The following is a 58,156-nucleotide window of genomic DNA, read 5'->3' on the forward strand; positions in this document are numbered from 1 at the left end:
GAAAATGGGGAAAAACGGGGAGAAACGGGGGAAAATGGGGAAAACGGGGGAAAATGGGGAAAAAAACAGGGAAAATGGGGAAAAACGGGGAAAAATTGGGAAAAACGGGGAGAAACGGGGAGAAATGGGGAAAATGGGGGAAAACGGGGAAAAAAGGGGAAAAATGGGGAAAAATGGGGAAAATGGGGAAAAACGGGGAAAAATGGGGAGAAACGGGGAAAAAACGGGGAAAACAGGGAAAAACGGGGAAAAACAGGGTGGTTTGGGGCCAAACGGGGCAAAACGGGGCGGTTTGGGGCAAAACGGGGCAAAACGGGGCGGTTTGGGGCGGAACGGGGTGAAACGGAGCCAATTGGGGCGGTTTGGGGCCAAACGGGGTGGTTTGGGGAAAAGCAGGGCCAAATGGGGCAAAACAGGGCAGAACGGGGTGGTTTGGGGCAAAACGGGGCAAAATGGGGTAGTTTGGGGTGGAACGGGGCAGAACGGGGCCAATTGGGGCGGTTTGGGGCGAAACGGGGCAGTTTGGGGCAAAACGGGGCAGTTTGGGGCGAAAGGGGGCGGAACGGGGTGGTTTGGGGTGAAAGGGGGCGGTTTGGGGCAAAAGGGGGAGATTTGGGGCAAATTCGGGGCCAAACGGGGTGATTCGGGTGTTTTGGGGTCATTTGGAATGGTTTGGGGGTATTTTGGGGGTGTTCTGGGGTCATTTTGGGTGTTTTGGGGTTTTTTGGGATGGTTTTGGGGTCATTTGGGCCGTTCCGGGGATCATTTGGGATGTTTTGGGGTCATTTTGGGCGTTTTGGGGTCATTTTGGGTGTTTTGGGGTCATTTGGGATGGTTTTGGGGTCATTTGGGGGTCATTTTGGGTGTTTTGGGGTCATATGGGTGTTTTGGGGGTCATTTGGGATGGTTTTGGGGTCGTTTGGGCCATTCCGGGGGTCATTTGGGGTGTTTTGGGGGTCATTTGGGATGGTTTGGGGGTCATTTTGGGCTCATTTGGGGCATTTTGGGGCCATTTGGGGTGTTTTGGGGGTCATTTTGGGTGTTTTGGGCCTCATTTGGGGTGTTTTGGGCTCATTTGGGGTGTTTTTGGGCTCATTTCGGGCGTTTTTGGGTCCTTGCGGCCCCGCAGCGGCCTGGCCGCCGTGGCCGACGCCATCGAGGCCCTGAGTCCCCATTGGGGCTGCCTGAGACAACTGGGTGAGCGGCCCCGAAACCCCCGCGTTTCACCCCAAAAAAACACCCGGGAACCCCCAAAACACCCGGGAACCCCCAAAAACCGCCCAGGAACCCTCCCCAAAACCCCCGCGTTTCACCCCCAAAAAACACCCGGAAACTCCCAAAAAAACACCTGGGAACCCCCCAAAATACCCGGGAATCCCCCCAAAAACAGCCGGGAACCCCAAAACACACGGGAACCCCCCAAAAAACACCCGGGAACACTCCCCAAAACCCTTGCATTTCACCCCAAAAAAACACCCAGGAATCCCCAAAAAACACCCAGGAAACCCCAAAACACCTGGGAACCCCCCCAAAACCCCCACGTTTCACCCCAAAAAAGCACCTGGGAACCCCCCAAACGGCCGGGAACCCCCAAAACACATGGGAACCCCCCAAAAAAAAACCCGGGAACCCCCAAAACCCTGCATTTTGCCCCAAAAAAGCACCTGGGAACCCCCAAAAAACACTTGGGAACCCCAAAAAACACCCAGGAACCCCCCCAAACCCCCCCCCAAAAAATCCGGGAACCCCCCAAATGGCTGGGAACCTCCAAAAACACCCAGTAACCCCCAAAATGCCCAAGAACCCCCCAAAACGCCTGGGAACCCCCAAAACACACGGGAACCCCCCCCAAAACACCCGGGAACCCTCAAAAACACCCGGGAACCCCCCAAAACACCTGGGAACCCCCAAAACACATGGGAACCCCCCAAAAACACCCCCCAAAAAACACCTGGGAACCCCCCAAAACCCCCACGTTCACACCCAAAAAACACGCAGAAACCCCCAAAAAACACCCGGGAACCCCCAAAACACCCGGGTGGCCCCTGTGCCCCCCTCCCCCCCCCAAAACGGGGCATTTTCCGACCCCTCCCCCCATCAGGGTCCTTAAAGGCCTCAAAGGCCCCGTTGGTTGCCAGGCAACCATTTCCCGCCCTTTCGGTTGCTAAGGAGCCATCTTGGTTGCTATGCAACCCCTTCCCGCCCTTTCGGTTGCTAGGCGGCCATCTTGGTTGCTATGCAACCCCTTCCCGCCCTTTCGGTTGCTAGGCGGCCATTTTGGTTGCTACGATCCCCTTTCCCCCCCTTTCGGTTGCTAGGCGGCCATCTTGGTTGCTATGACCGATTTTCCCGCCCTTTCGGTTGCTAGGCGGCCATCTTGGTTGCTACGATCCCCTTTCGGTTGCTAGGCGGCCATCTTGGTTACTATGACCCATTTTCCCGCCCTTTTTGTTGCTAGGCAGCCATCTTGGTTGCTACGATCCCCTTTCCCGCCCTTTCGGTTGCTAGGCGGCCATCTTGGTTGCTAAGACCGATTTTCCCGCCCTTTCGGTTGCTAGGCGGCCATCTTGGTTGCTATGACCCATTTTCCCGCCCTTTCGGTTGCTAGGCGGCCATCTTGGTTACTATGACCCATTTTCCCGCCCTTTCGGTTGCTAGGCGGCCATCTTGGTTACTATGACCCATTTTCCCGCCCTTTTGGTTGCTAGGCGGCCATCTTGGTTGCTACGATCCCCTTTCGGTTGCTAGGCGGCCATCTTGGTTACTATGACCCATTTTCCCGCCCTTTCGGTTGCTAGGCGGCCATTTTGGCCGCAATGGCGGCGCCCATGGGGGCAGCCATGACAGCGGCCGCCATCTTGTTCCCCCCCCCCCCCCCGCAGACCCCCCGGACCCTCCCGTGGAGGAGGAGGAGGAGGGGGCGGAGCCCGCGCAGGCCCCGCCCCCCGCGGAGGAGGCGTGGCCGGAGGGGGCGTGGCCGCCGCGGGCCCCGCCCCCCGCCCGCACGGGGCTGCTCTACGACGAGCGGATGACGGAGCATCGGCACCCCTGGGACGGGTGGGCGGGGCTTCCGGGGTGGGCGGGGCCTCTGTGGGGCAGGGGGCGGGGACAGGGAAGGGGGCGGGGCCTCTATGGGGCTGGGGGAGGGGGGAATTCCTGGGCCCTTCCCGGACGCCGGGGCCCCCGTGACCCCCATTCCCGGTCCATGTGACCCCCATTCCCGGTCCATGTGACCCCCATTCCCGGACGCCTGGGCCCATTCCCAGATTCCGGGGCCCTTCCCGGACACCGGGGCCCATTCCCGGACCCTGGGGCCCCCCATGACCCCCATTCCCGGACTCCAGGTCCCATTCCCAGCCCCCGTGACCCCCATTCCTGCCCTTGGTGACCCCCATTCCCGGATGCCTGGGCCCATTCCCGGACCCTGGGGCCCCCCATGACCCCCATTCCCATCCCCGTGACCCCATTCCCAGCCCCTATGACCCCATTCCCGGTCCCCATGACCCCCATTCCCGGTCCCTGTGACCCCCATTCCCGCCCCCGTGACCCCCATTCCTGCCCTTGGTGACCCCCATTCCCGGATGCCTGGGCCCATTCCCAGACCCTGGGGCCCCCATGACCCCCATTCCCATCCCCGTGACCCATTCCCAGCCCCTATGACCCCATTCCTGGTCTCGGTGACCCCATTCCCAGACTCCGGGGCCCATTCCCGGATGCCTGGGCCCCTCGTGACCCCCCATTCCTGGACCCAAGGACCCCCATGACCCCATTCCCGGACACCGGGACCCCATTCCCGGTCCCCATGACCCCCATTCCCGCCCCCATGATCCCATTCCTGCCCCTATGACCCCATTCCCATCCCTGTGACCCCATTCCCGGTGCTGGGTCCCATTCCCGGCCCCCATGATCCCATTCCCAGCCCCTATGACCCCATTCCCGCTCCCGTGACCCCCATTCCCAGACTCTGGGGCCCTTTCCCGGATGCCTGGGCCCATTCCAAGACCCTGGGGCCTCCATGACCCCCATTCCCATCCCCCATAACCCCATTCCCACTCCCGTGACCCCATTCCCGGTGCCAGGTCCTATTCCTGGCCCCCATGACCCCATTCCCAGCCCCTATGACCGCATTCCGGGTCCCCGTGACCCCCATTCCCATCCCCATGACCCCATTCCCGGTGCCAAGTCCCATTCCCGGTCCCTGTGACCCCATTCCCGGTCCCTGTGACCCCCATTCCCATCCCCGTCACCCCATTCCCGGTGCCGGGTCCTATTCCTGGTCCCTGTGACCCCATTCCTGCCCCCATGACCCCATTCCCAGCCCCTATGACGCCCATTCCCGCTCCCGTGACCCCCATTCCCAGACTCTGGGGCCCAATCCTGGACACCGGGACCCCTCGTGACCCCATTCCCAGTCCCCATGACCCCCATTCCCGATTCCCATGACCCCATTCCTGGTCCCTGTGACCCCCATTCCCGGTGTGGATCCCATTCCCGGCTCCCATGACCCCATTCCCACTCCCATGACCCCCATTCCCAGTCCCCGTGACCCCCATTCCCAATTCCCATGACCCCATTCCCAGCCCCTATGACCCCATTCCTGCCCATGTGACCCCCATTCCTGGTTCCCATGACCCCATTCCGGGTCCCCGTGACCCCATTCCCGGTGTGGATCCCGTTCCCGCAGGCAGCATCCCGAGTCTCCGGAGCGGCCATTCCCATTCCCGTCCCCATGACCCCATTCCCGGTCCCCGTGACCCCCATTCCCGGTGTGGATCCCATTCCCATCCCTGTGACCCCATTCCTGCCCCCATGACCCCATTCCCGTCCCTGTGACTCCCATTCCCAATTCCCATGACCCCATTCCCAGCCCCTATGACCCCATTCCTGCCCATGTGACCCCCATTCCCGGCTCCCATGACCCCATTCCGGGTCCCCATGACCCCATTCCCGTTGTGGATCCCGTTCCCGCAGGCAGCATCCCGAGTCTCCGGAGCGGCCATTCCCATTCCCGTCCCCATGACCCCATTCCCGGTCCCCGTGACCCCCATTCCCGATTCCCATGACCCCATTCCCAGCCCCTATGATCCCATTCCTGCCCATGTGACCCCCATTCCCGGCTCCCATGACCCCATTCCCACCCTTGTGACCCCCATTCCTGGTGTGGATCCCGTTCCCGCAGGCAGCATCCCGAGTCTCCGGAGCGGATCGTCCGGATCATGGAGCGGCTCCGGGAGCTGGGGCTGGAGCAGAGGTGTCGGCGGCTGCTCCCGCGGCCGGCGCGGCGGCGCCACCTGCTGGCGGTGCACACGTGAGCGGAATTCCCGAAAACGGGAATGTTCCGGGACATTCCCGACACTGGGAATGTTCCGAACATTGGGATATTCCAGGACATTGGGGACATTCCCAACATAGGGGACACAGGGACATTCCCGGTGCGGCGGCGCCACCTGCTGGCCGTGCACACGTGAGCGGAATTCCCGAAAACGGGAATGTTCCGGATACCGGGAATGGGGACATTCCGGGACACTGGGGACATTCCGGGACACGGGGACATGGGGATATTGTGGGACATGGGGACATTCCCAACACGGGGACATTCCCGGTGCGGCGGCGCCACCTGCTGGCGGTGCACACGTGAGCGGAATTCCCGAAAACGGGAATGTTCCGGATACCGGGAATGGGGACATTCTGGGATATTGGGGACATTCCCAAAACGGGGACATTCTGGGACACGGGGACATTCCCGGCGCGGCGGCGCCACCTGCTGGCGGTGCACACGTGAGCGGAATTCCCGAAAACGGGAATGTTCCGGGATATGGGGACATTCCGGGATATTGGGGACATTCCGGGACACCGGGGACGTTCTGGGACATGGGGACATTCCCAAAACGGGGACATTCCGGGACACTGGGGACATTCCCGGCGCGGCGGTGCCACCTGCTGGCGGTGCACACGTGAGCGGAATTCCTGGAAACGGGAATGTTCTGGGATATTGGGGACATTCCGGAATATTGGGGACGTTCCGGGACACGGGGACATTCCCAACACGGGGACATGGGGACGTTCCCGGTGTGGTGGCGCCACCTGCTGGCGGTGCACACGTGAGCGGAATTCCCGAAAACGGGAATGTTCCGGGACATTCCGGGATATTGGGGACATTCTGGGAAATTGGGGACATTCTGGGACATTGGGACATTCTGGGACATGGGAACATTCCCGGCGCGGCGGCGCCACCTGCTGGCCGTGCACACGTGAGCGGAATTCCCAAATATTCCCAAAACTGGGAATGTTCCAGATACCGGGAATGGGGACATTCCGGGATATTGGGGACATTCTGGGACACGGGGACGTTCCCGACGCGGCGGCGCCACCTGCTGGCGGTGCACACGTGAGCGGAATTCCCGAAAACGGGAATGTTCCGGATACCGGGAATGGGGACATTCCCAAAATGGGGACACGGGGACATTCTGGGATACAGGGACATTCTGGTACACGGGGACATTCCCGGTATTCCCGGTATTCCCGGTATTCCCGACATTCCCGACATTCCAGGCCCAGCTACGTCCGCGGTCTCCTGGCGACGCCGTCCCTCCCCGCCCCCGCCCTGGCCGGAGCCGCTTCCCGCTTCCTATAGATCCCACATTCCCGGTATTCCCGACATTCCCGACATTCCCGGTATTCCCGACATTCCCGACATTCCCGGTATTCCCGGTATTCCCGTTCCAGGCCCAGCTACGTCCGGGGTCTCCTGGCGACGCCGTCCCTCCCCGCCCCCGCGCTGGCCGGAGCCGCTTCCCGGTTCCTATAGATCCCACATTCCCGTATTCCCGACATTCCCGGTATTCCCGGTATTCCCGGTATTCCCGACATTCCCGACATTCCCGACATTCCCGGTATTCCCGGTATTCCCGGTATTCCCGGCATTCCCGGTATTCCCGACATTCCCGACATTCCCGGTATTCCCGACATTCCAGGCCCAGCTACGTCCGCGGTCTCCTGGCGACGCCGTCCCTCCCCGCCCCCGCCCTGGCCGGAGCCGCTTCCCGGTTCCTATAGATCCCACATTCCCGACATTCCCGACATTCCCGGCATTCCCGACATTCCCGGTATTCCCGGCATTCCCGACATTCCCGGTATTCCCGACATTCCAGGCCCAGCTACGTCCGCGGTCTCCTGGCGACGCCGTCGCTCCCCGCCCCCGCCCTGGCCGGAGCCGCTTCCCGCTTCCTATAGATCCCACATTCCCGGTATTCCCGACATTCCCGGTATTCCCGGTATTCCAGGCCCAGCTACGTCCGCGGTCTCCTGGCGACCCCGTCCCTCCCCGCCCCCGCCCTGGCCGGAGCCGCTTCCCGGTTCCTATAGATCCCACATTCCCGGTATTCCCGGCATTCCCGACATTCCCGACATTCCCGACATTCCCGGTATTCCCGACATTCCCGGCATTCCCACGTTCCTGCATTCCCAACATTCCCGGTATTCCCGACATTCCCGACATTCCCGGTATTCCCGACATTCCCGACATTCCCGACATTCCCGGTATTCCCGACATTCCAGGCCCAGCTACGTCCGCGGTCTCCTGGCGACCCCGTCCCTCCCCGCCCCCGCCCTGGCCGGAGCCGCTTCCCGGTTCCTATAGATCCCACATTCCCGGTATTCCCGGTATTCCCGACATTCCCGGTATTCCCGGTATTCCAGGCCCAGCTACGTCCGTGGTCTCCTGGCGACCCCGTCGCTCCCCGCCCCCGCCCTGGCCGGAGCCGCTTCCCGCTTCCTATAGATCCCACATTCCCGACATTCCCGACATTCCCGGTATTCCCGACATTCCCGGTATTCCCGACATTCCAGGCCCAGCTACGTCCGCGGTCTCCTGGCGACGCCGGCGCTCCCCGCCCCCGCCCTGGCTGGAGCCGCTTCCCGGTTCCTATAGATCCCACATTCCCGACATTCCCGGCATTCCCGACATTCCCGGCATTCCCGACATTCCCGACATTCCCGGCATTCCCGACATTCCAGGCCCAGCTACGTCCGCGGTCTCCTGGCGACGCCGGCCCTCCCCGCCCCCGCCCTGGCCGGAGCCGCTTCCCGCTTCCTATAGATCCCACATTCCCGGTATTCCCGACATTCCCGACATTCCCGGTATTCCAGGCCCAGCTACGTCCGCGGTCTCCTGGCGACCCCGTCCCTCCCCGCCCCCGCCCTGGCCGGAGCCGCTTCCCGCTTCCGCTCCGTTTTCCTGGGAGCCGCCTCGGCCGGAGCCGCCCGGATGGCGGCCGGAGCCGCCGGGGACGGAGCCGCCGCCGTCATGGATGGGAAGGTGGGAGCCTATGGGGAATGTATAGGGGACATATAGAGACCCTATAGGGGACGTATAGGGAACGTATAGAGACCTATAGGGAACGTATAGAGACCCTATAGGGGACATATGGAGACCCTATAGGGACCTATAGGGAGCCTATAGAGACCTATAGAGACCCTATGGAGACCCTATAGGGGACGTATAGGGAACGTATAGGAACCTATAGGGGACCTATAGAGATCCTATGGAGACCCTATAGGGAATGTATAGGGAACGTATAGGGAACGTATAGGGAGCTATAGAGACTCTATGGAGACCCTATAGGGACATATAGGGAACGTATAGAGACCTATAGGGAACGTATAGAGACCCTATAGGGAACTATAGAGACCCTATGGAGAGCCTATAGGGAACATATAGGGAACGTATAGAGACCCTATAGGGGACATATAGGGAACGTATAGAGACCCTATAGGGAACGTATAGGGAACATATAGGGAACATATAGGGAGCTATACTCTATGGAGACCCTATAGGGACCTATAGGGAATGTATAGAGATTTATAGGGAACGTATAGAGACCGTATGGAGACCCTGTAGGGACCTATAGGTAACGTATAGGGAACATATAGGGAGCTATACTCTATGGAGACCCTATAGGGAACGTATAGAGACCTATAGGGAACGTATAGGAACCTATAGAGACCTATAGGGGACCTATAGAGACCCTATAGGGTCCTTATAGGGAACGTATAGGGAACATATAGAGACCCTATGGAGACCCTATAGGGACCTATAGGGAATGTATAGAGACCCTATAGGGGACATATAGAGACCCTATAGGGACGTATAGGGAACCTATAGAGACCTATAGGGGACCTATAGAGCCCCCTATGGAGACCCTATAGGGTCCTATAGGGAACGTATAGGGAACATATAGGGAGCTATAGGGGTAAAGGGGACGGAGCCGCTGCCTTTATGGATGGAAGGTACCTATAGAGAGCCTATAGGAACCTATAGAGAGCCTATAGAGACCCTATGGGGAACGTATAGAGACCCTATGGAGAGCTATAGGGGTGTATGGGTGTTTGGGGGCCGGAGCCGCCGGGGACGGAGCCGCCGCCGTCATGGCCGGGAAGGTGGGAGCCTATGGGGAACGTATAGGGGACGTATAGGGAACGTATAGAGACCTATAGGGGACCTATAGAGACCCTATGGAGACCCTATAGGGACATATAGGGAACGTATAGGGAGCTATAGAGACCCTATGGAGACCCTATGGAGACGTATAGGGAACGTATAGGGAACATATAGAGACTCTATAGGGGATATATAGAGACCCTATGGAGACCCTATAGGGACATACAGGGAACGTATAGGGAGCTATAGAGACCCTATGGAGACCCTATGGGGACGTATAGGGAACGTATAGGGAACATATAGAGACCCTATAGGGGACATATAGAGACCCTATGGAGACCCTATGGAGACCTTATAGGGACCTATAGGGGACATATAGAGACCCTAGAGGGAACGTATAGGGAACATATAGAGACCCTGTGGGGAACGTGTAGAGATCCTATAGGGACATATAGGGAGCTATAGGGGTCTATGGGGGCCGGAGCCGCCGGGGACGGGGGCCGCCGCCGTCACGGACGGGAAGGTACCTATGGAGACCCTATAGGGACATATAGAGAGCCTATAGAGACCCTATGGAGACCTTATAGGGACCTGTAGGCAACATATAGAGACCCTATAGGGACCCTATAGAAAGCCTATGGAGACCTTATAGGGAATGTATAGAGACCCTATGGAGATCCTATAGGGACATATAGGAACATATAGAGACCTATAGGGAACGTATAGGGAGCTATAGGGGACATATAGAGACCCTATAGGGGACATAAAAAGACCCTATGGAGACCCTATAGGGACGTATAGGAACCTATAGAGACCTATAGGGGACCTATAGAGACCCTATGGAGACCCTATAGGGACCTATAGGGAACGTATAGGTAACATATAGGGAGCTATGCTCTATGGAGACCCTATAGGGAACGTATAGAGACCCTATAGGGGACATATAGAGACCCTATGGAGACCCTATAGGGACATATAGGGAACGTATAGAGACCTATAGGGGACGTATAGAGACCCTATGGAGACCCTATAGCGATCCTATAGAAACCCTATAGGGGACCCTATAGGGAATGTATAGGGAGCTATAGAGACCCTATAGGGGTGTATAGGGACCTATAGGGGTGTTTGGGGGCTGGAGCCGCCGTCATGGCCGGGAAGGTGGGACCCTATGGAGACCCTATAGGGACCTATAGGGAACGTATAGAGACCTATAGGGGACGTATAGAGACCCTATGGAGACCCTATAGGGACGTATAGGGAACGTATAGGAACCTATAGAGACCCTATGGAGACCCTATAGGGTTCTTATAGGGAACGTATAGGGAACATATAGAGACCCTATGGAGACCCTATAGGGACCTATAGGGAACGTATAGAGACCTATAGGGGACCTATAGAGACCCTATAGGGACCTATAGGGAACGTATAGGGAATGTATAGGGACCCTATAGAGAGCTATAGGGGTAAAGGGGACGGAGCCGCCGCCGTCATGGACGGGAAGGTGGGACCCTATGGAGACCCTATGGGGACCTATAGGGAACGTATAGAGACCCTATAGGGGACATATAGAGACCCTATGGAGACCCTATAGGGACCCTATAGAGAGCCTATGGAGACCTTATAGGGAACATATAGAGACCCTATGGAGATCCTATAGGGACATATAGGAACATATGGAGACCGATAGGGAACGTATAGGGAGCTATAGGGGACATATAGAGACCCTATAGGGAACATATAGAGACTCTATGGAGACCCTATAAGGACCTATAGGGACGTATAGGGAACATATAGAGACCCTATGGAGACCCTATAGGGACCTGTAGGGAACGTATAGGGAACATATAGGGAGCTATAGAGACTCTATGGAGACCCTATAGGGACGTATAGGGAACGTATAGGAACCTATAGAGACCTATAGGGGACCTATAGAGACCCTATAGGGTCCTTATAGGGAACATATAGGGAACATATAGAGACCCTATGGAGACCCTATAGGGACCTTATAGGGAACATATAGGGAACGTATAGAGAGCCTATGGAGACCTTATAGAGATCCTATAGAGACCCTATGGAGATCCTATAGGGGACCCTATAAGGAATGTATAGGGAGCTATGGAGACCCTATAGGAGTGTATAGGGACCTATAGGGGTGTATGGGGGTCGGAGCCGCCGGGGACGGAGCCGCCGCTGTCATGGCCGGGAAGGTGGGGCCTATGGAGACCCTATAGGGACCTATAGGGAATGTATAGAGACTCTATAGGGGACATATAGAGACCCCATGGAGACCCTATAGGGAACGTATAGGGAACGTATAGGGAACGTATAGGGAATGTATAGAGACCCTATAGAGAGCTATAGGGGTAAAGGGGACGGAATCGCTGCCGTCATGGACGGGAAGGTACCTATAGAGAGCCTATAGGAACCTATAGAGAGCCTATAGAGACCCTATGGGGAACGTATAGAGACCCTATGGAGAGCTATAGGGGTGTATGAGGTGTTTGGGGGCCAGAGCTGCCGGGGCCGGAGCCGCCGCCGTCATGGCCAGGAAGGTACCTATAGAGAACCTATAGGGAATGTATAGGGAACGTATAGGGGACATATAGAGAGCTATAGGGAGCTATAGGGACCCTATAGGGGTGTATGGGGGACGGAGCTGCCGCCATCAGGGACGGGAAGGTACCTATAGAGAGCCTATAGGAACCTATAGGGGCATATAGGGAACGTATAGGGAGCTATAGGCAGCTATAGAGACCCTATAGGGGGTGCATGGGGTGTTTGAGGGGCCAGAGCCGCCGGGGACGGAGCCGCCGCCGTCATGGACGGGAAGGTGGGACCCTATGGAGACCCTATAGGGAACGTATAGAGACCCTATGGAGACCATGTAGAGAACATATAGGGAGCTATAGGGTTGTATGGGGGACGGAGCCGCCGAGGACGGCCCTATAAAGACATATAGGGAGCTATAGAGACCCTATAGAGACAGTATAGAGACCTATAGAGAGCCTGTAGGGACCTAGAGAGACCCTATAGGGGTGTGTGGGGACCTATAGGGGTGTTCGGGGGTTGGAGCTACCAGGGACGGAGCCGCCACCGTCATGGATGGGAAGGTGGGACCTATGGAGACCCTATAGGGGACATAGGGAGACCCTATGGAGACCTTATAGAGGCCTATAGGACACATATAGAGACCCTATGGAGGCCTTATAGAGACATATAGGGAGCTATAGAGACCCTATAGAAACGTATAGGGGTGTGTGGGGGTCAGGGCCACCGGGGACGGGGCAGCCGGGCGCCATGCTGGCCGGGACGGTGCCTATAGGGACCTATAGAGACCTATAGGGGACAGACGGGGGTGTATGGGGGATGTGTGGGGACCTATAGGGGATGTGTGGGGCAGGGTGGGGGGAGGGGGTTGTTGGGGTCTCTGCTCGGTGGGAAGGGGCCTGTAGGGGACCTATAGGGGGGACCTATAGGGGGGACCTATAGGGTGCCAGCGCCCCATAGCCGCCCCATAGTCACCCCATAGCCGCCCCATGGCTGCCCCATAACCACCCCATAGTCACCCCATACCTGCCCCATAGCTGCCCCATAGCCACATAGCTGCCCCATAGCCACCCCATAGTGCCCCATAGTCACCCCATAGTGCCCCATAGCCACCCCATAGCCGCCCCATAGCCGCCCCATAGTCACCCCATAGCCACCCCATAGCTGCCCCATAGTGCCCCATAGCGCCCCACACCTGCCCCACACCTGCCCCACACCTGCCCCATAGCCGCCCCATAGTCACCCCATAGCCGCCCCATAGCGCCCCACATCCGCCCCACATCCCCCCCAGGTTCTCAACGCTGTCGCCGTCGTCTGCCCCCCCGGGCACCACGCGGGTCCCGGCTGCCCCACAGCGCCCCATAGCCGCCCCATAGCGCCCCATAGTCACCCCATAGCCGCCCCATAGCCGCCCCATAGCTACCCCATAGTCACCCCATAGCCGCCCCATAACCACCCCATAGCCGCCCCATAGCCGCCCCATAGTCACCCCACATCCACCCCACACCTGCCCCACATCCTCCCCCCCCAGGTCCTGAACGCCGTCGCCGTCATCCGCCCCCCCGGGCACCACGCGGGTCCCGGCTGCCCCATAGCGCCCCATAGCGCCCCATAGCCACCCCATAGCTGCCCCATAGCGCCCCATAGCCACCCCATAGCGCCCCATAGCCGCCCCATAGCCGCCCCATAGCTGCCCCATAGCCACCCCATAGCCACCCCATAGCCACCCCATAGCGCCCCATAGCTGTCCCATAGTGCCCCATAGCGCCCCATAGCCGCCCCATAGTCACCCCATAGCCACCCCATAGCCGCCCCATAGCGCCCCATAGCTGCCCCACATCCCCCCCAGGTCCTGAACGCCGTCGCCGTCGTCCGCCCCCCCGGGCACCACGCGGGTCCCGGCTGCCCCATAGTGCCCCATAGCCACCCCATAGCCGCCCCATAGTCACCCCATAGCCACCCCACAACCACCCCATAGCGCCCCATAGCCACCCCATAGCACCCCATAGCCACCCCATAGCCGCCCCATAGTGCCCCATAGCCACCCCATAGCCACCCCATAGCCGCCCCATAGTGCCCCATAGCCACCCCATAGCCGCCCCATAGTCACCCCATAGCCACCCCATAGCCACCCCATAGCCACCCCATAGTCACCCCATAGCCACCCCATAGTCACCCCATAGCCACCCCATAGCCGCCCCATAGCCACCCCATAGCACCCCATAGCCACCCCATAGCCACCCCATAGCCACCCCATAGCGCCCCATAGCCACCCCATAGCTGCCCCATAGCGCCCCATAACCACCCCATAGCCGCCCCATAGTCGCCCCACATCCGCCCCACACCTGCCCCATAACCCCCCCCCAGGTCCTGAACGCCGTCGCCGTCGTCCGCCCCCCCGGGCACCACGCGGGTCCCGGCTGCCCCACAGCGCCCCATAGCCACCCCATAGCTGCCCCATAGCCACCCCATACCGCCCCATAGCCACCCCATAGCCACCCCATAGCCGCCCCATAGCCGCCCCACACCTGCCCCATAGCGCCCCATAACCACCCCACATCCTGCCCCATACTGACCCCACGGCTGCCCCATAGCCGCCCCACAACCACCCCATAGCTGCCCCATGGCTGCCCCATAGTCACCCCATAGCCACCCCATAGCACCTCATAGTCACCCCATAGCCACCCCATAGCCGCCCCATAGCCGCCCCACACCTGCCCCATAGCGCCCCATAACCACCCCACATCCTGCCCCATAACCTCCCCCCCAGGTCCTGAACGCCGTCGCCGTCGTCCGCCCCCCCGGGCACCACGCGGGTCCCGGCGCCGCCGCCGGTTTCTGTCTCCTCAACTCGGCCGCGGTGGCGGCGCGAAGGGCCCAGAGACGGGCGGGGGGGGGGCTGCGGTGAGCGGGGGGGGATGTGGGGCAGGATGTGGGGCAGGATGTGGGGCAGATGTGGGGCGGGAATGGGGATGTGTGGGGCTGGATGTGGGGCTGGAAACCTGTGGGGCAGGGATGGGGGGTTGAACAGGGGGATGTGTGGGGCAGAGATGGGGGGCAGATGTGGGCATGTGTGGGGCAGGATGTGGGGCGGGGATGTGGGGCAGGATGTGGGGCAGGGATGGGGGGTTGAACAGGGGGATGTGTGGGGCAGGATGTGGGGCAGGATGTGGGGCAGAGATGTGGGGACATGTGGGGCTGGATATGGGGATGTGTGGGGCAGATGTGGGGCGGGGATGGGGATGTGTGGGGCAGAGATGGGGGGCAGAGATGGGGCAGGGATGGGGATGTGTGGGGCTGGATATGGGGATATGTGGGGCAGGGATGGGGGGCGGGATGTGGGGTGGGGATGGGGATGTGTGGGGCAGATGGGGGGCAGAGATGGGGATGTGTGGGGCAGGGATGGGGGGCTGGAAACCTGTGGGGCAGAGATGGGGGGGCTGGACATGGGGATGTGTGGGGCAGATGTGGGGCTGGACATGGGGACATGTGGGGCAGGGATGGGGGGCTGGACATGGGGACATGGGGGGCTGGACACGGGGATCTGTGGGGCAGAGATGGGGATGTGTGGGGCTGGATGTGGGGATGTGTGGGGCAGAGATGGGGGGCAGAGATGGGGCAGGGATGGGGATGTGTGGGGCAGGATATGGGGATGTGTGGGGCAGGGATGGGGGGTGGACATGGGGATGCGTGGGGCGGGATGTGGGGCGGGATGTGGGGCGGGGATGGGGATGTGTGGGGCAGAGATGGGGGGTGGAACAGGGGGATGTGTGGGGCAGATGGGGGGCAGGGATGGGGGGCTGGAAACCTGTGGGGCAGAGATGGGGGGGCTGGACATGGGGATGTGTGGGGCTGGATATGGGGACGTGTGGGGCAGAGATGTGGGGCTGGATATGGGGACGTGTGGGGCAAATGGGGTCTCACCCGGACGCCTGGGCCCTCCCTATGGGTCTCACCCCCTCCCGCCCCCCAGCGTCCTCATCGTGGACTGGGACGTCCATCACGGCGACGGGACCCAGCGGATCTTCGAGGACGACCCCAGGTTGGGGGGCAGAGCGTGGGGGGCGGCGGCGGCCCCAAAACCGCCGGATTTCACCCCAAATCCGCCCCCCTGCCCCACAGCGTCCTGTTCGTGTCCCTGCACCGCCGCGACGGCGCCTTCTTCCCCGGGGGGGCCGCGGGGGGGGGGCGGCCGCACGGGCCGGGGTCCCGGTCGCGGCTTCACCCTCAACGTGGCCTGGGGGGGCCCCCGCGCCGGCGACGGCGACTACCTGGCGGCCCTGGAGAGGCTGGTGCTGCCCGTGGCCTACGAGGTGCGACGTGGGGCGCTATGGGGCAGGATGTGGGGCAGGACAGGGAGCCGCTATGGGGCAGGCTGTGGGGAGCTATGGGGCGCTATGGGGCAGGACACGCTATGGGGCGGGGTGTGGGGCGCTATGGGGCACTATGGGGCGGGATGGGGGGGTCCTATGGGGCGGGATGTGGGGCGCTATGGGGCAGGAGGGGGGGGCCGCTGTGGGGCAGGGTGTGGGGTGGGATGTGGGGTGCTATGGGGCGGGGTGTGGGGCACTATGGGGCGGGATGGGGGGCAGGACAAGGGGGGTGCTATGGGGCGGAACGTGGGGCGCTATGGGGCAGGATGGGGGCCCCGCTATGGGGCGGGATGGGGGGCAGGACGCCGGGGCCCGTGTGGGGCAGGAGGGGGGTGGGACGGGGGGGGCTCTATGGGGCAGGAGGTGGGGCAGGACGCCAGGGCCCCTATGGGGCAGGAGGGGGGACCCGGACGCCAGGGCCCCTATTTGGGGGGGGGGTCTCGGCCGTCTGGCCCCACAGGGGGGGTCCCCCCATCACCCCCCGCCCCCCCCCAGTTCGCCCCCCACCTCGTCCTGGTCTCGGGGGGTTTCGACGCCGCCCGGGGGGACCCGCTCGGCGGCTGCTGCGTCTCCCCCGCCGCCTTCGGCCTCATGAGCCACCTGCTGGGGGCGCTGGCCGGGGGGCGCCTGGTGCTGCTGCTCGAGGTGCCCGGACGCCGGGGCCCCCTATGGGGCGGGGGGGGAGACCCGGACACCGGGGCCCCTTGTGGGGAGACCCGGATGCCTGGGCCCCTTTGGGAGGTTGGGGGTCCCGGACGCCTGGGCCCCATGGGGAGGTCCCGGACGCCGGGGCCCTTTCGGGGATGGGGGGCAGTCCCCGCACGCCGGGGCCCCCTATGGGGTGGGGGGAGAGACCCGGACGCCTGGGCCCCTTTGGGATTGGGGAGTTCCCGGACACCAGGACCCCATAGGGAGGTCCCAAATACCTGGGCTCATTTGGGAGGTTGGGGGTCCCGGACGCTGGGGCCCCCTATGGGGCGGGGGGAGTCACCCGGACACCTGGGCCCCATAGGGAGGTCCCGGACGCCTGGGCCCCTCCTGTGCGTCTCACTTGGACGCTGGGGCCCCTTGGGGGGGGGGGGGGGGGGGTCACCCGGACGCCGGGGCCCCCTATGGGGCGGGGAGAGAGACCCGGACGCCTGGGCCCCATAGGGAGGTCCCAGATACCTGGGTTCATTTGGGAGGTTGGGGGTCCCGGACGGCCTGGGCCCCTTCTATGGGTCTCACCCGGACGCCTGGGCCCCTTGTTGGGAGGGGCGGGGAGGGGTCACCAGGGCCCTATGTGGGGGGGAGATCCCAGACGCCGGGGCCCCCCCGCCCCCGCTCTGACCCCGCCCCCGCTCTGACCCCGCCCCCCCCCACTCTGACCCCCCCCCCTCCCCCGACACGGGGACCCCCCTGGACGCGCCCCCCCCCGCTCTGACCCCGCCCCTTTCTCCCCCCCCGCTCTGACCCCGCCCCCCTCTCTAAACCCCGCCCCCTCTCCCCCCCCCCAGGGCGGTTACAACATGGCGGCCACGGCCGAGGGCGTCGCCCAGTGCGTCCGGGTGCTCCTGGGGGACCCGCCCCCCCCGCTGCCCCCCCCCGCCCCCCCCCGCCCGGGCGCCCTCCGGGCCCTCGAGGTCACGCGGGGGGCGCACTGGGGGGGGTGGGGCAGCCTCCGCCTGCGGCCCCGCCCCCCGCGTGAGTAGCCCCGCCCACAACCGGCAGGGCCCTCCCCCATCCTATAGGGCCACCCCCCCCAACCTATAGGACCCCCCCCCCCATTCTATAGAGCCCCCCCATTCTATAGGGACCCCCCAACCTATATGGACCCCCCCCCAACCTATAGGGCCCCCCCATTCTATAGGGACTCCCCCCAACTTATAGGAACCTCCCTCAACTTACAGGGGCTCCCTCCAACCTATAGGGTCTCTCTCAACCTATAGGGTCCTCCCCCAACCTATAGGAATTCCCTAACTTATATGGCCTCTCTCAACCTATAGGGCCCCCATTCTATAGGACTCCCCTCAACCTATAGGCTCCTCCCAACCTATAGGGCTCCCCCCAACCTACAGGGGCTCCCCCCAGTCTATAGGGGTTCCCCAACCTATAGGGTCTCCCTCAACCTATAGGGCCTCCCATTCTATAGGGCCCCCCCCCAAACTATAGGACCTCCTCCAACCCATAGGGCCCCCCCCATTCTATAGGGACCCCCTGACCCGGTGGGAGCCCCAGGGACCTATAGGGACCCCCGACCCATAGGGACCCCCCCACAACCCTATGGCTGTTCCCCCCCCCCCCAGACCCATAGCGACCTATAGGCCCCCCCCCCCATCCATGGGGCACCCTGACCCATATGGGACCCCCCCCACCCCCGTAGCCCCCCCCCAGACCTACGGGGACCCCCTGGATCTATAGGGACCCCCCTGGGCCCATAGGGACCCCCTGCCCCTATATGGACCCCCCCCCGCCCCATAGAGCCCCCCCCCATGGGGAGCCCCACAGGGCCCCTCCCCCCGTCCCACGTGACCCCCCCTCAGCCGCCCCCCCCTCCCCCCAGCGCCCCCCGTCGAGGACGACCCCCCCGGGCCCTCCCCCGATGACGTCACGTGGGGCCTCGATGACGTCATCGCCGGCCTCGACTGGGACGAGGAGGCCGACGCCGACGACGCCCCCTCCTCGGAGGACGAGGCCCCGCCCCGCGATGACGTCACGCGGGCTGACCCCGCCCCCGGCGGCGGCCCCGCCCCTGACGTCACCAGCGGTGGCCCCGCCCCCGGCGCTGACGTCACCGCTGAGGGCGGGGCCGCCGCCCCCGCGGGGGCGGGGCTTGCGCTGCCGGACCCCGCCCCTCAGGTAGAAACCAGGGGGGGAGGTATCAAAAGGGGGGGCGGGGTTTGGCCAAGCCCCGCCCCCAACCCCCCCCCCCCCCCCATTCCAGGACCCCCCCGGGCTCCTGGAGGCAGCGGGAGGAGCCGCCCCCCCCCACGAGGAGGGGGGGGAGGAGGAGGTGAGACCGGAGGGGGCGGGGCTTGGGGAGGGGGCGGGGCTTGGGGGCGGGGCCCGGACGCTTTGGCCCCACCTCCTCCCCCTCCCCCCCCCCAGGGGCTGCTCTTCGCCGTGACCCCCCTGCCCTGGTGCCCCCACCTGGAGGGGGGCGTGGCCCCGCCCCCGGCCCCGCCCCCCGCAGGCCCCGCCCCCCGCTGCGAGCGCTGCGGGAGCCCCCGGGAGCCCTGGCTCTGCCTGCGCTGCCACCGCGTGAGTGACGTCACCAAGCCCCGCCCCCCCCGGGGGGCGGAGCCCCCGCCCGCCCCCATTGATGTCCCCGCCCCTTTCGCACAAGCCCCGCCCCTTTGCAGGTGCTGTGCGGGCGCTACGTGGGCGGTCACATGATGGCGCACGGCTCCGCCTCCGGCCACGCCCTCGTGCTCAGCTGGGCCGACCTATCGGCTTGGTGCTACCCCTGCCAATCATACGTGCACCACCCGGTGAGCCCCGCCCACCCCGGCCACGCCCCCTTGGCCACGCCCCCCTCGGCCACGCCCCCTCGGCCAATCCCCTCCCCTCTGCTCGGGGGGCGTGGCCACGCCCCCCCCCCCCCCCCCCCGCGCTGACGTCACCCCCCCCCAGGCGCTGCTTCCGGCCAAGCGCCTCTGGCACCGCCTCAAGTTCGGCGACGAGGAGGCCACGCCCCCCGCGCTGTGACCACGCCCCCGCGCGCTGGCCACGCCCACCGGCGCCCCTTAAAGGGCTCCGCCCCCCGCGGCGGCAACAGGAGGTGCTTTATGTGGGGGGGAGGGGGGAAAAAAACACCCTTTTTTAATGCGTTTTTAGGGGAATAAAGGTGCAAATGGCGACCGCGGGTGTCACTGTCACCGCCGGGTGTTGTTGTCACCGCCGGGTGTTGTTGTCACCGCCGGGTGTTGTCACTCGCTGTCGTCGTCGCCTCCAGGGTGTCGCTGTCACCTTGGAGGGGGTTGTCGCCGTCGCCGGGTGTTGCCGTCAGCGCCGGGTGTCACTGTCCCCTCCAGGTGTCACCGTCACCTCGGGGTGTCCCTGGCGGTGTCACCGTCCCCTGGTTGGGGGGGGGGGGGGGTGTTGCCACCTCAGGGTGTGGCTGTCACCCGGGGGGGGGGGGGTTGGGGGTGGGGGCAGTGTCACTGTCACCCCAGGGTTGTCACCATCACCCAGGGGTGTCAGTGTCACCTGGGGTTGTCACCGTCACCAGAAGGGAGGTGTCACCGTCACCCTGCGGGGGGGGGTTGTCACTGTCCCCGGGGGTGTCACCATCACCCCAGGTGTCACCGTCCCCGGGGATGTGTCACCCTGGGGGGGGGGGGGGTTGTCACCGTCACCCGGGCGGAGGTGTCATCATCACCCAAGGTTGTCACCGTCACCCGGGGCTGTCACTGTCACCATCACCCCAGGTGTTACTGTCCCCCTGGGGGATGTCACCGTCACCCAGAGGTGTCACCTGGGGTTGTCACCATCACTGGGGGGGTGTCACCGTCACCCTTGGGGGGGGGGGGGGGGGGTTGTCACCATCACCCCATGTGTCACTGTCCCTGGGGGAATGTTGCTGTCACCCGGGGGATGTCACTGTCACCCTGGGGGGTTGTCACCGTCCTCGGGGTTGTCACCGTCCCCCTGGGAGGGGGGGGGAGGGGGTTGTCACTGTCACCTGGGGTTGTCACCGTCACCCGGAGGTGTCACCCAGGGTTGTCACCGTCCCTAGGGTTGTCACCGTCCCCCCCGGGGTTGTCACCGTTCCCGGGGTTGTCACCGTCACCCTGGGGGGTTGTCACCGTCACTGGGGTTGTCCCCGTCCCCCTCAGAAGTCGTCGTCGTCGCAGAGCTCCAGGAAGGCGTCGAAGGCCGCGCGGTGACAGGAGCCGTCGGGGGTGAAGACGTGTTTGTGGAAGGAGCCGTCGGGACACGCGGCTGGGGACAGCGGGACAACGGGGACAATGGGGACAATGGGGACAACGTCACCGTCACCACCTGTGTCCCCAGGGTGCCACCATCACCCCCATGTCCCCACAATGTCACTGTCACCCCCCCCCGTGTCCCCATAGTGTCACCGTCACCCCGTGCCACCATCACCCCCGCGGTGACACTGCCACTCCCCCGTGTCCCCGTCTCCCCCTATGTCCCCGCCCCCCCCATCCCCATGTCCCCCCCCGTGTCCCCAATGTCCCCCCATGTCCCTCCGTCCCTGTGTCCCCAATGTCCCCATGTCCCCCCCCCATGTCCCCCCTTGTCTCCAATGTCCCCCCTCACCCCCCCCCGTGGCCCCCCAATGTCCCCCCGTGTTCCCCCCCCCCGTGTCCCCCGGTGTCCCCAATGTCCCCCCCGTGTCCCCCCCCTTGTCCCCAATGTCCCCCCTTGTCCCCCCGTGTCCCCCCCCATGTCCCCCCCTTGTCCCCAATGTCCCCCCCCGTCCCCCCCCCGCCCCTCCCCCCTCTCACCCACGACGGCCCCGGGTCCCCGCGCGGGGGGAGGGGCGAAGCCGCACACGGCCCCGGGGGGGGCGACAGCGAAACTGGCCAGGGACCAAAGGGAGGCGACGTAGGGGACGAGGGAGGGGGGAACCGCGCCCACCCGGGCCAGCCTGGGGACAAGGGACAGGAGTGTCACCACCCCCTGGTGTCACCACCCCCTGTGTGACAATGACACCGTGTGACACCCCCTGTGTGACACTGACACCTCCCGGTGACAATGACACCGGTGTCACCACCCCCTGTGTGACAATGACACCAACACCCGGTGTCACCACCCCCGTGTGTGACAATGAGACCCGGTGTCACCACCCCCGTGTGACAGCGACACCTCCCGGTGACACCAGGGACCAAAGGGAGGCGACGTAGGGGACGAGGGAGGGGGGAACCGCGCCGACCCGGGCCAGCCTGGGGACAAGGGACATCAATGTCACCACCCCCTGGTGTCACCACCCCCCCGTGTGACAGCGACACCTCCCGGTGACACTGACACCCTGTGACACCCCCGTGTGACACCAAGGACCAAAGGGAGGCGACGTAGGGGACGAGGGAGGGGGGGACGGCCCCGACCCGGGCCAGCCTGGGGACAAGGGACAGGAGTGTCACCACCCCATGTGTGACAATGACACCAACACCCGGTGTCACCACCCCCGTGTGACAATGACACCCTGTGACACCCCCCTGTGTGACACTGACACCTCCCGGTGACAATGACACCCGGTGTCACCACCCCCTGTGTGACAATGACACCAACACCCGGTGTCACCACCCCCCTGTGTGTGACAATGACACCTCCCGGTGACAATGACACCCGGTGTCACCACCCCCTGTGTGACAATGACACCCCCCGTGTGACACCAGGGACCAAAGGGAGGGGGCGGAGGGGACGAGGGAGGGGGGGACGGCCCCGACCCGGGCCAGCCTGGGGACAAGGGACAGGAGTGTCACCACCCCTGTGTGACAATGACACCGGTGTCACCACCCCCCTGTGTGTGACAATGACACTGTGTGACAGCGACACCTCCCGGTGACACCAGGGACCAGAGGGAGGGGGCGGAGGGGACGAGGGAGGGGGGGACGGCCCCGACCCGGGCCAGCCTGGGGACAATGACACGAGTGTCACCACCCCCGTGTGACAATGACACCCCTTGTGTGACAATGACAACCCCCTGGGGACATGGGGACAAGGGACATCGGTGTCACCACCCCCCTGGTGTCACCACCCCCCATGTGACACTGACACCGGTGTCACCACCCCCTGTGTGACACTGACACCCCCACGTGACAATGACACCCCAGCCTGGGACACGGGGACATGGGGACACGGGTGTCACCCCCCCGTGACACCGACATGGCACCCACGCACACCAGGCTGGGGACACCTGTGTCACCGGTGTCCCCAACCCCCCCCATGTCCCCAACCCCTCTGTGTCCCCAACCCCCCCCATGTCCCCAACCCCCCCCATGTCCCCAACACCCCCCCCATGTCCCCAACACCCCCCATGTCCCCAACCCCCCCATGTCCCCAACACCCCCCCCATGTCCCCAACAACCCCCCCATGTCCCCAACCCCCCCCATGTCCCCAACCCCCCCATGTCCCCAACACCCCCCGGGTGTCCCCAACGCCCCCCCCAACCCAGGGACACCCCAAAAGGTGGCGCCACCCCCCAGCGATGGCCCCGTGTCCCCTCATGTCCCCACATGTCCCCATATCCCAATGTCCCCATGTCCCCATCCCAACGTCCCCAATGTCCCCCCGTGTCCCCTGTGTCCCATCACGTCCCATGTCCCCCAATGTCCCCATGTCCCCCCGCATCCCACAAGCCCCCCCGTGTCCCCAATGTCCCCCGATGTCCCCATCTCCCATGTCCTGCTGTGTCCCCCCAATGCTCCCATGTCCCCTATGTCCCCAATGTCCCCAATGCCCATGTCCCCACGTCCCCCCATGTCCCCATTGTCCCTCCATGTCCCCATGTCCCCAATGCCCATGTCCCCACGTCCCCAGTGTCCCCATTGTCCCCCATTGTCCCCAATGTCCCCAGTGTCCCCATTGTCCCTGTTGTCCCCAACGTCCCCAACGTCCCCATTGTCCCCCATGTCCCCATTGTCCCCGTTGTCCCCAATGTCCCCAATGCCCCCAATGCCCTCATTGTCCCCATTGTCCCCAATGTCCCCATTGTCCCCCATTGTCCCCCATGTCCCCATTGTCCCCAATGTCCCCGTTGTCCCCAATGTCCCCATTGTCCCCAATGTCCCCCGTTGTCCCCATTGTCCCCAATGTCCCCCCATTGTCCCCATTGTCCCTATTGTCCCCGTTGTCCCCATTGTCCCCAACATCCCCCATTGTCCCCATTGTCCCCGTTGTCCCCGTTGTCCCCGTTGTCCCCAACACCCCCATTGTCCCCAATGTCCCCCATTGTCCCCATGTCCCCAACGCCCCCATTGTCCCCAATGTCCCCCATTGTCCCCATTGTCCCCCCATTGTCCCCATTGTCACCCACGCGGAGCGCCGGTTGAGCCGGGGGTCGCGCAGGGCGAACACGTGGACGGTCCCTTTGTCACTGGCCGCGCACAGGAAGGCGGCGTCGGCGCTGAACGCCAGGCTGCCCCGCCCCCGGTGACATCATCAGCGTGACGTCACCGCCGCCGCCATGACGTCACACGCACCGGCCAATGGGGGCGCGGCCGGGCCGGAGCCACAGCACAGCGCCCCCCCACCCCCACCCCACATATGACATCATCAGCGTGACGTCACCACCCTCGTGATGACGTCACCACCCCCGCGATGACGTCACCACCCCCGCGATGACGTCACATGGGGGGGGCGTGGCCAGGTCGGAGCCACAGCACAGCGCCCCCCCCATGACATCATCACCGTGACGTCACCGCCCCCGCGATGACGTCACACACACTGACCAATGGGGGCGCGGCCGGGTCAGAGCCACGGCACAGCCCCCCCCCCCCCCGCAAATGACATCATCACCATGACGTCACCACCCCCGCGATGACGTCACCACCCCCGCGATGATGTCACATGGGGGTGCGGCCGGGTCGGAGCCACAGCACAGCCCCCCCCATAATGACATCATCACTGTGACGTCACCAGCACCGTGATGACGTCACACACACTGACCAATGGGGGCGTGGCCGGGTCAGAGCCACAGCACAGCGCCCCCCCCCCGAAAATGACATCATCACCATGACGTCACCACCCCCGCGATGACGTCACGGGGGGGGGGGCGTGGCCAGGTCGGAGCCATAGCACAGCGCCCCCCCCCCCCGCAAATGACATCATCACCGTGATGTCACCAGCACCGCGATGATGTCACAGTGAGGTCACACGCACCGGCCAATGGGGGCGCGGCTGCATCCACCCCCCCCCCCATGACGTCACTCCCTCCCCATGATGACATCACGCGCGCTGAGCAATGGAGCGCGGCTGCGTCCCGCCCCGTGACATCACCGTGGTGGTGATGACATCATGATGATGTCACATGCATTGGCCAATGCAGTGCGGCCATGCCCGTCCCCCCCCCCCCCACCCCTGCCCATGACGTCACCCTGGGTCCCGTGACCCCCCCATGTCCCCCCATGTCCCTCCATATCCCTCATGTCCCCCATTCGTGATGACGTCACTGATGACGTCACCGATGACGTCACACACTCACCAGTGCAGCGCGGCCGGGGTCCTGACGTCACCCTGGGTCCCGCGACCCCCATGTCCCCCCGTGTCCCCATATCCCCCCATGTCCCCCCATGTCCCTCCATGTCCCCCATTGACGATGACATCATGATGACATCATCGATGACGTCACACTCACCAGTGCAGCGCGGCCGGGTCCGAGCCCTGGTCCTGATGCCCCCTGGGTCCCATTAACCCCCATGTCCCCCCATGTCGCACATCCCCCGTGTCCGCCAATCGTGATGATGTCATTGCTGATGTCATCGATGACGTCACACTCACCAGTGCAGCGCGGCCGGGTCAGACCCCCAGCCTGGACGTCCCCCTGGGTCCCATTAACCCCCATGTCCCCCATGTCCCCCATGTCCCCCATGTCCCCACATGTCGCACATCCCCCGTGTCCCCCAATCGTGATGACGTCATTGCTGACGTCACCGATGACGTCACACTCACCAGTGCAGGGCCGCCGGGTCGGATCCTCTCCGCAGCTCCAGGGCCAGCGCCCGGCGCCGGGTGCAGAACACCCGGATCAGGGGCCGTGACCCCCATGTCCCCCATTGACGATGACGTCATGATGACATCATCGATGACGTCACACTCACCAGTGCAGCGTGGCCGGGTCCGACCCCCGGCCCTGACGTCCCCCCGGGTCCCATTAACCCCCATGTCCCCCATGTCCCCCCGTGTCCCCTCATGTCGCATATCCCCCACATCCCCCAATCGTGATGACGTCATTGATGACGTCACCGATGACGTCACACCCACCAGTGCAGCGCGGCCGGGTCCGAGCCCTGGTCCTGATGTCCCCCTGGGTCCCGTGACCCCCATGTCCCCCATGTCCCCACATGTTGCATATCCCCCACATCCCCCAATCGTGATGACGTCATTGATGACATCACCGATGACGTCACACTCACCAGTGCAGCGCGGCTGGGTCCGACCCCCTCCGCAGCTCCAGGGCCAGCGCCCGGCGCCGGGTGCAGAACACCCGGATCAGGGGCCGTGACCCCCATGTCCCCCATGGACGATGACGTCATGATGACATCATTGATGACATCACACTCACCAGTGCAGCGTGGCCGGGTCCGAGCCCTGGTCCTGATGTCCCCCTGGGTCCCGTGACCCCCATGTCCCCCATGTCCCCACATGTTGCATATCCCCCACATCCCCCAATCGTGATGACGTCATTGATGACATCACCGATGACGTCACACCCACCAGTGCAGCGCAGCCAGGTCCGAGCCCCGGCCCTGACGTCCCCCTGGGTCCCATTAACACCCATGTCCCCCCATGTCCCCACATGTCGCATATCCCCCGTGTCCCCCAATTGATGATGATGTCATTGGTGATGTCATCGATGACGTCACACTCACCAGGGCAGCGCGGCCGGGTCCGACCCCCAGCCTGGACGTCCCCCTGGGTCCCGTGACCCCCATGTCCCCCATGTCCCCACATGTCGCATATCCCCCACGTCCCCCAATCGTGATGATGTCATTGGTGATGTCATTGATGACGTCACACCCACCAGTGCAGCGCGGCCGGGTCGGAGCCCCAGCCTGGACGTCCCCCTGGGTCCCGTGACCCCCATGTCCCCCATGTCCCCACATGTCGCATATCCCCCGTGTCCCCCAATCGTGATGATGTCATTGCTGACGTCACCGATGACGTCACACTCACCAGTGCAGCGCGGCCGGGTCGGACCCCCTGCGCAGCTCCAGGGCCAGCGCCCGGCGCCGGGTGCAGAACACCCGGATCAGGGGCCGTGACCCCCATGTCCCCCATTGATGATGACGTCATGGTGATGTCATCGATGACGTCACACTCACCAGTGCAGCGCGGCCGGGTCCGACCCCCTGCGCAGCTCCAGGGCCAGCGCCCGGCGCCGGGTGCAGAACACCCGGATCAGGGTCCCCCGCAGGGAGGCCGAGGCCACCAGGGTCCCCCCGGGGCTCAGGGCGGCCACGGCCACCGGGGGAGCGGTGACAGCGGAGACAGGAGGTGGCACCGGAGGGGACGGAGAGGTCCTGGGGGGACATGGGGACAATTGGGACATGGGGACAATGGGGACAACGGGGACATTGGGGACAATGGGGACAATGGGGACGTTGGGGACATTGGGGACAATGGGGGGAATGGGGGGACATGGGGACAATGGGGGCGTTGGGGACAACGGGGACAATGGGGGGACATGGGGGGAATGGGGGACATTGGGGACAATGGGGACGTTCGGGACAATGGGGACATTGGGGACATTGGGGAGCGGTGACAGCGGAGACAGGACGTGGCACCGGAGGGGACGGAGAGATCCTGGGGGGACATGGGGACAATGGGGGGACATTGGGGGGACATGGGGACATTGGGGACATTGGGGGGAATGGGGACAACGGGGACATGGGGGGAATGGGGACAACGGGGACATTGGGGACAATGGGGAGCGGTGACAGCGGAGACAGGACGTGGCACCGGAGGGGACGGACAGGTCCTGGGGACAATGGGGGGACATGGGGACATTGGGGACAATGGAGACAATGGGGGGACATGGGGGGAATGGGGGACATTGGGGACAATGGGGACATTGGGGACATGGGGGACATGGGGGACATGGGGGACAATGGGGGGAATGGGGACAACGGGGACATTGGGGACAATGGGGAGCGGTGACAGCGGAGACAGGACGTGGCACCGGAGGGGACGGAGAGGTCCTGGGGACAATGGGGGGACATGGGGACATTGGGGGGACATGGGGACATTGGGGACAATGGGGACATGGGGGACGTTGGGGACGTTGGGGACATTGGGGACACTGGGACAATGGGGGACATTGGGGACGTTGGGGACAATGGGGACATTGGGGACATTGGGGACAATGGGGGCATTGGGGACAATGGGGACATTGGGGACATTGGGGACAATGGGGACATTGGGGAGCGGTGACAGCAGAGACAGGAGGTGGCACCGGAGGGGACAGAGAGATCCTGGGGGGACATGGGGACAATGGGGGGACATGGGGGACATTGGGGACGTTGGGGACGTTGGGGACAATGGGGACATTGGGGACAATGGGGACAATGGGGACATTGGGGACAATGGGGAGCGGTGACAGCGGAGACAGGACGTGGCACCGGAGGGGACGGACAGGTCCTGGGGGGACATGGGGACTAATGGGGGGACATTGGGGACATTGGGGACGTTGGGGACGTTGGGGACGTTGGGGACGTTGGGGACAATGGGGACATTGGGGACAATGGGGACAATGGGGAGCGGTGACAGCGGAGACAGGACGTGGCACCGGAGGGGACGGACAGGGGGGACATGGGGACGGACAGGGGGGACATGGGGACAATTGGGGACAATGGAGGGACATGGGGGACATTGGGGGGAATGGGGACAACGGGGACGTTGGGGACATTGGGGGGAATGGGGATATTGGGGGACATTGGGGACGTTGGGGACATTGGGGACAATGGGGGCATTTGGGACAATGGGGACAATGGGGACATGGGGGACATGGGGGACAATGGAGACAATGGGGGACATTGGGGACGTTGGGGACGTTGGGGACGTTGGGGACATTGGGGACATTGGGGACAATGGGGAGCGGTGACAGCGGAGACAGGAGGTGGCACCGGAGGGGACGGACAGGTCCTGGGGGGACATGGGGACAATGGGGGGACATGGGGGGACATGGGGGACAATGGGGGGAATGGGGACAATGGGGACGTTGGGGACACACTGGGGACATCGGGGACACACTGGGGACATCGGGGACACTGGGGATATTGGGGACTCCCGTGTCCTCAGCACCCCCGCAGTGTCCCCAACATCCCCCCAGTGTCCCCAATGTGCCCCCCTGTCCCCCTGTGTCCCCAGTGTACCCCCAGTGTCCCCTGGTGTCCCCAGTGTCCCCAATGTCCCCCTGGTGTCCCCAATGTCCCCCAGTGTCCCCAACATCCCCCCTGTGTCCCCAATATCCCTCCAGTGTCCCCTTGTCTCCTCAGCACCCCCCCAGTGTCCCCGATGTCCCCAATGTCCCCAGTGTCCCCCCATGTCCTCACTGTCCCCCAGTGTCCCCAACATCCCCCCGACATCCCCCAGTGTCCCCAACGTCCCCAACGTTCCCCCCGTGTCCCCAACGTCCCCAGTGTCCCCAATGTGCCCCTGGTGTCCCCAATGTCCCCAGTGTCCCCCCATGTCCTCACTGTCCCCCCGTGTCCCCAACGTCCCCCTGGTGTCCCCAATGTCCCCCAGTGTCCCTGATGTCCCCAATGTCCCCAATGTCCCCCAGTGTCCCCTGGTGTCCCCAACGCCCCCCCTGTGTCCCCTGTGTCCCCGATGTCCCCACTGTCCCCCGTGTTCTCCCAACGTCCCCCCCGTGTCCCCAATGTCCCCCCATCCCCCGTGTCCCCAATGTCCCCTAGTGTCCTCCATGTCCCCCCATGTCCCTCATGTCCCCAGTGTCCCCCATGTTCCCCCAATGTCCCCAATGTCCCCCCTGGGTCCCCAATGTCCCCAATGTCCCCTCGTGTCCCCAGTGCTCCCTTGTCTCCTCAACACCTCCCCGGTGTCCCCAATGTCCCCAATGTCCCCCCTGTGTCCCCAACGTCCCCCCAATGTCCCCAACGTCCCCAATGTCCCCCGTGTCCCCCCATTCCCGCTCACCGCCAGCTGGAGGCTCCCGCACTTGTGTCCCGGGAAAACCAGGAGCTGCTGCTCCCGGCTGGGACAGAGATCGAGGAGCCCTGCGGGAGCGGAGCCGGATCCGGATACGGAGCCGCCCGGACGCCTGGGCCCTTCCCGGACACGGAGCCGCCCGGACGCCTGGGCCCCATTCCGGACACGGAGCCGCCCGGACGCCGGGGCCCCATTCCGGACACGGAGCCGCCCGGACGCCTGGGCCCATTCCCAGACGCCTGGGCCCCTTCCCGGATACGGAACCACCCGGACGCCTGGGCCCCATTCCGGACACGGAACCACCCGGACGCCTGGGCCCCTTCCCAGACACGGAACCGCCCGGACACCAGGGCTCTTTCCCAGATTCCGGGGCCCCTTCCTGGACACCAGGGCCCCATTCCCGCATTCCCGGTCCCTTCCCGGACGCCGGGGCCCCTTCCTGGATTCCTGGGCCCTTCCCGGAATCTGAGGCCCCTTCCCAGACACCTGGGCCCCATTCCCGGATTCCCGGCCCCATTCCCGGATTCCCAGCCCCATTCCCACATTCCCAGCCCCATTCCCACATTCCCATCCCCATTCCCGCATTCCCAGCCCCATTCCCGGACTCCCAGCCCCATTCCCACATTCCCGGCCCCATTCCCGGACTCCCAGCCCCATTCCCGCATTCCCGGCCCCATTCCCGCATTCCCATCCCCATTCCCGCATTCCCATCCCCATTCCCGCATTCCCGGTCCCTTCCCGCACCCTGGGGGTTGTCGCCCGTGTCGAATTCCAGCAGCTTCGTGGGGTTTTCCGGGAAGGAGAAGACGTAAACGCGGGAGCGGAGCACGGCCACGAGCCTGGGAACGGGACGAGCGCCGGATACCGGGAACGCCGGGACACCTCGGAGCGCCCGGACGCCGGGGCCCCTTCCCGGATTCCTGGGCCCTTTCCCGGATTCCTGGCCCCTTTCCCGGATTCCTGGGCCCTTTCCCGGATTCCTGGGCCCCTTCCCGGATTCCTGGGCCCCTTCCCGGATTCCTGGGCCCTTTCCCAGATTCCTGGCCCCTTTCCCAGATTCCTGGGCCCTTTTCCGGATTCCTGGGCCCTTCCCGGATTCCTGGGCCCCTTCCCGGATTCCTGGGCCCCTTCCCGGATTCCTGGGCCCCTTCCCGGATTCCTGGGCCCTTTCCCGGATTCCTGGGCCCCTTCCCGGATTCCTGGGCCCCTTCCCGGATTCCTGGGCCCTTTCCCAGATTCCTGGGCCCTTTCCCAGATTCCTGGGCCCTTTCCCGGATTCCCAGTCCTGTTCCCAGACTCCCGTCCATCTTCCGAGATTCCCGGCCCCTTTCCCACAATCCAGACCCCTTCCCCGGATTCCAGACCCCTCTTTCCCGGATTCCCGGCCCCATTCCCAGATTCCTGGGTCCCCGTTCCTGGATCCCCGTTCCCAGATTCCCAGCCCCATTCCCGTATTCCCAGATTCCCGTATTCCTGGATTCCTGTATTCCCGGATTCCCACTCCCAGATTCCCGGCTCCCCATTCCCAGATTCCCAGTCCTGTCCCCGGACTCCTGGCCCTGTTCCCAGATTCCCAACCCCATTCCTGTTCCCAGATTCCCGGATTCCCAGATTCCTGTATTCTCACATTCCCGTATTCCCGGTCCCATTCCCGGATTCCCAGGTTCCCGTATTCCTGTATTCCCAGATTCCCACTCCCAGATTCCTGGCCCCATTCCTGGATTCCCAGGCCCATTCCCAGATTCCTGGCTCCCCCTTCCCAGATTCCCAGTCCTGTTCCCAGACTCCCGGCCCCGTTCCCGGATTCCCAGCCCTATTCCCAGATTCCCGGCTCCTCATTCCCAGATTCCTGTATTCCCAGATTCCCGTATTCCCGTATTCCCAGACTCCCAGCTCCGTTCCTGGATTCCCAGGCCCATTCCTGGATTCCCAGATTCCCGGGTTCCCGGATTCCCAGATTCCCACATTCCCAGATTCCCGCATTCCCAGATTCCCAGGCCCATTCCCAGATTCCCGTATTCCCGTATTCCCACATTCCCGCATTCCCGTATTCCCACATTCCCGCATTCCCAGATTCCCACATTCCCGTATTCCCGTATTCCCACATTCCTGTATTCCCGTATTCCCAGATTCCCACATTCCCAGATTCCCGGCCCCATTCCCACATTCCCGCATTCCCGTATTCCCAGATTCCCACATTCCCAGATTCCCGTATTCCCACATTCCCAGATTCCCGTATTCCCACATTCCCACATTCCCGCATTCCCGTATTCCCAGATTCCCACATTCCCAGATTCCCGTATTCCCACATTCCCAGATTCCCGTATTCCCACATTCCCACATTCCCGCATTCCCGGCTCACTTGTCGTGCCGCATCCTCACGGCCAGGACGGGCTGCGGGAAGGAGAATTCCAGGACCAGGCGGTCGCGGCCGGAGCGGGAATCATCCCAGATCAGCACTGCAACAACAGCGGGAACGTCACCGCGACGGCGTCACCGTGACAACGTCACCGACACCGTGACGTCACCAAGACCGTGATGGCGTCACCACGACACCAACACCGCGACAGCGTCACCAACACCGCGACGGCGTCACCGCGACACCATGACACCGTGACAGCATCACCGTGACAGGGTCAATGTCACCATGACAGCGTCACCATCACCGCGACAGTGTCACCATGATACCAACACCGTGACAGCGTCACCAACACCGCAACAGCGTCACCGTCACCGCGACGATGTCATCAACACCGCGACGGCGTCACCAACACCACGACAGCATCACCGTCACCACGACAGCGTCACCGCAACAGCGTCACCAACACCGCAACAGCGTCACCATCACCGCGACGGCGTCACCGTGACACCAACACCGCGACAGCGACACCACAACAGCATCACCGCGACGGCGTCACCGCGACACCAACACCGCAACAACGTCACCAACACCGCGACGGCGTCACCAACACCGCGACAGCATCACCGTCACCGCAACAGCGTCACCGCGACACCAACACTGCGACAGCGTCACCGTCACCGCGACGGCGTCACCGCGACACCAACACCGCGACAGCGACACCACAACAGCGTCACCGCGACAGCGTCACCGCGACACCAACACCGCAACAGCGTCACCAACACCGCGACGGCGTCACCAACACCGCGACAGCATCACCGTCACCGCAACAGCGTCACCACGACAGCGTCACCAACACCGCGACAGCGCCACCGTCACCGCGACAGCATCACCATAGCACCACAACACCGCAACGGCGACACCGTGACAGCAACACTGCGACACCGGCACCACCGTGACCCAGGATGTCCCCGTATCCCGGGATATCCCTGTATCCCACATCCCGGCTGTCCCTGTATCCCAGGATGTCCCCGTGTCCCCCCGTATCCCAGGCTGTCCCCATATCCCGGGATATCCCCGTATCCCGGTTGTCCCTGTATCCTGGCTGTCCCCGTGTCCCAGGATGTCCCCGATGTCCCCGTGTCCCAGGATATCCCCGTATCCCGGAATGTCCCCATATCCCAGGATGTCCCCGTATCCCGGCTGTCCCCGTATCCCGTGTCTCATATCCCGTATCCCATACCCCGGGATGTCCCTGTATCCCATATCCCAGGATGTCCCCGTATCCCGTATCCCGGGATGTCCCCGTCTCCTATATCCTGTATCCCGTATTCCGTCTCCCCTATCCCGTATCCCATATCCCGTCTCCCGTCTCCCGTATCCCGTGTCTCCATATCTCAGGATGCCCCCGTATCCCGGGATGTCCTCGTCTCCCGTATCCCATCTCCCGTCTCCCATATCCCGGGATATCCCCGTCTCCCGTATTCCGGGATATCCCCGTATCCCATATCCCGTATCCCAGGATATCCCGGGATATCCCGTATCCCGTATTCCCAGATATCCCCGTATCCCAGGATATCCCGGGATATCCCCATATCCGTATCCCGTATCCCGTATCCCCGTCTCCCGTATCCGTATCCCGTATCCCGTATCCCGCACCTTGGTGCTCCGGGAAGCGGGGCCGGGCTCCGCCCCCCACCAGGGCCAGCAGGTTGGAGCGATGGAGGAGCTCGGCCAGGGCGACGCTGCCGACCTGCTCCGCGTCTGGAAAACCGGGAATGGGGACCGGGAATGGGGATGGGGACCGGGAATGGGGACCGGGAATGGGGAGTCGGAATGGGATGGAGGAACTCGGCCAGAGCGACGCTGCCGACCTGCTCCGCGTCTGGAAAACCGGGAATGACCCCGGGAATGGGGACCGGGAATGCGGTTAACAGCTGGGAATGGGGACCGGGAATGGGGACCGGGAATGGGGACCGGCCAGGGCAACGCTGCCGACCTGCTCCGCGTCTGGAAAACCGGGAATGACCCCGGGAATGGGAATGGGGACCGGGAATGGGGACTGGGAATGGGATGGAGGAGCTCGGCCAGGGCGACGCTGCCGACCTGCTCCGCGTCTGGAAAACCGGGAATGACGGCGGGAATGGGAATGGGGACCGGGAATGGGGACCGGGAATGGGGATGGGGACCGGGAATGGGGTCAGGGAGCTGGGAATGGGGATGGGGAGCTGGGAATGGGGACTCGGAATGGGATGGAGGAGCTTGGCCAGGGCGACGCTGCCGACCTGCTCCGCGTCTGGAAAACCGGGAATGACGGCGGGAATGGGAATGGGGACCGGGAATGGGGATGGGGACCGGGAATGGGGTCAGGGAGCGGGAATGGGGACCGGGAATGGGATGGAGGAGCTTGGCCAGGGCGACGCTGCCGACCTGCTCCGCGTCTGGAAAACCGGGAATGACCCCGGGAATGGGGTCAGGGAATGGGAATCGGGTCGGGGAGCGGGAATGGGGACCGGGAATGAGGACCAGGAATGGGCTCAGGGAGCGGGAATGGGGACCGGGAATGGGGTTGGGGAACCGGAATGGGAACTGGGAATGGGAACCAGGAATGGGGCCTGGGGACCGGGAATGGGGACCAGGAATGGGGACTGGGAATGGGGACTGGGAGCGGGAATAGGGTTTGGCAATGGGAACCAGGAATGGGGCCTGGAAGCCAGAAATGGGGACCGGGAATGGGGACCAGGAATGGGGTCTGGGAATGGAGACCGAGACCGGGAATAGGGACCAGGAATGGGGTCAACAGGGCGGGAATGGGGTCTGGAAACCAGGAATGAAGACCGGGAATGGGGTCTGGGGGCGGGAATGGGCCCAGGTGTCTGGGAAGGGGCCCCGGCGTCCGGGAAAGGACCCTGAAATCTGGGAAGGGCCCCCAGTGTCCAGGAATGTCCCCGGGGTCCGGGAAGGGGCCCAGGTGTCCGGGCTCTGGGAACCGGGAATGGGGAGTGCGAATGGGGAGCGGGAATGGGGTCTGGGAATGGGGTCTGGGAGCCGGGAATGGGGACTCGGAATGGGGACCGGGAATGGGGACTGGGAATGGGGACCCCGGTGTCCGGGAATGTCCCCGGGCTCTGGGAATGTCCCTGGGGTTTGGGAAGGGGCCCAGGTGTCCGGGAATGTCCCTAAGCTCCGGGAATGTCCCCAGGTGTCCGGGAATGTCCCCGTTGTCCCGGAATGTCCCCGTTGTCCCGGAATGTCCCTGTTGTCCCGGAACGTCCCCAAGCTCCGGAATGTCCCCAAGCTCCGGAATGCCCCCGTTATCCCGGAATGTCCCCGTTGTCCCGGAACGTCCCCAAGCTCCGGAACGTCCCCGCTCCGGAATGTCCCCGCTCCGGAATGTCCCCGCTCCGGAATGTCCGCGCTCCGGCTCACCCAGCCGGCCCTTTTCCATGAGCGGCTCCACGTTGAAGATCCGGACGCCGGAATCCATCGCGCAGCAGAAGAGACCTGGGGGGGTGTCCCCAATGTCCCCAATGTCCCCAAGGGGGTCCCGGTGTCCCCAGCGGGTCCCGGTGTCCCCAAGGGCCTCCCAGTGTCCCCAATGTCCCCAAGAGTGTCCCAGTGTCCCCAGTGGGTCCCAGTGCCCCCAGAGGGGTCCCCAATGGGGGGTCTGGTGTCCCCAGGGGGTCCTGGTGTCCCCAAGGGCGTCCCCGTGTCCCCAGTGGGTCCCAGTGTCCCCTGGGGGGTCCCCAAGGGGGGGTGTGCTGGTGTCCCCAGGGGGTCCTGGTGTCCCCAAGCGTGTCCCAATGTCCCCAGGTGGGTCCCAGTGTTCCCAGGAGGGTCCCAGTGTCTCCAAGTGGGTCCCAGTGTCCCCAATATCCCCAGGGGGGTCCCAGTGTCCCCAGGGGTGTCCCCAGCGGGTCCCAATGTCCCCAACGGGTCCCAATGTCCCAGCAGGTCCCGCTGTCCCCAAGGGGTCCCCGTGTCCCCCCCCCGGCTCTCACTGTAGTCCTGGTTGAACCGGATGCTGTTGACGCCCCGGGACTGCGACATGGCGGCCTGGGGGGACACGGGGGCGTCACCGCGCCACCGAGAGCCCCCCGGATGTCCCCAAATCCCCCCCGATGTCCCCAAATCCCCCGGATGTCCCCAACCCCCCCCCCCCCGATGTCCCCAAATCCCCCCCGATGTCCCCAAACCCCCCGGATGTCCCCAAACCCCCCCCGATGTCCCCGGTCCCCCCCGATGTCCCCAAACCCCCCCCGATGTCCCCGGTCCCCCCGCGGCACCGGTCGCTCCGCGGGGTCATAGAGTCTCCTCAGCGCCGCGGGCCGGAGCGTCGCCGCGGGCCACGTGACTGGAGGGAGGGCGGGGAAGGCGCCGCCCCCGGCGGCCATGTTGAGGGCGGGCAAACGCCGCGCCCGCCATGTTGGGAAAGGGAAAGGCCCCCGCGGGCGGCGCCATGTTGGGATACGGAAAATAACCGGAAGAGCCGCCGGGTTGGAGACCGGAAGGCGCCATTGGGGGCCGCCATGTTGAGGTACGGAAAGCGCCCGGAAGAGCCGCCATGTTGGGGGCGGAAAGGCGACACGTTGGGATACGGAAAGGACCCCCAAGAGCGGCCATGTTGGAGACCGGAAGGCGCTGTTGGAGACCGGAAGGCGCTATTGGTGGCCGCCATGTTGGGTTACGGAAAGCGCCCGTAAGAGCCGCCATCTTGGGGGCGGGAAGCTGCCCGCGCAAGCCGCCATATTGGAACCGCGCAAGCGCCCGTAGCAGCCGCCATCTTGGAAGCCCACGGGCACCCACGGGAGCCGCCATCTTGGAGGCGGGCCGCGGCCATGTTTGGGCCGGAAGGAGGGGACGCTCTGGGGACACGGGGTGGCCGGAAGCGCCTTTATTGTCACCGGGGGCGTCATCAGTCGTCGTCGGCTCCGCCCACATAGTGGCAGAGGGCGTCGTAGGGCAGCGCCAGGACCCGCCCCCGCAGCTGCACCAGGGCCCGCCCCCTTTCCGGGTCCCGCTCCAGGATCCGCCCCACCTGCAGCGAGGGGGCGGGGGCAGAGAGCCACGTGACACACCCGCCCCCCCCACCGGGGGCGGGGCATCGCGGCGGCCATGTTGGGAGCTGGCGCGATGGGGGGGGGGTGAAGCTGCGGCGGCCATGTTGGAAGTGGGCACGATGGGAGGAGGCGGAGCCGCCATGTTGGGAACGAGCACGTTTGGGGGGGGGTGGAGCCACAGACACGTGGGAGGGGGCGAGGGGGAGGAGCGAAGCCGCGGCGGCCATGTTGGGAGCTGGCACAATGGGAAGGCTGTGGCGGCCATGTTGGAAGCGGGTGCAGTGGGCGGGGCCAAGGCGGGGGCGGCCATGTTGGAAGGGGGCGTGGTGGGCGGGGCACCGTGGCGGCCATGTTGGGAGCTGGCGGGATGGGAAGGGGTGAAGCCGGGGGTCGCCATGTTGGAAGCGGGCGCGGGGGGCGGGGCCAAGACGGGCGGGCCATGTTGGAAGGGGGCGTGGTGGGCGGGGCCGAGGCCGCGGCGGCCATGTTGGAGGAGGGGAGGTGAAGCCAGGAGCGGCCATGTTGGAAGTGGATGCAGGGGGCGGGGCCGCGGCGGCCATGTTGGGGGCGGCGCCCTCACCTGCCCCGCCTCCTCGCCCAGCACCACCATGACGCGGTCGGCGGCGCCGCGCGGGATCACGGTCTCCAACATGGCCTCCCGCAGGCCTGGGGGGGCGGGGCCACGGGAGGGGCGGGGCCAGCCCCACCGTGTCCCCATTGTCCCTGTTGTCCCCCCATTGTCCCCCATGTCCCCAGTGTCCCCAATGTCCCCCCATGTTCCCAATGTCCCCCATTCCCCCCATTGTCTCCCCCTGTCCCCCATTGTCCCCCATTGTCCCCATCCTCCCTGATGTCCCCAATGTCCCCCCGTTGTCCCCGTTGTCCCCCCATTGTCCCTCATTGTCCCCGTTCCCCCCATTCCCCCATTCCCCCCGTTGTCCCCAATGTCCCCCCTTGTCCCCTCCATTGTCCCCCCATGTCCCCATTGTCCCCCATTCCCCCCATTCCCCCCTTATTGTCACTCACCCTCCACCATTTCCCATGTCCCCCCATTGTCCCCCCATTGTCCCCATTGTCCCCTCATTGTCCCCATGTCCCCCCATTGTCCCCATGTCCCCCCAATGTCCCCATTGTCCCCATTGTCCCCATTGTCCCCCTCCATTCCCCCCATTGTCCCCCCCCGTTCCCACTCACCCTCCACCATCTCCCCTTGTCCCCCATTGTCCCCATTGTCCCCCCCATTGTCCCCCCATTGTTTCTCACCCTCCACCATCTCCCCTTGTCCTCGTTGTCCCCCCCATGTCCCCCATTGTCCCCCCATTGTCCCCCTATTCCCCCCGTTCCCTCTCACCCTCCACCATCTCCCCCTTGACCCCATTGTCCCCATTGTCCCCATGTCCCCGTTGTCCCCCCATTGTCCCCCATTGTCCCCATTCCCCCCATTGTTTCTCACCCTCCACCATCTCCCCTTGTCCCCCTTGTCCCCATTGTCCCCATGTCCCCTTTGTCCCCATTCCCCCCATTGTCCCCCATGTCCCCCCATTGTCCCCATCGTCCCCCTTGTCCCCCCCATGTCCCCCCCCATTGTCCCCCCATTCCCCCCCATTGTTTCTCACCCTCCACCATCTCCCCGCTCTCAGCTCTGCACACACACGTGTCCCCCGACACCACGTCCTCCACCACCAGCTGGGCACAGGGGGCGGGGCCACGTCACGGCCCCGCCCACGCCCCCATGGCTCCACCCCCACCCCCGGCTCCACCCCATGGCTCCGCCCCCAGCTCCACACCCACCCCATGGCTCTGCCCCCACCCTCGGCTCCGCCCCCACTCCCAGCTCTGCCCCCACCCCCAGCTCTGCCCCCGCCCATGGCTCCACCTCCTGCCGCCGGCTCCGCCCCCCCCACCCCTCAGCTCCGCCCCCCACCCCTGGCTCCTCCTCCACCCGGCTCCACCCCATGGCTCCACCCCATGGCTCCACCCCCACCCCCGGCCCCACCCCCCCCACCGGCTCTACCCCCGGCTCCGCCCCCAACCCCGGCTCCGCCCCCCGACCCGTTCCCCCCCCACCTGCTCTACCCCCGGCTCCACCCCCCACCCCGGCTCCGCCCCCCACCCCTCAGCTCCGCCTCCCCACCCCGGCTCCGACCCCATAGCAGAGCCACGCATGGATCCAGCCCCATAGCAGCCCCACGTGTGGGTCCTGCCCCATAACGGAGCCACATGTGGGTCCCACCCCATAGCAGCCCCTGTGCGGGTCCCGCCCCCCGTGTGGGTCCCGCCCCCCGTGTGGGTCCCGCCCCCCGCGTGGGTCCCGCCCCCGTGTGGGTCCCGCCCCCCGTGCGGGCCCCGCCCCCCGCTCAGGCCCCGCCCCCCCGGCGCCCCCACCTTGCAGTTGTAGTAGCGCCCCGTGGGCGGCGCTGGCGTCGACCGCAGCGGACACGAAGGTCCCTCGAGCCACCGCGGGGTCACCCTGCGGGGACACGGGGGGCGGCCGCTGTGGGGACCCTGGGGGGCGCTATGGGGCTGCCCCACATCTATGGGGCTGCCCCACATCTATGGGTCCTCTATGGGGCTGCCTCCCATCTATGGGGCTGCCCCCCATCTATGGGTCCTCTATGGGGCTGCCTCCCATCTATGGGGCTGCCTCCCATCTACAGGGCTGCCCCTCATCTATGGGGCTGCCCCACATCTATGGGTCCCCTATGGGTCCTCTATAGGGCTGCCCCCCATCTATGGGTCTCCTATAGGGTGCTATGGGGCTGCCCCACATCTATGGGGCTGCCCCCCATCTATGGGGCTGCCATCCATCTATATGTTCCCTATGGGTCCCTATGGGGCTGTCCCCCATCTATGGGTCCCCTATGGGGCACTATGGGGCTGCCCCACATCTATGGGGCTGCCCCACATCTATGGGGCTGCCCCCCATCTATGGACCACTATGGGGCTGCCTCCCATCTATGGGTCTCCTATGGGGCGCTATGGGGCTGCTCCTCATCTATGGGGCTGTCCCCCATCTACAGAGCACTATGGGGTTGCCCCCCATCTATGGCTTCCCTATGGGGCTGCCCCCCATCTATGGGGCTGCCCCCCATCTATGGGTCCTCTATGGGGCTGCCCCTCATCTATGGGGCTGCCCCCCATCTATGGGTCCCCTATGGGGCACTATGGGGCTGCCTCCCATCTATGGGTCCCTATGGGGCTGCCCCCCATCTATGGGGCTGCCCCCCATCTATGGGTCCCCTATGGGTCCCCTATGGGGCTGCCCCCCATCTATGGGCTGCCCCCCATCTATGGGGCTCACCTGGGCGGGGGCGGCGCCTTCCGCTTCCGCTCGGGGGCCCCGGCGTCCGGGGCGGCCTCCGCGGGGGGGGCGGCGAGCGGGGGGGTCTGTCTGGGGGGGGGATGGGTGTCACCGGGGGGGGGGGGGGGGGCAGGGGGGCCCCAATGTCCCCAAGGGGTCCCCAATGTCCCCAGGGGCCCTTGATGTCCCCAAGGGGGTCCCCAATGTCCCCAAGGGGGCCCCAATGTCCCTAGGGGGGCCCTGATGTCCCCAGGGGGACCCTGATGTCCCCAAGGGGTCCCCACTGTCCCCAAGAGGTCCCCAATGTCCCCAGGGGGCCCCAATGTCCCTAGGGGGTCCCCAATGTCCCCCAGGGGTCCCTAATGTCCCCAGGGGGCCTTGATGTCCCCAAGAGATCCCCAATGTCCCCAAGGGGTCCCAATGTCCCCTGGGGGATCCTCAATGTTCCCAAGGGGTCCCTGATGTCCCCAGGGGGACCCAATGTCCCTAGGGGGGCCCTGATGTCCCGAAGGGGTCCCCAATGTCCCCGGGGGGTCCCCGATGTCCCCAGGGGGGTCCGTGATGTCCCCGGGGGGCCCCAATGTCCCCCAGGGGTCCCTAATGTCCCCAGGGGGGTCCCCGATGTCCCCAGGGGGCCTTGATGTCCCCAAGGGGGCCCCAATGTCCCCAGGGGGGTCCCAATGTCCCCAATGTGGCCCCAATGTCCCTAGGGGGTCCATGATGTCCCCAAGAGGTCCCCAATGTCCCCTGGGGGCTCCCCAATGTCCCCGGGGGGCCCCAATGTCCCCAAGGGGTCCCTAATGTCCCCAGGGAGGTCCCAATGTCCCCAAGAGGTCCCAATGTCCCCTAGGGGGTCCCCGATGTCCCCAAGGGGTCCCTAATGTCCCCAGGGGGTCCCCATGCCCCAGGGGGCCCCAATGTCCCTAGGGGGGCCCTGATGTCCCCAAGAGGTCCCCAATGTCCCCAAGGGGTCCCTAATGTCCCCAAGGGGTCCCTAATGTCCCCAGGGGGGCCCCAATGTCCCCAAGGTGGCCCCAATGTCCCCGGGGGGCCTTGATGTCCCCAAGGGGTCCCCGATGTCCCCAAGGGGGCCCCAATGTCCCTAGGGGGGCCCCAATGTCCCCGGGGGGTCCCCAATGTCCCCAGGGGGACCCTGATGTCCCTAGGGGGGGTCCCAATGTCCCCAAGGGGGCCCCAATGTCCCTAGGGGGTCCCCGATGTCCCCAGGGGGCCTTGATGTCCCCTGGGGGCTCCCCAATGTCCCCTGAGGGGTCCCTAATGTCCCCAGGGAGGTCCCAATGTCCCCAAGAGGTCCTCAATGTCCCCAAGGGGGTCCCCAATGTCCCCTAGGGGGTCCCTGATGTCCCCAAGGGGTCCCTAATGTCCCCAGGGGGGTCCCAATGTCCCCAAGGTGGCCCCAATGTCCCTAGGCTGGCCCTGATGTCCCCAGGGAGCCCTGATGTCCCCAAGGGGTCCCTGATGTCCCCAAGGGGGCCCCGATGTCCCCAGGGGGGTCCCAATGTCCCCAAGGCGCCCCAGTGTCCCCAAGGGGTCCCTGGGTGTCCCCAGGTGTCCCCAGGGTGTCACCCCCCCATCCCCGGGGTGTCCCCAGGTGTCCCCGCTGTCCCCAGGGTGTCACTAGGGCCACCCCCACTGTCCCCAGGTGTCCCCAGGTGTCCCCAGGGTGTCCCCATGTCCCCGGGTTGTCCCCATGTCCCCAGGGTGTCACTAGGGCTGTACCCGGGGCTGTCCCTGTGGTGTCCCCGCAGTGTCCCCATGGTGTCCCCATGTCCCCATGTTGTCCCCATGTCCCCATGTCCCCATGGTGTCCCCACATTGTCCCCACGTCCTCACCCTGTGTCACACAGGCTCTCAGCCCGTATTGACTCGCTGTCACTGTCACCGTCTGTCCCCATGTCCCCACAGTGTCCCCATGTCCCCATGATGTGCTCATGTCCCCATGTCCCCATGTCCCCGTGTTGTCCCCATGTCCCCACGTTGTCCCCATGTCCCCATGTCCCCATGGTGTCCCCACGGTGTCCCCATGTCCCCATGGTGTCCCCATGTCCTCACTGTGTCCCCCGCACACTCTCACCCTGTACTGACTCGCTGTCACTGTCACCGTCTGTCCCCATGTCCCCACATTGTCCCCATGTCCCCATGTCCCCATGTCCCCACACTGTCCCCATGTCCCCACGTTGTCCCCATGTCCCCAGGGTGTCCCCATGTCCCCATGTCCTCACCATGTCCCCCGCACACCCTCAGCCCGTATTGACTCACTGTCACTGTCACCGTCTGTCCCCATGTCCCCACGTTGTCCCCATGTCCCCACAGTGTCCCCAACATCCCCATGTTGTCCCCACGATGTCCCCATGTCCTCACCCTGTGTCACACAGGCTCTCAGCCCGTACTGACTCGCTGTCACTGTCACCGTCTGTCCCCGTCGCTGCACCCGGACCAGGGCCCGCGCGGCCTCGGGCAGCAGGGCCACCACCTGCGGGGACAGCGCGGTGCCACCGCGTCCCCAACGTCCCCAAGTGTCCCCAACGTGTCCCCAACATCCCCAACGTGTCCCCAATGTCCCCAAGATGTCCCCAACGTCCCCAAGTGTCCCCAACGTGTCCCCAATGTCCCCAAGATATCCCCAATGTCCCCAAGATGTCCCCAACATCCCCAAGGTGGCCCCAACATCCCCAAGTGTCACCAACGGCCCCAAGTGTCCCCAAGTGTCCCCAACGTGTCCCCAAGGCGTCCCCAACGTCCCCAAGGTGTCCCCAACGTGTCCCCAAGGCGGCCCCAACATCCCCAAGATGTCCCCAATGTCCCCAAATTGTCCCCAACATCCCCAAGGTGTCACCGTGTCCCCAAGGTGTCACCAACGTCCCTAAGGTGTCCCCATGTCCCCAACATGTCCCCAAGATGTCCCCAATGTCCCCAAGGTGTCACCAACGTCCCCAAGGTGTCACCAACATCCCCAACGTGTCCCCAACGTGTCCCCAAGGTGTCCCCAACATCCCCAAGGTGTCCCCAACGTCCCCAAGTGTCCCCAATGTCCCCAAGATGTCCCCAATGTCCCACCGTCCCCAACGTGTCCCCAACGTCCCCAAGTGTCCCCAACGTGTCCCCAACGTGTCCCCAACGTCCCCAAGGTGCCACCAACGTGTCCTCAAGGTGTCCACAATGTCCCCAACGTGTCCCCAAGGTGGCCCCAACATCCCCAAGGTGTCACCAACATCCCAAATGTGTCCCCAATGTCCCCAAGGTGTCCCCACTGTCCCCAATGTCCCCAACATGTCCCCGAGGTCTCCCCAATGTCTCCCCAGCATCACCAGTGTCCCCATGGTGGCCCCATGTCCCCAACATGTCCCCACGTCCCCAAGGTGTCCCCAATGTCCCCCCAGCATCACCATTGTCCCCACATCCCCCCATGTCCCCAATGTCCCGCCATGCCTCCCATGTCCCCCCATGTCCCCCATATCCCCCCCTTGTCCCCCATGTCCCCAATGTCCCCCATCGTCCCCAATGTCCTCCCATGTCCCCATTGTCCCCAATGTCCCCATTGTCCCCAATGTCCCCATGTCCCCATATCCCCCATGTCCCCCCCATGTCCCCCATTCTCCCCATTGTCCCCCCATTATCCCCATTGTCCCCTCCATGTCCCCCCCTTGTCCCCATTATCCCCTCCATGTCCCCAACGTCCCCATTGCCCCCCCATTGTCCCCATTGCCCCCAATGTCCCCCCATGTCTCCATTGTCCCCAATGTCCCCATGTCCCCCCCATGTCCCCACTGTCCCCCATATCTCCCATGTCCCCCATTGTCCCCCATATTCCCTATGTCCCCCCGTTGTCCCCGTTGTCCCCATTATCCCAATGTCCCCATTGTCCCCATTGTCCCCATTGTCCCCAATGTCTCCAATGTGTCCCCAATGCCCCCATTGTCCCCATTCCCCCCATTCCCCCCATTGTCCCCATTGTCCCCTCTTACCGTCCCCTCCAGGCCCCGGTGGGGGCCGCTCTCCAGCCTCACTTTGGCCCCCACCCCCAGCCCCGCCCCCCCCTCGGCCCCCCCCGCGGCGGGGGGGGAGGGGGAGGAGGAGGGGGCGGGGCCGGGCCCGGGGGGGGGAGGGGCCACGGCCGCTCCCAGGCCCAACCCCCGGGGGCGGAGCCGGGGCTCGAGGGGCTTCACCACCCTGGGGACAATGGGGACAATGGGGACAATGGGGACAATAGGGGACATGGGGACAATGGGGGACAATGGGGGACATGGGGACAATGGGGGACATGGGGACAATGGGGGACAATGGGGGACATGGGGACAATGGGGACAATGGGGGACAATGGGGGGACAATGGGGACAATAGGGGACATTGGGGACAATGGGGACAATGGGGGACAATGGGGGACACGGGAGACATGGGGGACATTGGGGACATTGGGGACAATGGGGGACAATGGGGACAATGGGGACATTGGGGACAGGGGGACATGGGGGGCAATGGGGACACGGGGGTCATGGGGGGGACATGGGGACAATGGGGACAATGGGGGACAATGGGGGGACATTGGGGACAATTGGGGACAATGGGGGACATGGGGGACACGGGGGACATGGGGGGGACATGGGGGGACAATTGGGGACAATGGAGGACATGGGGGACATAGGGGACATTGGGGGACATTGGGGACAATGGGGACATGGGGGACAATTAGGGACACGGGTGACATGGAGGATGTTGGGACACGAAGGACATTGGGGACACAGGGGGACACGGGGGGACATTGGGGACATGGAAGGACATGGGGACAAGGGGGGACAAGGGGGGACATTGGCTATTTCCGGGGGGGTGGCCACAAAACACCCGATTCCGCCCCATTTCCTGCTCTGTTTCCCACCACTTCCCGCCATTTCCTGCCGTTTGCTCTCGTTTCCCGCCATTCCCGGGTGTTTCCCGCCCTGTTTCCTCCCCGTTTCCCCCCCTTTTCCCGCCATTTCCTCCCCGTTTCCTCCCGTTTCCTCCCCGTTTTCCTCCCGTTTCCTCCCATTTCCTCCCTGTTTCCCCCCGTTTCCTCCATTTCTTTCCCGTTTCCTCCCCGTTTCCTCCCCGTTTCCCGGCATTCCCGGCCGTTTCCTCCCCGTTTTCCTCCCGTTTCCTCCCCGTTTCCCCCCATTTCCCCCCATTTCCCCCCGTTTCCCGCCATTCCCAGGTGTTTCCTCCTGTTTCCTGCCATTTCCTCCCCATTTCCTCCCTTTTTCCGCTCCATTTCCCGCCATTTCCTCCCATTTCCAGCCGTTTCCTCCCCGTTTCCTCCCTGTTTCCTCCCCGTTTCCCGCCATTCCCAGGTGTTTCCCGCCGTTTCCCCCCGTTTCCTCCCCGTTTCCCGCCGTTCCCGGGTGTTTCCTCCCCGTTTCCTCCCCGTTTCCCCCCGTTTCCTCCCGTTTCCTCCCCGTTTCCTCCCGTTTCCCGCCGTTCCCGGGTGTTTCCTCCCCGTTTCCTCCCCGTTTCCTCCCGTTTCCCGCCGTTTCCCCCTGTTTCCTCCCATTTCCTCCCCATTCCCGCCCCTTTTCCTCCCGTTTCCCGCCATTCCCGGGTGTTTCCTCCCCGTTTCCTCCCCGTTTCCTCCCCGTTTCCTCCCGTTTCCCGCCATTCCCAGGTGTTTCCCGCCGTTTCCTCCCCGTTTCCTCCCCGTTTCCGGCCGTTTCCCGCCATTCCCAGGTGTTTCCCGCCGTTTCCTCCCCGTTTCCTCCCGTTTCCCGCCATTCCCAGGTGTTTCCCCCCGTTTCCTCCCCGTTTCCTCCCCATTTCCCCCCGTTTCCTCCCGTTTCCTCCCCATTCCCGCCCCTTTTCCTCCCGTTTCCCGCCGTTCCCGGGTGTTTCCTCCCCGTTTCCTCCCCGTTTCCTCCCGTTTCCCGCCATTCCCAGGTGTTTCCCGCCGTTTCCTCCCCGTTTCCTCCCCGTTTCCTCCCGTTTCCCGCCATTCCCAGGTGTTTCCCGCCATTTCCTCCCCGTTTCCTCCCGTTTCCCGCCATTCCCAGGTGTTTTCCGCCGTTTCCTCCCCGTTTCCTCCCCGTTTCCCCCCGTTTCCTCCCGTTTCCTCCCGTTTCCTCCCCATTCCCGCCCCTTTTCCTCCCGTTTCCCGCCATTCCCGGGTGTTTCCTCCCCGTTTCCTCCCCGTTTCCCCCCGTTTCCTCCCATTTCCTCCCCGTTTCCTCCCCGTTTCCTCCCGTTTCCTCCCCGTTTCCTCCCATTTCCTCCCCGTTTTCTCCCGTTTCCTCCCCGTTTCCCGCCATTCCGAGGTGTTTCCCGCCGTTTCCCCCCGTTTCCTCCCCGTTTCCTCCTGTTTCCCGCCGTTCCCGGGTGTTTCCTCCCCATTTCCTCCCCGTTTCCTCCCTTTTCCTCCCTTTTCCCCCCGTTTCCTCCCGTTTCCTCCCGTTTCCCCCCGTTTCCTCCCCGTTTCCCGCCGTTCCCGGGTGTTTCCCACCGTTCCCGGGTGTTTCCTCCCGTTTCCTCCCCATTCCCGCCGTTTCCCGCCCACCTCGGGAACGTCTTCCCGATCGGTTGTCCCTGGCTCCAGCCCATCCCCCGCAGCAGGGCCAGCCCGAAGGCGGCGACGGGGACGGCGGCGTAATCCTGGGGACCCTATTGGGGACAATGGGGACAACGGGGACAATGAGGGGACATTGGGAACAACGGGGACGGCGGCGTAATCCTGGGGACCCTATTGGGACAATGGGGGGACATGGGGACAATGGGGACAATGGGGACAATGGGGGGAATGGGGGGACATGGGGACAATGGGGACGACGGGGACGGCGGCGTAATCCTGGGGACCCTATTGGGGGGAATGGGGGGAATGGGGACAATGGGGGGACATTGGGAACAACGGGGACAATGAGGGGACAACGGGGACGGCGGCGTAATCCTGGGGACCCTATTGGGGACAATGGGGGGACATTGGGGACAATGGGGGGACATGGGGACAATGGGAACAACGGGGACGATGGGGACAATGAGGGGGAATGGGGGGGAATGGGGGGACATGGGGACAATGGGGACAATGGGGGCGACGGGGACGGCGGCGTAATCCTGGGGACCCTATTGGGGACAATGGGGGGACATTGGGGACAATGGGGACAATGGGGACAATGAGGGGACATTGGGGACGGCGGCGTAATCCTGGGGACCCTATGGGGACAATGGGGGGACATTGGGGACATTGGGGACAATGGGGACGATGGGGACAACGGGGACAATGGGGACAATGGAGACGGCGGCGTAATCCTGGGGACCCTATTGGGGACAATGGGGGGACATTGGGGACATTGGGGACAATGGGGACGATGGGGACAACGGGGACAATGGGGACAATGGGGACGGCGGCGTAATCCTGGGGACCCTATGGGGACATTGGGGACGATGGGGACAATGGGGGGACATGGGGACAATGGGGACATTGCGAACAACGGGGACGGCGGCGTAATCCTGGGGACCCTATTGGGGACAATGGGGACAATGAGGGGACATGGGGGGGAATGGGGGGAATGGGGACAATGCGGGGACATTGGGGACAATGGGGACAGCGGCGTAATCCTGGGGACCCTATTGGGGGCAATGGGGACATTGGGGACAATGGGGACAATGAGGGGACAACGGGGACGGCGGCGTAATCCTGGGGACCCTATGGGGACAATGGGGGGACATTGGGGACATTGGGGACGACGGGGACGGCGGCGTAATCCTGAGGACCCTATGGGGGGAATGGGGGGAATGAGGGGACATTGGGGACAATGGGGACAATGGGGGGGCATTCGGGACAATGGGGACAATGGGGGGACATGGGGACAATGGGGATGGCGGCGTAATCCTGGGGACCCTATGGGGACAATGGGGACAATGGGGGGACATTGGGGACATTGGGGACGACGGGGACGGCGGTGTAATCCTGGGGACCCTATGGGGGGAATGGGGACAATGGGGGGACACGGGGACAATGGGGACGATGGGGGGACATGGGGACAACGGGGACGGCGGCGTAATCCTGGGGACCCTATTGGGGGGAATGGGGGGAATGGGGGGACATTGGGGACAATGGGGACGATGGGGACAATGGGGACAATGGGGACATTGGGAACAACGGGGACGGCCGCGTAATCCTGGGGACCCTATTGGGGACCTGGGGACAATGAGGGGACAACGGGGACAACGGGGACAATGGGGACAAGGGGGACAATGGGGACAATGCGGGGACATGGGGACAATCCTGGGGACCCTGTGGGGACAATGGGGGGAATGAGGGGGGAATGGGGACAATGGGGACAACGGGGACAATGGGGACAATGGGGACAATGAGGGGACATGGGGACAATGGGGACAATGGGGGAAATGGGGACAATGGGGGGACATGGGGGGAATGGGGGGAATGGGGGGACCCTATGGGGACAGTGGCGTAATCCTGGGGACCCTATGGGGACAATGGGGACGATGGGGACAATGGGGACAACAGGGACAATGGGGACAATGGGGACATTGGGGACATTGGGGACAACGTTGGTCTCCAGAAGCCCCTTATGGGCCTGGGGGGGGCTGGTTCTGGGTCTGGGAGGGGCTCTGGGTCCAGGGGGCGGTTCTGGTTCTGGGGGTGGTTCTGGGTCGGTTCTGGGGGTGGTTCTGTCTCCAGGGCCGGTTCCGGTTCCGGTCCCGGTTCCGCGCTCACTCACGGGCAGGGCTCCCTCGGCGACGCCCCGATCCCAGTTCCGATCCCGGTTCTGATCCCGATCCCGGTTCCGGTCCCGGTTCTGATCCCGGTTCCGGTCCCGATCCGGCTCCGCCGGCCCCATGGGGATGGACAGGGGGGGCCCCGACGTCCCCTGCGCCGGGTCCTGCCGGGACTCTGGGGGGGGGGGACGAAAAGGGGGGGTCACCGGACGCCTGGGCCCCCCCCGGACACTGGGGACCCCCCCGGATACTGGGGACCCCCCCCGGGATATTGAGGACCCCCTGGACACCAGGGACCCCCCCCCAGACACCGGGGACCCCCCCGGATATTGGGGCCCCCCCCCCGGACACCAGGGACCCCCCCCGGACGCCTGGGCCCCCCCCTGGATATTGGGGAGCCCCCCGGACACCTGGGTCCCCCCCCAGATACTGGGGCCCCCTGCAGATATCGGGGACCCCCCCCCGGACACCAGAGACCCCCCCGGATATTGGGGCCCCCCCCCGGATGCCGGGCCCCCCCCCCTGGATATTGGGGCCCCCCCGGACACCAGCCCCCCCCTCCGGACACCAGGGACCCCCCCGGATATTGGGGCCCCCCCCGGGTATTGGGGACCCCCCCGGACACCAGGGACCCCCCCCGGACGCCTGGACCCCCCCGGGATATTGGGGACCCCCCCCGGGATATTGGGGACCCCCCCAGACACCAGGGACCCCCCCCCCGGGATACTGGGGACCCCCCCCGGATACTGGGGACCCCCCCGGACGCCTGGGCCCCCCCCGGACGCCTGGGCCCCCCCCCGGGATATTGGGGACCCCCCCGGATATTGGGGACCCCCCGGATGCCTGGGCCCCCCCCGGATATTGGGGACCCCCCCCGGGATACTGGGGACCCCCCCCGGATATTGGGGACCCCCCCGGACGCCTGGGCCCCCCCCGGATACTGGGGACCCCCCCCCGGGATACTGGGGACCCCCCCCGGATATTGGGGACCCCCCCTTGGACACCTGCCCCCCCCCGGATACTGGGGCCCCCCGCAGATACCGGGGCCCCCCCCGGACACCAGAGACCCCCCCGGACGCCTGGGCCCCCCCCTGGATATTGGGGCCCCCCCCGGATGCCGGGCCCCCCCCCCCGGATATTGGGGCCCCCCCGGACACCAGGGACCCCCCCGGATATTGGGGCCCCCCCCCGGATATTGGGGGCCCCCCCCTCACCCTCCAGGATCTCCCGCACGGCCTGGGCCTCCACGGAGGGGGGGGGCTCCGGGGGGGCGGGGCTTGCGCGCTTGGGGGCGGGGCCTCCATCCGGGGAGGCGGGGTCGGCGGGCGGGGGGGCGGGGTCTGCGGCCTCGGGGGAGCGTCCTGCGTCCTGGTGGGCGTGTCCTGCGTCCTGGTGGGCGTGTCCTGGATCCTTATGGGCGGGGTCTGTGTCCTTGTGGGCGGGGTCATCGTTGTGGGCGTGTCCTGCGTCCTTGTGGGCGTGTCCCGCGTCCTTGTGGGCGTGGCCAGCGCCCCTCCAGCGCCGCGAGGGCAGCAGAGGGATCACGAGCTCCCCGGGGGGAGGCGGGGCCGGCCGCGCGCTGGAAGGGCGGGGCCACCTTTAGCCACGCCCCTCGACCGCTCACCCCCCCCCCCACCCACTGCGCATGCTCAAATCACCCCCCCCCCGCAGCGCAGGCGCTCCCTCCTCCACTCCCCCCCCGCGTGCGCATGCGCAAACACCCCCTCCACCCCCCCCACGAGGCGCATGCGCAGGCGCTCCCCCTCCACCCCCTCCCCTCCGTGCGCATGCGCCGTGCGGCACCTCAGCAGCTCCCGGTCCTCCACGGCCGTCAGGAAGTCCCGTTCGGGCCCGGCCCGCGGCGGCGGCCGCGGCGGCGCCCGGCGCCTGAACCCGAACGACACCGGCCCGGCCCCGGTTCCGGTCCGGGCCTCGGTTCCGGCTTCGGCGCCGTCCCCGGCCTCGGCGCCGCCGCTCGCCGCCATCTTGCGCGCCGCGGGGCGCTCTGGGAAATGGAGTCCGCGCTCCCCCCCCCGCCCCCGGACTACAACCCCCATGAGGCTTTGCGGCGGCGCGGGGGGGGGGGGGCGGCGGCGCTGATTGGTCCGGCGGCGCCGCGCGTGACGTAAGCGCGCCCCGCCGAGCGGTTGCCAGGGCGACAGCGGCCGGTACCCGGGGGGGGGGGAGGGGAAGAACCGGGGGGTGTTGGGGACATTGGGGGGGGTTGGGGACACTGGGGGGGGTTTGGGGACATTGGGGACACTGGGGGGGGTTACGTGCCCCCCACACACACACGTCATCTCTCCCCATAGGGACCCCCCCGCGCTGGCCATGGGGGGGGCGGGGCCTCGGGACCCCCCCTGGGCCGCCCCCCCTCCCGCAGGGTGAGTTATGGGGGGGGGGGGTCGATGTCCCCTTGTCCCCTTATGGGGGGGGGGGGTCCCTTTTTGGGGGGGGTTGATGTCCCCTCGTGGGGATCAATGTCCCCCAATGGGGGAGGGGGGGCCCTGTCCCCTCCTTGGGGGGGGGTCAATGTCCCCCTATGGGGCTAAGGGGGGGGGGGGGGAAATGTCCCCGTCCCCTCATGTGGGGGTCAGTGTCCCCTATGGGTCTCAATGTCCCCTCATGGGGGTCAATGTCACCGGGGGGGGTCCCCGTCCCCTCATGGGGGGTCAATGTCCCCATATGGGGGTCAATGTCCCCTCACGGGGTGTCCCCGTCACCTCATGGGGGTTAATGTCCCCCTATGGGACTCAATGTCCCCCTATGGGTGTCAATGTCCCCCTATGGGTGTTGCTGTCCCCTCACGGGGTGTCCCCGTCCCCTCATTGGGGTCAATGTCCCCCATGCGGGTGTCAATGTCCCCCTATGGGGGTCAATGTCCCCCTATGGGGGGTCAATGTCCCCCTATGGGTGTCCCTGTCCCCTCATGGGTGTGCCCGTCCCCTCATGGGGGTCAATGTCCGCCTATGGGTCTCAATGTTCCTCTATGGGGGGTCAATGTCCTCCTATGGGGGTCAATGTCCCCTCATGGGGTGTCCCCGTCCCCTCATGGGGGGGTCAATGTCCCCCTATGGGTGTCCCCGTCCCCTCATTGGGGTCAATGTCCCCCATGCGGGTGTCAATGTCCCCCTATGGGGGTCAATGTCCCTCTATGGGGGGTCAATGTCCCCCTATGGGTGTCCCCGTCCCCTCATGGGGGGTCAATGTCCCCATATGGGTGTCCCTGTCCCCTCACGGGCTGTCCCCCCCCCCCTCGCCCCCCCAGGCCCCCCCCCGCGGTGACGTTGCTGGTGGCGGTGGGCGGGGCCTGTGTCCTGCGCTACCGCCGGGCCCCGCCCCCCCGGCGCCGCCCCCGCCCCCCGAGCCCCCCCCGCGGCCCCCCCGGCCCGACCTGGTGCTGCTGCTGGAGAGCCCGGGTGGGTCATGGGGGACAATGGGGACAATGGGGGGGACATGGGGACAATGGGGACAATGGGGACATCGGGGACATGGGGACATTGGGGACATGGGGGGCATTGGGGACAGGGGGGTCATTGGTGGCACTGGGGGGTCATTGATGACATTGAGGGGGCCCTGGGGGGTCCTTGCGGGCCCTGGGAGTCATTGGGGACACTGGGGGGGTCATTGGTGACACTGGGAGGTCATTTGGGACAATGGGGGGGGTCATTTGGCACAGTGGGGGGGTCATTGGGGGCCTAGGGGGTCATTGGTGACACTTGGTGGCCCCGGGGGCTCATTTGGGACACAGTGGGGGGGTCATTGGGGACACTGGGGGGTCATTGGGGACACTCAGGGGGGGTCATTGGGGACAGTGGGGGGGTCATTGGTGACACTGGGGGGTCATTGGTGGCTCTGGGGGTCGTTGGTGACACTGGGGGGCTCTGGGGGGGGTCATTGGGGACATTGGGGGGTTATTGGGGACAATGGGGGAGTCATTGGTGACACTGGGGGGGTCATTGGGAGCCCTGGGGGGGGTCATTGGTGACACTGGGGGTCATTGGTGACACTGGGGGGCCCTGGGGGGTCATTTGGGACACTGGGGGGTCATTGGGGACCCTGGGGGGGTCATGGGTGACACTGGGGGGGTCATTGGTGACACTGGGGGGTCATTGGAGCCCTGGGGGGGTCATTGGTGACATTGGGCAGTCATTGGTGGCCCTGAGGGGTCATTGATGACACTGGGGGGTCATTGGTGACATTAGGCCGTCATCGGTGACACTGGGGGGTTCTGGGGAGGTCATTGGTGGCCCTGAGGGGTCATTGGTGACACCGGGGGGGTCATTGGGGGCCCTGGGGGGGTCATTGGTGGCACTGGGGGGGTCATCGGTGACACTGGGGGGTCATTGGGGACACTGGGGGGTCATTGGTGGCACTGGGGGGGGTCAGTGGTGACACGGGGGGCCCTGGGGGGGTCATTGGTGGCCCTGGGGGGTCACTGGGGACACAGAGGGGCTCTGGGGGGGTCATTGGTGACACCGGGGTGTCATTGGGGGCACTAGGGGGACCCTGCAGGGTCATTGGTGACACTGGGGGGTCTTTGGACATTGGGGGGCTCTGGGAGGGTCATTGGTGGCTCTGGGGGGGTCATTGGTGACACCGGTGTCCCCCCCCCGCAGGCCCCGCCCCCCGGGGGGGGGCTCTGGCCGTCACCAGCTTCGTGGGACCGGAGCCCCTGGAGCTGCTGCCCCCCCCCCGTGAGTGACACCCGGGGGGGGGGGGGCGCGGGGGGGGGGGTTCGGCCCCCCCCTCACCCCGCGCCCCCCCCTCCCCCAGCTGACGTTGCCATGGAGACGGGGAGCGGCGAGGGGGGGGCGCGGGGGGCGGCCTGGCCGGGGGACAGGTAGGAGATGGGGGGGGGGCTGGGGACACCGGGGGGGGGACATGGGGACATGGGGGGGGTCGGGGGGGGGCTGGGGACACCGGGGGGGGGTCACGGGGACATGGGGGGGACACGGGGGGGGGAAAGGGACATGGGGGGGGTCACAGGGAGCTGGGGGGGTCACGGGGACATGGGGGGGACATGGGGACTGGGGGGGACACGGGGGGGCTGGGGACACTGGGGGGACATGGGGGGACACAGGGACATGGGGGGGGCTCGGGGACATGGGGGAGGTTATGGGGGGGGCTGGGGACACCGGGGGGGGACACGGGGGGGGCACAGGAACATGGGGGGGGCACGGGGGGGCTGGGGACATGGGGGGACATGGGGAGGACATGGGGATCTGGGGGGGGGGGTCACGGGGGGGCTGGGGACACCGGGGGGGGGCTGGGGACATGGGGGGGGTTATGGGGGGGGCTGGGGACACCGGGGGGGGGTCACAGGGACATGGGGGGGACACGGGGACATGGGGGGACACGGGGGGAGGAAGGGACATGGGGGGGTCACAGGGAGCTGGGGGGGTCACGGGGACATGGGGGGGACATGGGGACTGGGGGGGACACGGGGGGGCTGGGGACACTGGGGACACATGGGGGGACACAGGGACATGGGGGGGGCTCGGGGACATGGGGGGGGTTATGGGGGGGGCTGGGGACACCGGAGGGGGACACGGGGTGGGTACAGGAACATGGGGGGGACAGAGGGACATGGGGGGACACAGGCACATGGGGGGGGCATGGGGGGGCTGGGGACATGAGGGGACATGGGGGGGACATGGGGATCTGGGGGGGGGTCACGGGGGCTGGGGACATGGGGGGACATGGGGGGTGTCAGGGGATCTGGGGGGGTCACGAGGGGGCTGGAGACACTGGGGGGGCCATGGGGACATGGGGGGGACACAGGGACATGGGGGGGACACGGGGGGGCTGGGGACATGGGGGGGACATGGGGACATGGGGGGACATGGGGGGGCACAGGGACATGGCGGGTCATGGGGACATGGGGGGGGTCATGGGGGGGCTGGGGACATCGGGGGGGACACGGGGACATGGGGGGACATGGGGGGGCACAGGGAGCTGGGGGGGACACGGGGGGGCTGGGGACATGGGGGGTCACAGGGACATGGGGGGTCATGGGGATCTGGGGGGGTCATGGGGATCTGGGGGGGTCATGGGGGTCTCGGGGGGGTCACACGGATCCGGGGGGGTTCTTGGGGGTCTTGGGGGGGTCACAGGCTCTGGGGGGGTCACGGGGGTCATGGGGGTCTCGGGGGGTCCCCGCTCTCCGGGGGGGCCCTGCCCGTTCCCCCCCCCGCAGCCCCCCCCCTTCTCGGTGGATCTGCCCCGCGGCCCCGGGGGCTTCGGCTTCCGCCTGCGGGGGGGGGGCCGCGGGGGGGGCCTGTTCGTGCGGGGGCTGCGCGAGGGCGGCCCCGCCCACCGGAGCGGCCGCATCCAGGTACGGGGGGGGGACGGCGGGACCCCCCCGCGGTGACACCGGGACCCCCCTCGGTGACACTGTGACCCCCCCCTTCGTGACACTGTGACCCCCCCTCGGTGAAATGGTGACACCGTGACCCCCCCTTGGTGACAGCGTGACCCTGTGACCCCCTGTGGTGACACTGTGATCCCCCCTCAGTGACACCGTGACCCCCCCCTCGGTGACACTGTGACCCCCCTTGGTGACACTGTGACACTGTGACCCCCCTTGGTGACACTGTCACCCCCCCTCGGTGTCACGGTGACAATGTCATCCCCCCGGTGACACCGTGACCCCACCGTGGTGACACGGTGACCCCCCCTTGGTGACACTGTGAACCCCCCCAGTGTCCCGGTGACAATGTCCCCCCCTTGGTGACACGGTGACATTGTCCCCCCCCCAGGTCCGTGACCAGGTCCTGGCCATCGACGGGGTCCCCGTGGGCGCCATGAGCCCTCGGTGACACCGTGACCCCCCCCGGTGACACTGTGACCCCCCCCCGTGTCCCGGTGACAATGTCCCCCCCTTGGTGACACTGTGACCCCCCCTCGGTGTCCCGGTGACAATGTCCCCCCCTTGGTGACACTGTCCCCCCCAGGTCCGTGACCAGGTCCTGGCCATCGACGGGGTCCCCGCGGGCGCCATGAGCCGGGCCCAGGCCCTGGCCCTGATCCGGGGGGGGGGCGCCCGGCTGCGCCTGCTGCTGCGGAGGGGGGACCCCCCCGGTGAGCGCCGCGGTGACGTCATCGTGACGTCATGGGGACCGCGCGGGGACAGCGCGGGGGGCGGCGCGGTGACGTCACGGTGACCGCGCGGTGACATCACGGGGGTGGGGCGCTGACATCATGGTGACGTCATGGTGACCGCGCGGTGACATCACGGGGACATCGTGGGGGGTGGCGCGGTGATGTCACGGTGACGTCATGGTGACGTCATGGTGACTGTGCGGTGACATCACGGGGACGGCGCGGTGACATCACAGTGACATCGCGAGGAGTGGCGCGGTGATGTCATGGTGATGTCATGGTGACCGCGTGGTGACATCATGGGGGGCGGCACGGTGACGTCGCGGTGGCATCATGGGGGGCGGCGCGGTGACGTCATGGTGATGTCATGGTGACCGCGTGGTGACATCGCAGGGGGGCGGCGCGGTGACGTCACGGTGACAGCATGGGGACATTGCGGTGGCATCGTGGGGGGTGGCGCGGTGACGTCATGGTGACCGCGCGGTGACATTGTGGTGACATCACGAGGACATCGTGGTGATGGCACAATGGCATCGCGGTGGCATCGTGGGGTCATCGCGGTGACGTCGCGGTGACATCACAGGGGTGGCGTGGGGACATCGCGCTGGCGTGGGGATGTCACGGTGATGTCATGGTGACATTATGGTGGCGTCGCGGGGACATCGCGGTGACACTCCATGACATCATGGTGACATCGCGGTGCCGTCGCGGTGCCGTCGCGGTGACATCACGGTGACGTAACGGTGACGTCACACCGACGCTCCCCCCCCCGCAGTGCCCGGCACGCTGTCCCTCTCCGTCACCCGCTCCCCGCGGGGGAGCTCTGCCTGTGTCTGCTGGGGCGCAGGGAGCCCTGGTGAGGGGGGGGCGCGGGGACCCCCATGTCCCACAATGGTTCAGTCCAACCCCCCCCATGTCCCACAATGGGTCAGTCCAACCCCCCCCATGTCCCACAATGGGTCAGTCCAACCCCCCCCCATGTCCCACAATGGGTCGGTCCAACCCCCCCCATGGCCCCAAATGGGTCGGTCCAACCCCCCCCATGTCCCGCAATGGGTCGGTCCAACCCCCCCCATGTCCCACAATGGGTCGGTCCAACCCCCCCCCCATGTCCCACAATGGGTCGGTCCAACCCCCCCATGGCCCGAAATGGGTCGGTCCGACCCCCCCCCATGTCCCACAATGGGTCGGTCCAACCCCCCCCATGTCCCACAATGGGTCGGTCCAACCCCCCCCATGTCCCACAATGGGTCCGTCCAACCCCCCCCCATGTCCCACAATGGGTCGGTCCGACCCCCCCCATGTCCCACAATGGGTCAGTCCAACCCCCCCCCCATGTCCCACAATGGGTCGGTCCGACCCCCCCCCCATGTCCCCAAGTGGGTCGGTCCAACCCCCCCCCATGTCCCACAATGGGTCAGTCC

The 58,156-nt window shown here is 65.4% G+C and overlaps 3 protein-coding genes across 5 annotated transcripts; 1 reads left to right on the top strand and 2 right to left on the bottom strand.

The window, feature by feature from the left end:
- The first annotated feature begins 12,257 nt into the window (after positions 1 to 12,257).
- LOC148590362 (protein deacetylase HDAC6-like) lies at positions 12,258 to 20,046 on the top strand. Its single transcript, XM_088539124.1, has 8 exons — positions 12,258 to 12,269; positions 14,757 to 14,890; positions 15,960 to 16,299; positions 16,855 to 17,004; positions 17,856 to 18,042; positions 18,902 to 19,197; positions 19,701 to 19,829; positions 19,972 to 20,046. Exons 1-8 carry the CDS (start codon positions 12,258 to 12,260, stop codon positions 20,044 to 20,046), a joined length of 1,323 nt encoding a protein of 440 aa, XP_088395250.1.
- A 1,126-nt stretch (positions 20,047 to 21,172) lies between these two features.
- LOC148590363 (WD repeat domain phosphoinositide-interacting protein 4-like) lies at positions 21,173 to 36,610 on the bottom strand. 3 transcript variants are annotated; one of them, XM_088539121.1, is made up of 11 exons: positions 36,554 to 36,610; positions 35,982 to 36,056; positions 34,212 to 34,316; positions 32,556 to 32,652; positions 30,938 to 31,032; positions 30,182 to 30,261; positions 29,163 to 29,167; positions 27,349 to 27,546; positions 24,342 to 24,443; positions 21,810 to 21,952; positions 21,173 to 21,282 (listed from the first exon to the last, which is right to left on the bottom strand). In XM_088539121.1, exons 1-11 carry the CDS (start codon positions 36,600 to 36,602, stop codon positions 21,173 to 21,175), a joined length of 1,059 nt encoding a protein of 352 aa, XP_088395247.1. In that variant the 5' UTR covers positions 36,603 to 36,610. The 3 variants fall into 3 exon arrangements, with proteins under 3 accessions (XP_088395247.1, XP_088395248.1, XP_088395246.1); XM_088539122.1 differs by having other exon boundaries at positions 27,349 to 27,528; positions 29,136 to 29,167; XM_088539120.1 differs by lacking the exon at positions 29,163 to 29,167 and having other exon boundaries at positions 30,144 to 30,261.
- An 857-nt stretch (positions 36,611 to 37,467) lies between these two features.
- On the bottom strand, positions 37,468 to 51,613 carry LOC148590364 (G-patch domain and KOW motifs-containing protein-like). The gene is given in 13 exon segments (XM_088539125.1): positions 37,468 to 37,590; positions 38,193 to 38,278; positions 39,229 to 39,298; positions 39,998 to 40,021; positions 40,024 to 40,060; positions 40,914 to 41,003; positions 43,325 to 43,407; positions 44,900 to 45,104; positions 47,449 to 47,552; positions 49,631 to 49,803; positions 50,843 to 50,864; positions 50,910 to 51,207; positions 51,432 to 51,613. Coding segments are annotated over 13 exon segments (1,497 nt in total).
- Positions 51,614 to 58,156: the final 6,543 nt, after the last annotated feature.

The sequence above is a fragment of the Tinamus guttatus genome, unplaced genomic scaffold (assembly GCF_059628265.1).
Source record: "Tinamus guttatus ecotype Peru unplaced genomic scaffold, ASM5962826v1 Tinamus_guttatus_pri_ptg001407l, whole genome shotgun sequence".
NCBI lineage: Eukaryota > Metazoa > Chordata > Aves > Tinamiformes > Tinamidae > Tinamus > Tinamus guttatus.

Coding starts and splice junctions, on each gene's coding strand:
- LOC148590362 (XM_088539124.1), top strand. Junction 18,043..18,901: donor CCTGCGGCCCCGCCCCCCGC/GTGAGTAGCCCC, acceptor CCCTCCCCCCAG/CGCCCCCCGTCGAGGACGAC. Junction 19,830..19,971: donor AATCATACGTGCACCACCCG/GTGAGCCCCGCC, acceptor ACCCCCCCCCAG/GCGCTGCTTCCGGCCAAGCG.
- LOC148590363 (XM_088539120.1), bottom strand. CDS start 36,602: ATGTCGCAGTCCCGGGGCGTCAACAGCATCCGGTTCAACCAGGACTAC. Junction 32,653..34,211: donor CCGCTTCCCGGAGCACCAAG/GTGCGGGATACG, acceptor CTGTTGTTGCAG/TGCTGATCTGGGATGATTCC. Junction 24,444..27,348: donor GACCCGGCCGCGCTGCACTG/GTGAGTGTGACG, acceptor GGGGCGGGGCAG/CCTGGCGTTCAGCGCCGACG.